The 70,671-nt window shown below is 54.3% G+C and overlaps 1 protein-coding gene across 1 annotated transcript; it reads right to left on the reverse strand.

The window, feature by feature from the left end:
• Positions 1–29,620: 29,620 nt before the first annotated feature.
• Positions 29,621–47,319, reverse strand: Actl8 (actin like 8). Its single transcript, XM_070037034.1, has 3 exons — positions 47,240–47,319; positions 31,946–32,320; positions 29,621–30,409 (listed from the first exon to the last, which is right to left on the reverse strand). The coding sequence occupies exons 2-3, from the start codon at positions 32,282–32,284 to the stop codon at positions 29,621–29,623; spliced, it is 1,128 nt and encodes a 375-aa protein (XP_069893135.1). The 5' UTR covers positions 32,285–32,320; positions 47,240–47,319.
• Between the last annotated feature and the right edge of the window lie 23,352 nt (positions 47,320–70,671).

Consider the following 70,671-nt stretch of genomic DNA (forward strand, 5'->3'; position numbering starts at 1 on the left):
ATTTTATTAAACCATTATTTGTTTAAAAACCAAGTTATGGACACTTATCATTAAACAAATGACATTGAAAAACCAAGTCAATAAATACAGGCTCCATCAGCTCCTGGTCTTTCTCCTCTTGTCTCCGCCTGTGCTGTGAAGCTTGCTTATCCATGGGTCTGCTCCCCAGAGGCCTTGGATACGTGTCCCTGAGTCACGGCTTCCCAGACCTATTTAAGGACGCCACGTGGGACGTCTGAAATGAATACTAGCAGTGTTCATTGTCCCTCCACCCCAACCCCTGAACAGCAAATGCCGCACACCTGGCTGTGATGGGTAAGGATCGAAGGTCAGGGCCCCAGTTACTACAACTGCACATCCATCTTCTGTCCACTTGGAGGGCCAGGTCACACACCAAACATCTCCCCTGGAGAGGGCAGAAGCTCTCCAGCCCAAAGATCTCACACTTCGCAAGACGGCCACCAGCTTTGGGCCCTGAGACTCTGCATCCCACCCCATGGGGGTGGGGGTCTTTGGCAGACAGATCCTTTGGGATCTGAGGACCCTGTCCCTCTCAGCCTGGAGTGTGGGGTGGAGGGGTGGGGCGGGCAGGGAGGCTCAGGGCTCAGCTACAGTGCCCTCCACGGGTACCAGTTTCCTTTGCCAACGTCAGCCCCCGCCCTCAGCCCCAGCCACGCGTGGCAAAGCGGGCCTCAGGTCTCTAATGAGCTTCTGGCATGACGCCCTCGGTCTCATTCTAGGCCCCCCCTGCGGGGATGAAGTTGATTTACCCATGTCCTGCTGTCTCCACCCTCTATGCTTTGTGTCTGCTTTGAACACCTCTGGAGGACCTGTCCTCGGGTGGAGCGGAGACCCCCACAAGGCAGGGAACAAAGGCAGCCCGTCCCCAGCCAGCCAGCGTGGCACCATGTACCACAAGAGCCCAGGAGCACCGTTCATCCGTTTCGTTTCCTCTTCAATGGAGTTGAACATTTGTCAAGCCTCCCCCAGGTAACATGCATGCCACTGGGCGCAACGGAGATCATCTGACTTAACCCCCTCGCTGCTGCTTTTCAAAGTACAAATCATGAACTGCTTTATCCAGGACAATGAAGCCAAGCCAGGATTGCCACACTCCTCTCTCAGAGGACAGGCTCCCAGTGAGGCTATTAGTAAGCTTGGGTCACAGAAGAGAGAAGGGAGTGTGTGAGGGTGGAAGGACATGGGGACAACAGAGAGTGGGGGCAAGAAGAGAGCGGAGAGGGGGTCACTGTGAGCAGGAGAGAGGATCAGGGATGGGGAGGATAAACAGGAAGTATGGACAGCAGGAGTGAGAGAGGGAAGGTGGGAATGAAAAGGGATGGGTGGAAAGATGCAAGGGAGGGTGAAAGGGTGGAGGAGTGGAAGAGAGGATAGGTAAAAGGTCAATGAGTGGGTGGGGTGGGTGATGGACAGATGGATGGATGGATGAATGGATGATGGATGGATGGATGATGGGTAGATGGATGGATGGATGGATGGATGACTGGTGGATGGATGAATGGATCGATGATGGGTAGAGAGGTGGATGATAGATGATGGATAGATGGATGGATGGATGGATGGATGATGGGTAGAGAGGTAGATGATAGATGATGGGTAGATGGATGGATGGATGGATGGATGGATGGATGGATGATGGGTGGATGGATGAATGGATGGATGATGGGTAGAGAGGTGGATGATAGGTGATGGGTAGATGGATGGATGGATGGATGGATGATGGGTAGAGAGGTGGATGATATAGACGATGGGTAGATGTGTGACTAGGATATATGAACAGGTGGAAGACAGGTAGATGAGTGGATGGGGGAAGAGAAGATGGGTAGAATGGTAGTGAGTGGATGGATGGATGGATGATAGGCAGGTGGTTAGATGGGTAGGTGTATGGTGGGTGATGGATGGATGGTGGGTGGTTGGATAAAGGGTGGTAGATGGCAGGGTGATGAATAGATGGACGATGGGTAAACAGTGGGTGGGTGGTGATGGTGGACTGTGGGTTTAGTGGATGATGGGCGAATGGGTGATGGAGGGCTGGATAGAAGGAAAGGGGTGAAGAGGAGACAGAAAGATGGGTAGTGAAGGGCGGGTGGTGGGTGGCTGGGCAGGTGAAGGGGTGATAGGTGGACAGAGAATCAAGGGCTCTCTTCGGTGTGTGGAAGGCTGGGCGAGTGTGTAGACAAGGTAGGGCGGCAGGTGACAGACAGGGCAACAGGCAAGGTAGGGGGATGGGTGGGTGCGGACTGGGAGGCAGGAGCTGAGAGAGTGGAAGGGCATCGGAAGATGGACAGCGAGGTGACCGATGGACGGGGACCCGAGGGGCGTGTGGTGGCACAGTGACAGGAACAAGGAGGAACGCGAGGGGCAGAGGAGGGAAGGAGTTCAGGAAAGACAGCAGGGAAAGCCAGGCCCTGCCCATGTCTCCTGCAAGGTCCCGGGGATCGAGAGAGAACCCTTGTCACCGTGTCCCAGGAGCTACGCACCAGCCTTCTTGGGGGAGACTACACATCTTTTCTAGAAGCTCCGGCCCTGGACGAGGCCCTGGGAGACCCTGGCCCCGGCCTGCGGCTTCCTCCCTGTCCCTCCTCTCCTGCTCTGTGCACCCCGCACCCGGTGCTGCTGTCTCTTGGCAGTGGAGCTGGAGTGGAGCAGTGGGACCTGCAGGTTTGACCTTCTCTGTTCTTGGACATAATTACTGTTATCCCAGATAATCGCTTTGAAATAACTCCGTGTCATTACGCACCTTGGTGCTGTGTCTCCCATTTGTCTGTGAGCAGCCGGACCTGGGGAGCCCCTCCCGCTCTGCTCCCACACACTTCCCTTAATTAACCCTTCTGGCCACTGCGCTTGTCAACATTGGGCTCAAACCCTAGGACCACATCCCTGCGGCCAGGCTCTGTGGCTGCGCGGAGAGCCAGTGCAGGCTGGCTTTGTCACTGGAGGGGGGGGCGGCACTTGGAGCGGGGAGGAGCAGGAACTCATTCAGGGCACAGGCTGGGGTAGGGAGAGGAAAAAAAGTGCTGCACAGACCAGAGAGAAAAGTCCAGCTCCAGCCAGCCCGAGAGAGGGGAAGGGGGCAAATCCCAGTGTGAGGAGGAGCTTCATGGGGACAGACTTCCAATGGGGGCTGCCATCATGGAGTTGTCTGTGTCCAGAACCTTACAGGGCACAGGGCTGAGACCAAGAGTTGAAGGAACAGTTTGGACGTAGGAGGCTCCTGGGGCATCGGGGTGGGGGTGGGGAGGGACTCTGTCAGAGAAGCCCTCCTCTGGTGGACAGAAGGGGCAAGGGTGCACACAAGCCATCCAAGGGGAGCCCCCCCCCTCCATGCCCAGACCTTAGCTGGGAGCGCTGGCATTTCCCGGGTTATGTCACCCCACAGCTGTGACCCAGAGCAGCGTCTTCACCTCTCTGAACCTTGGAGCCACAGCCCAGTGGTGGGAGCCTTTCGTGTGATGATGGACAGATAGTGCAGAGAGAAGACAAAGCAACGGCTCCATAAACCCTGAGGAGAGAAATCATGTACCCCGAGTCTGCCAGCGGGTACACCAGATACAGTGGGTCCCCCTGGCCAGTCCTGTCACCCCGGGGTGGGGGTGGGACTCCTCTGCCACACCAGCCCTCCGCTCCCTGCCGGCGTCTGTCTGGCTCCGCTGTCCCAGGGTCAGCAAGGTCATTAGCAAGGTCATCAGCTTCCTCAGGACCCCATCAGAGATGTTCAATCACCTAGACTCCAAGCCACAGACGCCACTGAGGGAGGTGGCCAACCAGTGTCCAGTGGTACATCTGTTGCCAAAATGAAGGGGCCACTGCAGCTCGGCTCCTCTCCCCGGCTGCACCCCGAGACCTCCAGGCATCTTACCCTCTCCTCACCTCCCCGGCTCCCAGGAGACCCCTCACCTGGTAGCGCTGTTCGCCAGATCCTAGCTCTGACTCCAACGCCCAGCTGGCCTGTGCCAACCATCCCAGGGCAGGTGACCAGAGCAGCCCACGTCACAGCCAGGGCAGCATCTGGCACGGGGCACGCAGGGCAACACAGTGCTAGCGGTGTCCGGCTTGTGAGTATCCCCGCCACACCGCTCACCCGCACTCCGCAATCACCCCAGTTCCACATCACCTCTAGCCACAGCTCCACTGCCCCCTGAAGACACAGGGAGGTGACAAAGCCCTCCCCCGGCCCCCAGGCTGGGATGCCCCCAGGAGGACCAAGAAGAGAGGCCAAGACTTCAGAGTCCAGCCTTGAGCTCTGCTGCAAGAAGGCCTTCCTCAGGCACTCAAGCTCACCCAAAGATCAGTTCCAGAACCTGCCGAGTCCCCAGGCTGGGGACTGCAGTGGCTCAGTGAGCAGCAGAGAGGCTCAGAAGCAGAATGACAGCCAGCCGCACACAAGACCCCAAACACACTCTCTCTCTCTCTCTCTCTCTCTCTCTCTCTCTCTCTCTCTCTCTCTCTCTCTCTCTCTCTCTCTCTCTCTCTCTCTCTCTCTCTCTCTCTCTCTCTCTCTCTCTCTCTCTCTGTCAGTCATGGGGCTTGAACTCTGGGCCTGGGCGCTGTCCTTCAGCTCTTCAAGGCTAGTGCTCTACCACCTGAGCCACAGCGCCACTTTCAGCCTTTTCTGCTTATGTGGTGCTGAGGAATCGAACCCAGGGCCTCAGGCATGCAAGGCCAGCGCTCTACCACTGAGCCACCTTCCCAGCCCCACCCCAACCTCTTATTCTGAATTCTTCCTACCCAGCCACAAGCTTCCAGCACTCCCTTCATCTAGTGGCCACTGCTGGTTTATTTTTTGTTTTATTTTATTTATTATTTTATTTTTATTTTTGTCAATCGTAGGGATTGAAATCAGGGCCTGGGTGGTGTCCCTGAGCTCTTTTTGCTCAAGGCTAGTGTTCTACCACTCTGAGCCTCAGCACCACTAATGGTTTTCTGGTGGTTCATTGGAAATATGAGTCTCATGGACTTTCCTGCCCCCAGGCTAGCTTCAAACCGCAAATCCTCAGATCTCAGCCTCCTGAGTAGCTAGGATTATAGGCAGCATGAGCCACTGGCACCTGGCTACTCCTGGTGTTTTAAGCAAGATTGCAAACTATGTCCAGGCCTTTTCATCCTTTCTGTAAGGCCAGGAATGCTGCTCACCTCACCAGACTATCGCTCCTTGGAGTGGAAACTGGAGCCGTGCCTTCTCCATCAGACTCCCTTTCCACCCTACCCTCACCCCATTGCTGGCTGTCCTGCCTCTGCCCTCAGCTAGTCATAAGCAGCCAGCTCCGGATGCGTGGTGCAAGTGGTAGAGCACTTGCCTAGCAGGTGAAAGGCCCTGGGTTTGAAGGAGAAGGAGGAGAAGAAAAGGAGAAGAAGGAGATGGAGGAAGAGGAGAAAGCTGAGGAAGAGAGGAGGAGGAAAGGGAGGAAAAGAAGGAAAAAGGAAGGAGGAGGAGAAAGAAGAAAAAAGAAGGAAGGAGGAGGAGGAGGAAAAGGAGAAGAGGAGGAGGAAGAGCAGGAGGAGGATGGGGAAAGGGAAGGAAGGAGGAAGGAAAGAAGGAAAGGAGGGAGGGAAGGAGGGAGGGAGGGAGGGAAGGAGGGAGGGAGGGAGGGAGGGAGGGAGGGAAGCCCCTTCTCTTCCCATCAGCTAGCCCTGGCACTGGCCCTCCCAGTCCCCTCCATGGCTCTTTCTTCCTGAAGCAGAAAGTACATCCATCATCGCACTAACAGGTGCCACACACCGCCACCCATCTCCCCGCCAGCTGGAGCAGCAGGGTCTGTACATGCTCTGACACAGGGAGGGTAGCATGGCCCCACGTCTGGACCAGGTGGAGGGGGTGAGTCAGGAGCTTTGCTGCTAAAGCTCAGCATCCCTCTCCCCGACCAGCCCCCTCCCCCAGCACTGGGTTCTCTGGACCAGTGGGGCACAGGCCGTGACGCCAGGACAGTGTGCGGGATTCCTGTCACCACCTCCTACTACGGGGTGTGGGGTCTTGTGTACAGTAGACCCTCGGTACCTGTGAGCCCCTGTAGCCCCCCCCCCCCAGAGGACAGGCCACACAGGCACAGGCTGCCGCATTCAGTCCTGCTCTGTGGACGCACAGCTAGAATGTCACCTAGCCACATCCACTAGAGACGCACTGCCGTTCCACCGACCTTGGATTCCCACCACCTCCCTTTGCTGAAAGGCACCCACATTTACCTTGATTTGGGGGCACCAAGCTCTTTGAGGGAGTCTGGTTTTCACAAAAGGAGGAAGGGGTGGGGAAACTCTCGGTAGATCGCACAGAGATCTCAACCCATGGACAAGCAGCACTGAGCTGGCCTGGGCATCCACCCAGCTGTGAAAGATACAAAGGGGGGGGGTCAGAATTTTTGTTTTTGAATTTTGCTTGTTTTTTTTATTACTATTATTGTTTGGACCACGCTTGGTCAAAGCCACATGCAGTAAATCCGGATCTAGGCTGGGCTGGCCGCGCTTGGTTTGTATGAATACATAGTCTCCGTCCATTACCCCTGACCCACAGGCCCGCTTCCACCACGGATCGATCGGCAGACATAAAAGCGCCATTATCCCCCACGCTCACGCCACCGCCACCGTCACAGCCATTGTAAGAGCAGAAAGCTGGGAGCAGCCGGAGCGTACTTCAAAGGCGGGACTGGCTGGACAAGCCTGGCTGGCCCCGCCATGGACCACTAAGGAGCTATTAAGAAGAACTTACACCTGTCTTATTGACCTGAGGTGTCCACAACAGACAGTGGAGAAACAAATGCATTGGGGAGGAAAAAGAACATGTTAAGGTGTGGAGGGGGAGCCGTCCCCCACACACCCTGCAGGGGCCCCCCAGTAAGCGCATACAGGTTTGTATATACAGTAAATGTGCCGTGATGTTTGTTGTTCCTGAGAGGAGGTGATGTGGAGGACAGAAATCTTTTTTTTTTTAAGGTGAGAATGACTTAGTACTTTGTAGGTTTCAGTACCATTTCAATTGCTTTAATGAAGCCAGGCGCAGGTGGCTCATGCCTAGAATCCTAGCTACTCAGGAGGCTGAGATCTGAGGATCATAGTTCAAAGCCAGCCTGGGCAGGAAACTCCGTGAGACTCTTATCTCCAATAAACCCCAGAAAACCGGAAGTGACACTGTGGCTCAAGCGGTAGAGCATTCACTTTGAGCTGAAGAGCACAGGGAAAGCATCCAGGCCCAGAGTTCAAGCCCCACAACTGACAAAAAAAAAAAAAAAAAGCTTTAATGAGCACATAGTTAAAACAAATAAATAGAAAAAAAATTTAATGGTACTGGAATTTGAACACAAGGATTTGTGCTTGCTTAGCTGGTGGTCTATCACTTGAGCCATGTCTCCAGCCCTGTTTTTTGCTGGGTATTTTATAGACCAAGGCTAGTGAACTTATTATTTTTTTTTTTTGCCCAGGCTAGTCTCAAACCTTAATCCTCTAGATTATCAGCCTCCTGCATAGCTATGATTAGTTTTGACCTTTATATTTAATTTTGACAGTGCTAAGGTTTGAAGGCAGGCTCTTGCATTTACTAGACTGGTGTTCTACCATTTTAGCCTTGCTTCCAACCCTAAGAAAACATAGTTTTTCCATTCCTGGCTGGCATGTTGTTCCTTGAGCCACACTTCTGGTCTAAAATAGTACTTTTTAAAGCTCACGTCTTGGCTGGAAAGGTGGCTCACACCAGTAATCCCAGTGACTCAAGAGGCAGAGATTGAGAGGGTAACAGTTGTAGGCCAACCTAGGGGAAAAGTTATGGAAGCCCCAGCTCAATAAACAAGCTGATGCTGCTCAGCCCCGGAGTACAAATGGGAAGGACTCAGTCTAAGCTGGCCTTGTAGAAACAAAACTTAAGGCTCTATTTAAAAAATAACTAAAGTGGGGCTGGGAATGTGGCTTAGTGCTTGCCTAGCGTGCATGAAGCCCTGGGTTCGATTCCTCAGTACCACATAAACAGAAAAAGCTGAAAGTGGCACTGTGGCTCAAGTGGTAGAGTATTAGTCTTGAGCGAAAATAAGCTCAGGGACAGTGCCCAGGCCCTGAGTTCAAGACCCAGAACTGGCAAAAAAAAATAATAATAATTACTAAAATAACAAAAGGGGGTGTGGCTCTTGTAGTAGAGCATCTGCCTTGCAAGCACAAAGCTCTGAGTTCAAATCCCAGGACTGTCAAAACATTAATAAACAATACTCCCACGTCTGACCTTATTTACACAAAATGAGCTTCTCCATCTGTTAAATGCAGGCAGCAGCATGCATCCTGTAGACGGACAGGACAAGAGCCAGTGTGTCACATGGTAAATAGAGAGGAGAGGGGGCAAGTGGAGGCCTGCCTCTCACCCACTGATGCTTTGTCCCTCTCTGCAAAGCCCACCCTGTCCCCGCTCCCCGGCTGCTGTCCCATACCTGGGAGGAACAGCTGGCCACTGCCTGCCCTTCACAGCTCTCTCTGAGTCCTATTGTCCTTCCTTGTCCTCAGTGAGGGGGGGCTGGGCTTCCTGGGGAGCTCATGGTCAGGGGGACAGAGCTCCTGGGTAAACAAGGTCTCCAGGCACAGGCTCAGAGCTCTACCCAGCAGCGCTCACCAAAGACTTTGGAAAACCACTGAAGAACTCTGCAAATACTGCCCGAGCACGTGGCTGCCCCTGGGAATCAAGGTTAAATTCTCCACTTCTGAAGAATTTGCTGGATGGCAGCAGGGAGGGGAAGGAGGGGGAGGAAGAAGAGGAGCAGGAAGGGAAGGAGGGAGAGGAGAAAGATGGAAGGGGAGGGAGAGAAGTAGAGAAGGAGGCAGAGAAAAAAAGAACAGATGGAGGGAAACATAGCTGAGAAAGAGGAAGGGAAGGAGAAGGAGAGGTAGAAGAGGAAGAAGAGGAAGAAGGCGAGGAGGAGGAGGAAGAGGAAGTGGGGGGAGAGATGCAGAAGGGAGAACGAGGTGAGAAAGGAAGCAGAGGCAGTAGGATCCTCATTCCTGGAGCCATGGTAGCCTTCGGGGTGGAGCTGAGCTACTCATGGGCCCAGCTGGACCCCAGCCACTCGCAGATGCTCACTGGACAGAGGCTGGTGACAGCTGATACAGCCTGAGCAGGTCACACATCCCCGGAACCCAGGCAGCCCCGGGGGGCAGGAAGGGAGAGGAAGTCCCCTAATCCACTCAGTTTGCCTCGCCGCCACAGCAGAGTTTACCTGGAATTGTCTGAGATTGCATTTTCTGCCCTTGGGCGGCAAAGCAGCCAGGGACAGAAATTCCGTTCAGTGATAGAAAAATCAAGCTACAGCGCTTGGCACACCAAACCACCTGGCTCGGAAATTCACCCTGGCTGCATGCACAGCTCCCAGAAGTGGAACGAATAGAAAGAGTGGCTGGGGACGGAGCATTCCTGATGTGTCACACACACACACACACACACACACACACACACACACACACACAGCCTCCCGCCTGTCCCCACGAGGCTCCACAAACCCATAACTTCTACCCCAGATGGGGCAAAAGAGAGAGGGTGATCGCCTTCACTCCACGCTGCTCCCGACTGTCCCCTCAGATGGGCAATGGTGCACGCCCCAGGTCCTGACTCAAGCAAGGCTAGGCAAGCCACAGCCATGCAGAATCTTATGGGGTGTCCTGGCCTTGGGGGCAACCAAAGCTCTAGGCCCCAACTGCTGGGTTCCTCGGCCTCAGACCAAGGGCACTTGAGGCTGGTTTAAGTCTTCGCGATGGGGGCACTGTAGGTGCCCTGCAGCTGCCATGGCCCCTACCACAAGATGCCAGTGGTACCCTCCTCCTCCTCCTCTTCTTCCTCATCCTCTCAATTAGGGCAAGCAGAATACCCCCGCACGCTGCCATATGTCCTCCTGGGAGGAAAAAATCCCACCTTCGGATAAGCCGCGGCTCTGAGGGGGCCTGGGCCACATCTCCCGCTCTCTGCAGGCTGAACCCATCCATCTGCAGGCTCCCCCCATCCAAGGACCTGAGCCACCCACACCTCCTGCTCACCCACGGGGCCCAGCTGCCCACTGGCTTTGGCCATCCGTCCTGAGGATTCTTACATGGGTCAGAACACCACCAAACCCGAGAACTGAGCCATCCAGAGACCGGACACAGATACTCTGATGCTGGCAGGGAGATGAGAGCCCCACCCCTGGGCCAAGCCCAGCCCACCCCCACTTGGGGGAGGGGGGCTGTCTCTTCCTGAGTCCGGAATGACCTGGTTCTGGGGCAGGCTCGCCGCTCTAGGAGGGAGGCCAGCGTTACTGGGCTTCGTTTGAGAAGCCTGGTATTCCAGCCCCACCATGGCGCTCCAGCGGGCTCCAATCCCACTGCAGACCCTATGACGCCCACCTGGAAACAGCCTGAAGCGGAAGCCCGGGACGTGTAGCTCAGTCTTTCCCTCCTCAAACATGTCTTAGGCAGAGAAGGCCAGGAGGCCAAGAGGCTGGGGGCGGGGGAGGGGGGGTGTTGAGGTAGGGGGAGGCTGCTGAGAGCGGGGCAGGCTGGGGGCCCACAGGAGTCCGCAGGGCTGCCCCGCATGTCTCCCTCTGCTACTGCATACCCTGCAAGACCTCACATCCCACTCACCCCACGGAGACCCCCCCCTCCTGGCCCTCCCTAAGCCGGCTGCTCCTGGGGATTCCCAGGGTGGCTTCAGAGCCCTCCCTTGCTGGACCCCACAGGAGGACAAGAGCCAGACTCACTCAGGTGTCACCCCACCCCCAGCCTGGCCTCTTCTGGCCCCGGTTCTGTGTTTGAATCCTGTTCCTCTCCTGAGATGGTCTTGTCCTAGAAATTGGTATAATAACATCCCCTCCCTGCAGGAGCTACGGAGGGGTTGATGACTAAGCTCTGATGACAGCCTGGGACCTGTGCCTGAGGTGTAATACATGTGCGGGGACCACGGCTCGATCGCTCCCAATGTCCACCCTTTAGCTCCTACTTCAATTCTCCCTGAGCCAATGACACACACCTGTCATCCTAGCTACTCAGGAGGCTGAGGTCTGAGGATCACAGTTCAAAGCCAGCCTGGGCAGGAAAGTGGTCAACACTCTTAGCTCCAATAAACCAGCAGAAAACCAGAAGTGGCGCTGTGGCTCAAGTGGTAGAGCGCCTGTGCTTGCCTTGAGCATTCAACAGCTCAGGGATAGCTCTCAGGCGCTAAGTTCAAGCCCCACAACCAGCTCAAAAACATACAAAACCTTTTCACCCATTCCCATTCACAACTTTCAGAAGGGAGAATTACTTAGATAAAAAGAAACATTCCTCCAGGCACACAGATGGAAGGAAGGCAGGACAGAGGCCCGCCCAGCCACCTGGCTCTCAAGTATTTCAACAGCGCTTGTCTCCCTCCTTGACCGCGAACTCCAGGAGGGGAAGAATTTTGACTGAGAACATCAAGAGGAGAGACAGAAGCCTGGCTGAGAGGGGGGAAGGGAGGGAGGAGAGGAGGGATGGGGCGGCCAGGGCTCTGGCAGGGATCCCCAGCCTGCTCGGTCCGCCCCTTCCATTCTTCCTCATGGCTGGAGAGCTGCCAGTGCCAGGCCCCCAGCCTGGCCCGTTCACCGAGCGCCTCCCCCTGGCCCAGAGCGGGAAGAGCAGCCTGACTCACCTGCAGGGCCCCGTGCCTGTCTGCAGACTTGTGGTCCCAGCTCTTAATTTTTATGTCTGTTTAGCCACTTGTCCTAGCATAGGAATAATTTCATTAACTCTGAGAACCGTAATTAATTTTAATTGTTCCTGGTAATTCATTGTTTAATACTCTATTAATAATTATAAAAAATTCTAATGCCCAGTTACTGTCCTATAATAGGGTAATGAAACTCCACACAGAGACACTTCATCTGTCACGTGGGTCCCGGGAGCTGAGCTCCTGCGCTCGGCCCGGGCCACACTCACGTGAAGCTCCCACAGACAGCCCATCACTCACATCTGCCTGTCTCCTTTCCTTTGGAGAAGGGCGGGGGTGGGGAGGAGGCTCAGAAGTTGGGGAAGGTCTCCATGCCAGGCAGAGGAGATGGGGAGCTACTGTGGTGCCCCAGGTACTCACCTATGCTGGGGCAGGCCCCTCGTCCTGCGGCTGGGGTCTCCCCAGTGACCCTGGGCATGTGGGCTAATCCGGCAGTCAGTTAATACACGGGACTGTGCACCTCAGGATCCTCTGCCTACAGATACAGGAGATACCAGCTGTGCCCTTGTGGACTGCAGATTCTAATAGGGAAAGGTAGGTCATGGTTGGATACATGAATGGATGGACAAGTGGGTGGATGGACAAATGAGTGGGTGGGTGGATAGACAATCAAGTGGATGGACAGAAAATGTGTGTGTGTGTTTGTATGTGTGTGTATGCATGCATGGACTAGTGGATGGATGGAAGAACAGGTGATTGATGGATGAATAGTGGCTAAATGGATGGATGGGTGGAGAGAGAGACAGACTGGCAGGCAAGAAGGCAGACAGACAGATGGATGGATATTCAATTGGCCAGATGGATGGATAGAAGTAGATGGATGAATGGGTGAGTGAATAGATAAATATATAGATAGATAAATGGATAGTTGCATAGATAGATGGACGGATGGATGGGTGGATTCGTGAGTGGATGGATTGGTGATGAATAAATAGACTAGTGGATGGATGAATAGATGGATAAATGAATGGGTGGGAGGGTGGATGGATAGATAATGGGTGCATGTGTGGGCAAATAGTTGTACAAATAATAGATGAATAGATGGATGGTTCTATAGGTAGATAATAAACAGACAAATAAGCAAGTGGGTAAGCACCTTGGCAGAGTGAGACTGCCCTGAGGAACTGGTTGGGTAGCTTTCCCAAGAAGAACCTGTGCCCTCAGCTGCGGCACGGAGGGAGCGGCTTAGGAAGCACAGAGACTGCATTCTGGGAGAGGAGAGAGTGAGGATAAACTCCCTGAGACAAGTCCCACGTGAGCCAGAGACATGGAGAGGCTGGAGCACCCAGGCCCAGCAGCCTGAGGACAGAGGCGGCCGGGTGAAGAGGTGGGAAGACGCAGGGTGGAGCCCATGGACAGACAGAGCCTTGTCCATGACACAGGCCCCATCAGGTCCACGGCCTGTTCTTGTAAATAAAGTTTTATTGGAACACAGCCAGAGCATGTCTGGATAGAGCCTGGGGAGATCAGGTGTCACACCGTTCTCACCCAGAGACTCTGGGTGACAGAGCCCTCACTTACTTAGCAATTTGCCAGATTCTCACCCAGTCTCTTTTACCTCCGTCAGAGCTGGGCAGGACTGGCTGGGCCTAGTGCTTCCTGGAGAAGCTGGGCTGCATCTAGGCCTGAAGAGCAGAAACAGAAAGAGGAAGAATATCCCGGGAAAAGCTGTTCACACCTTCTAGAAACATCTCTTGAGAAACTGGCATGCACTCAGCCATGACGGGGAGGGACACACATCCCTGCTCTGTGGAGCACTGCATGCCAGAACTTACCAAGCCCCTATTGTGCACCAGGAGTTTGTGCAATGGCTGAAGGTCAGGCATCCCCGCTCCCCAGGACCTTGGGCTCACACCTGTGAGGCAGAACACAATCACCCCCAGGGCCCATGCCACCCCATCAGCCACCCTGGCTGTGACAGCTAATTCTAGATCCCACAGTGGCCTGGCTGTGGTACCCAGCTGCTGGGTCAAACGGTTGTTATTGGCAAGATGTTATATCAGCCAGCTCCCAGATACTGTAACAAAACACCTGAGACAATCCATTTGAAAAGAGGAAAGGTTTATCCACAGCTCCTGCCTGGGGCTGCTTTGGGGCCTGTGGTAAGTGGGTACCTGGTTGCGGGAGGGTGTGGCAAGGGAAAGCCTGCTCTGTCCACGGCTGGGATGTGAAAGGGAAGAGTGCCATTCCACCATCTCCCCAAGGGTCCTCCCTCAATGACCCAATTCATCTACTCGGGCACCTATTAAAGGTCCTGCCTCCTCTTCCATGGCACCCAGCTGAGGCCAAGCCTTGAACACAAGGGAGGGCCCTCTGGGGGCCTTTCGGATCCAAACTCCAGCAGGCATTTTACTAGACGCACTGGCCTCCGCTGCAGGCTGCAAGGAAACATGGGCCTTGCCCAATCCGCTGAAGGCCTTGGAGCAGAGGTGGACGAGTTTCCCGTGAGTTCCCAGCATGCACTGCGGACACGAGCCTGAAGCACAGACTGCGGGAATCGAAGGCTGGTGACTGTCCCCTGCACATTTCACCTGTGACCACCCCAAACCGCGCCAGCTAGCTTCATCGAGACCTCTCTTCCTCCTCTCCTCCCTCTTCCTCCCCTCTCTTCCCCTCCTCTACACTTCCTCTACTACTTCCCCTGCTCCTCCTCCTTCCTCCCCTCTCTCCCCCGTTTTCTCCCTCCTTCTCTCTTCTCTCTCTCTCCCTCTTTCACTCCCTCTCTCTGCCTCTCTTTCCCTTCCCTCCCTCCTTACACACACACACACACACACACACACACACACACACACACACACACACACACACACACACACACACACACAGAGCACAGAGCACAGGAATATCACCAGGGTGCCAGTCACAGAGCCGGAACCCGAATGCAAGGTCTCCCCTTGGCACAAGCACACCATACTTCCTTCAGTGTCGAGCACCCAGCAGTCCATCTGAGGATCCAGAATATTCTGTGAGCATCAGTGCAGCTCTCCACACCAGGCCACCACCCGCCCAGGCAGCCACCCCAGCCCTGGAGGGGCAAGCAGCTTATCATTTACTCATGGGGATTTATGACATGGCCTGGCTGGGTGCAAATGGCACGGTGTTTCCTGGGGACAGAGAGCAGAGAGGAAGCCTCCTGGCGTCCACAGCTCTAACCCAGGCTGCCGGGTGGCTGTGCGCAGGTGGGGTCAGGGAAGGGGACAGGAGAGGCCGGGGTGCGCTTGATCTGGGGGAGATGAGCCACAGAGCGCCGGAGATACTGGTCCTGAGTCACCCAGAGAGGCATCCAGAGAGGCATGGGGCCCACAGGGACCCAGGGAAGGGCACGACAGGACAATGCACATGTGGGCAAGTGTGCATGCGTGTGTGCACGCGTGCACACATACACACACACACACACACACACACACACACACACCATCTGACTTCCTGGCATCGCCCCTCCCTCTCCAGGTTCTGTGTCCCAATACAGGGATGGGGACTCTGCAGAGCTTGTCACCTCTGCCCATCCCAGAACTCCTGCCAGGACTGGCTGTGCCGTGGGCTCCTGCCTCTGACTGCACGTGGGGTGGAGTGGGACCCAGGATGGAATTGGGGGACCAGGAGACAGAAAAAAGGACAGGAAAGGGGACCGGCTTGTGACAGAAGAACTGAAGACCCTGCGAGGTTATGCTGGGTCTAACCGGCCCCATCTTGGCCACATGGTGGCTAACAGGGCATTGGGTTTCACAGGTGCCATCTTGTCTTCATGGTGGAGGCAGGGAAGTCCCACCTCCCAGGTGATGGGCGGGCCTGAATTCCTAGAGGCAGAGGCAGGGACTTGGACAATAGGTTACTGGAGCTGTCAATCTTGGATCAGGAACTCTCTGACTCCACCCTAGTTAGGCCCAGACCAGCTCAGGTGCCTTTATGCCATGCCTTGTGTCCTGTGTCTCTGTCTCCTGGTGACACCAGGTCACCCTGTGTCCCACTGCAGCTCTCCCCTGGTGATGACCTGGTTTGTTGGTATTGTTTCTCTGCTCTTTCCTGGCTTTACTGCTGCCATGGCTCAGTTTTCTAACCGTGTGAAGTGTATTCAAAGGGCTGCGGGTCTTTGTGACAAGAATCTACCTGTAGATGCCGGCTCTCCAGTCAAGACTCCCAATTCTACCTCTCCAAATGTGGCTTCTCTGTATCTCGCAGACTGGATTCACCTCACAACCAAAGGGACCCCGCCATCTCCCGGCACCCACTGTGCCCCCACAGGTGGCCTGGCTGGGCCTCAGGCCTCCAGCCTGGGTAGGTGCTGCTCTCTCCGTAAGAAATGAGAGGTCAGCCAGAGTGACCGATACAAGCTCAGGCTTTACTGGGGGACAGACCTGCCAGGCTGCTCAAAGCAGGAATGGAGGCAGCAGCCATGGACAGGTATGGGCAGAATTGAAACAAAAATTTAGGGGGCAGTCACATGGGTCACATTAGGTAGACTATGGGAATTTGGGGGTGCGGTCAGTTCTGAGAAGAGGTGTTACATGGATTGAGGGAGAGTCACATTCTGAAAAGAAGTTTAACAAGACTGTTGCAATTGAAGGGGGAATTTGTATGTCACCTGGGGAAAACATACAGCATGGAGGGCGAAGAAACTTAACAGATTTTTGTAAACAGGTAGGCACACGGGGCAGGGACTTAATCGGCAAGCTAACTCTGAGACCTTAGACCCTCCACTCCACACACACCCGCATGGACGGAAGCTCTGGTCCCCCAGAGGTGGTAGAACTGGGCTGGGCCTGAGCCAGCCGTGCCTTCCCTCCCCCCCACCACGCCCATCACCTGATGCCATCCTCAGGAACTAGATCCACCAGAGGCTTCGGAGTCCAGCACACCATCCCTGGGGAGGTCGTGGGGAGTACCCAGCCCCCACCCAGCCCTCCCCAGCCTCCCCCACCCGTGGGGAGGCAGCTGTGCTGGGCCCCTCCCCACCCTGCCCTCCCAGCAGGCTCCAAGGTTCCAGACTCAGATTCACCGCGGAGGAGAGGGCGCTGAGCCCGCCCTGGGCACACAGGGGCTCAATTTACTCCAAGGAATTAGACACTGCAGCTGCTGTTGGAAACAGAGCAAGAGCCCCCAGGGGATGCAGACTCCCCAGGGGAGCGCTTCCTTCCTCAGCACGGAGGACCCGCCCCTTTCTCTGGCTGCCACATCTGGATGGAGAAGAGCCGGCTCTGGGCCCTGGAAGTCTCTGCCCCTCCAATTTTGTTTCTCCTCCCACCCTCCCCCATTCCCCTGCCTGCTTTCAGGGTACTACTGGGCCCTCCTCTCCTTCCCACAGACCCCAGGCCACTGTCCTCGACCAAGGCTGACCTGCTAGCTCAGTCTCCAGAGTGCCAACCCCTGAGCCCCAGCCTGCCCCGGTGCGGGGCGAGGTGTGGTGGGGGGGGGAACCCCAGCCTGGTCTCCAGACAGCTTTGTCTCTTCTAAACTCATCCCCCTGTAAAATCTTCTGGAAGATAAAATGAGGGTGAGCCTCAGAGATCATCCTTGGTGATCCAAAACCAGCACTGCAGAAGGCTCAGTTCCTCTTTTTCCCCTTCCTCCCCCTCCTCCCCCTCCTCCCCCTCCTCCTCCTCCTCCTCCCCCCTCCTCCTCCCCCTCCTCCTCTTCCTTCTCCTCCTCTTTCTCTTCTTCTTCCTCCTCCTTGTGTGCTCTATCTGCACCCCTTATACCCAGCAGACAGGGGCTCTGAGCCAGGGTCCTCCCTTTCTGGCTGGGTGACATTGGGGGGCAGGGGACACAACCCCTCTCTGAACTTCTGTCTGCAGGAGAGAAGGCCAATGCAAGTATCCATCCAGGCCATCCCAGGGGACTATGTGGAGACAGGCACGCACAGGAGAAAGATTATTATAAGGTTTATTAGAGGGGCTATATCTCCCCCGGGAGAGGGAGTGATATGATATCTGCCCCTTATCTAGGTGGTATCTCTGGGGCTAGTGGTGAGGTACTCGGAGTGAACAGATGGGTCTGGGTGGAGAGTGGGAATGGGAACTCTAAGGCAGGGAGGAGCTCAGGTCTGGGTGGAGCTGAGGATTAGAGGTGGGGAAAATGTCAACAGCCAATACACCATCATATTCTGCCCCTCCCGCCCTTTCTTATTGGGAGTCCCTCAGAGTCGTGGATGCCGGGCACCGGTGGCTCACACTTGTAATCCTGAGACTTGAGGATTGTAGTTCAAAGCCAACTTGGTCAGGAAAATCTGTGAGACTTTTTTTTTGGGTCCAGTCCTGGGGCCTGAACTCTGGGCCTGGGCGCTGTCCCTCAGCTCTTCAGCTCAAGGCTAGCGCTCTACCACTTGAGCCACAGCGCCACTTCCAGCTTTTTTTCTCTTTTGCTTATGTGATGCTGAGGAATCGAACCCAGGGCCTCATGCATGCAAGGCAAGCACTCTACCACTGAGCCACCTTCCCAGCCCATCTGTGAGACTTTGATCTACAATTAACCATAAAAGCCAGAAGTGTAGCCAGGCGCTGGTGGTACTAGCCTATAATCCTAGCTTTTCAAGAGGCTGAGGTTTGAGCCTCAAAGGTTCAAAGCCAGCCTGGGCAGGAATGTCTGTGAGACTCTTATCTCCAATGAACCACCAGAAAACTGTAAGTAAAGAGCTGTGGCTCAAAGTAGCAAAGCGCTAGCTTTGAGCAAAAAGAGCTCAGGGACAGTGTCTAGGCCCTGAGTTCAAGTCCCACGACTGACAAAGAAAGACAAAAAAGAAAGAAACAAGACTCCTTCCTTTCTGACAATATCCATGGACCCCCCAGGACTGAGCCCCTCTGGCCAGCACCGCTTGCGGGTGATTTTGAAGCCTTCCTGCTCCAACCTCCTAACCCTGCAGGAAAGGAGAGGTCCAAGGTCACGGGGTCAGAGGCAGCATGGCAGGTGCCTGAGCTCCTGCCCCCGGCCCAGTGGCTTGCTGTGCGCTCTTCCCACCCCCTCCACGCCCCCTTGACAAGTGCAGTTCAATTATTTACAACGGCGCTTTATAGCCACGGGTGAGCCCACTGGAACATATTTTGTAAAAGTAATGAAGGCTCAGTAATGCGAGACCTCGCTGGGGCTCCCGTCACTAAATCTTGGCCCAGGAGCCGCCATGCATAGCCGCTTCTTCCTTCCTTCCCTCCTGCGGGGGGAGCAGCAGGGGTAGGGGTGGGTGCGGCACGAGGCGTGTCCGCGACATTTCTCTTCATTTGGGGTGACAAGGAAGGCTTCGTGGAAGTGGAGACGGAGTCTCCCAGGTGGGCACACGCATGAGCACATGTGTACACGCGCGTGCACACGCAGCACACATGCATAGGCCCACACGCCTCCATCCAAGGAACATGATCGCACTCGCTTGCTGTCCCCGAGAGAGGACAGAGTTGGAGGTCACAAGAGAGTCCCAGCCTGAGAGTCAGCATCCCATGGCCCTATGGAGCCTTCCGGGCCTCCGTTTCCCCATCCACAAGGGAAGAAAATGGAACGTGTCACACCTCTTCTGTGCTCGCCTGTGGCATTCCAGTGCGCTCCCCCAGCAGCCACAATGTGACACATCCTGGCACCCCAACTCACTGCTGGACAAGGGCTGTGTCCCCCCCATACATACACACACAGAAGGCCCCAGAGACGGGGAGGGAGGGAGGGAGGTGGGGCTGAGGTGGAGGAAAGGGAGGGACAGAGCCTCTCCTGACAGACTTGGGGTGGGCGGGTCAGGGGAGTGACAGGGAGGGGGCGGGACCATGATGTTGGGTCACTGGGGATGGAGGGGAGCCCAGGCCAGCGGCAGGGAGGGGGGCTGCTCAAGTTAAAACAAAAACATAGACAGGACTTGGGCCTTGGCACTGCTGTGTGAGGGGAGGCCCGGGGAGACTCCTCATACCGGGCTTCTTCCTCACCCACTACCAGACCCAGCGCCACACGCCCGAGCCGCCCACTGGGCCGCCAGCTAGAACACATCCCCGCTAACTGCCTCTCAGACCGGGAAGGGCATCTGTTCATCCCCAGACTCACAAGACCATGCTAACCTTTGGCTCCATGCCAGAATATTCCATGGGACAGTGTACCCATGCAGTTCACCAAGATGGTAGAGTGCCGCTGGGTCTTCCAAGAGAAGGACTTACTCTCACTCAAGGAAGAGTTGGTCGTTCAGTCATTCAACAAACGCAAACTGAGCAGGTATTATGTGCAGGCTGGTGGGCCCTGTTCTGGGCCCTGAGAACCCAGTGATGATCACAAAGCTCTGCCTTCTGGGGGGGTGGGTGGGGAGAGGGCTTGAGCTTCCATGCAGAGATAAAGCTCTGTGGAAGAGTTAAGATAAAGTTGGGGGGACTGGGAAGGTGGCTCAGTGGTAGAGTGGTGCTTGCCTTGCATGCATGAGGCCCTGGGTTCGATTCCTCAGCACCACATAACAGAAAAAACCAGAAGTGGCATTGAGGCTCAAGTGGTAGAGCACTAGCCTTGAGCTGAAGAGTTGAGGGACAGCGCCCAGGCCCAGAGTTCAGGCCATGACCGACCAAAACAAAAAAGATAAAGTTGGGGTGTGGCTCAAGTGGTAGAGCACCAGGCTGGAGTGGGCAAAATCCAAGTGAGAATGAGAGGTCCTGAGTTCAAGCCTCCGTACTGGTGCACACAACACATAAGGGGAGGAGAGAGATTGGGGACTTCGGCTTTATAATGTGGGGTGTCCTCTCTGGTAAGGCAGGACTTACCAGAAGGAAGGAGGGGACGGAAGGAATGAGGCGGGTTCCAGGCCTCAGGAAGGCTGGGGTGCTGGAGGGAGGGACAGGGAGCGGGCAGAGGCCGAGGGACAGGGCCTTGCCAGGACAGGGTCTTTGTGGGTGTTATACAAAGGGAATGTGGAGCTGGTGAGAGCGGGTGGCTGGGCAGCTGGCGGGAGGGCCTGGTGACAGAGCCGGCGTGGCAGGTGCCTTGGAGCAGGCAAAGACGCTGCCGGTGCCTGGCACGGCCAGCAGGGATTTATGGCTGCTTGTCCACGGCCTCTGACTGTGATGGTGTGGGCACTGACAAGTCAGCAGTTCTGCTTAACCAAGACTCCCGCTGACATCCATCTCCCCAGGAGCCTTCCGACACCAACCCCAGCCGCCCTCCGTGCCAGTCTCCACGCCCAGCATCTCATCCTGCTCTTCAGTAGGCCTGTAACCCCTCACCTGCCTTCCCATCATCCTCTATGGGGGGACAGGGGAGAGAGAAAGACAGAGAGAAGGAAAGAGAGAGATCAGAGATGCTAAGGAATTGGCCCAAGGCCACACAGCTGAGCATCACACAGAGTGGAACTCCAGCCTCCACCGCTGCTCTGTCCCTTCCGAGCATCTCTGAAGTCTCCCTCCACCATGACTGCAGGCCTCCACCCTGCCCTCCTCTCCTGGGGCCTCCAGCCCTGCACCCCGTACCCCACACACAGGCTGCCCTGTGTCCCATATGCACTGTGACTGACTGACCACATCTGGACTTCAGGAGAGGCCAGGCCAGCTGGGAATGAGGCACAATGTTTCAAAAGATGAAAACCAAGTTGGTTACTTATTGCAATAATAATAATAATAAAACCCCAACAGATAAATACCTTAGCTGAGCCCTCCAGGGACATGGCTGAAGAATGCCAGGGACTAAGACATTAGATAAAATAATACCACCATAGGGAATTCCCCCCAAACTTGGATCAACCGCCCCCCCCCAGGCTCAGCCCCATGCAAAGCACACTCTCACACAGCCATACAGACCCAGCTGGGAGTTCATCAGAACCGTCTTGCAGATAGGGAAACTGAGGCCCGGAAAAGTAGAATAACCTACCCAGAGTTGCACAGCTCACTGGGAGGAAGGAAGTGGAGATTTGCAGCCCCCTCCCCTAGGTCAGACATGACACCTGCAGTTTTGCTCTGTCTGCTTGTAGCACTTCCTTCTTTTCATTGGGGGTAGAAGGGGAGCCAGGGAGAGCAGGGCTTGGACTCAGAGCCTGGGAACTGTCCCTGAGCTTTTCTGCTCAAGGCTCGTGCTCTACCTTTTAATCCACAGCTCCACTTCTGGCTTTTTGGTGGTTAATTGGAGATCAGAGTCTCACTGACTTTCCTACCCATGATCCTCAGATCTCAGCCTCCTGAGTAACTAGGATGACAGGCGTGAGCCCCTGATGCCCCGTAAGGCACCCCATTCCTTTCTTCATAAATCCCACAGCCTTCCACCCATGTTAGAATCATCAAAAGCCCAATTAAGCCCGGACGCCACAGCCCCTTCTCTGTAAACTGCCTTCCTGCTCAAGTGTACAGCTTTTCAGGCCCAGAACATTACATGGCAGCCCAGCAGCCAGCATTTACTGCCTGCCCACCCTGGAGGCGGGGGCGGACAGGCGTAAGGAAACCACCCACCGCAGCTAAATCCCCACTGCCAAGCCTTTACGAGTGGTGATAAAAGGCGTGGGCACGGCGGTGCGGGGCTGGCTGCTCCCCGGTGGGGGCTGTGGTCCCGGGAATCAGCGCTGTTTTGACTGGTAGAGTCATGGAATTTATCATGGAGGCCCTGGAGAAATTAACGGTGGATTACAGCCAGCCCACTTCCCCGTTCCCCTGCGTCCCCCAGGAGTCTCAGGGAGCCACATTAGTAGGATGATGATCGTGACTCCCCCCCCTCCTTGCCCCGCCTCCTTGCCCAGGGTGACAGGGGGAGGAGGGGGCTGCATCCTGCTCCTTCCCCCTCCCTGGGGTGTCACCCCTGGGGGTGGGGGTGGGGCCAGGCCCTGCCTTTTCCCTAGAAGGAGAACCAGGAACCAGGGCCGGCTCAGGAGCAGGCTGAGTTGGGACCAGGGCAGTTAGCTGCATCTTAATTAACGAGGAGAGTGGAACCTGCGCCCCCGCTGAGATTTTAGGGCTGCTATAAACTCCAGCGCTCACCTCTCACCATCCCAACTCCTCTGGAAAAGGTCACCGAAAGGACAGGGAGAAGTTGAGCGCAACTGTGTGACGCTTGAGCCTCGCGGTGGCTTTCAAGCACCTACTATGTGTCAGGCCCTGTGCGTAGGAACTTTCTAAATGTTCTTCAATGTGGCAGTAGTTAGAAAAGGGCCCCCGGGACACTGTGCATGCACAGCAAATATTTCACTGACTAAACAAATGGCTTTAATTCCCGTTATCGGCCTTATGCAGGTATTTATTTATCATCTCTGCATTGCAGCTGAGGGAACAGACCAGAGAGAGAAGTCCTTCTCCTGAGACACACAGCACACAAATGGAAGACCTCAAGCCTTCCTGAGTGTGCCTGGCACCAGTAGCAGAGCCCTATTGTGTCCATTCAGAGTGGCTTCCTGGAAACAGGGGATCCTGAAAGGGTGAGGGAGCGGGAGCTGTCCAGCCCTATGGTCCCGAAAAGAAGAGGGAAGGCAGCCAGGTGCCGGTGGCTCACATCTGTCATCCTAGCTACTCAGGAGGCTGAGATCTGAGGATCACAGTTCAAAACCAGCCCAGGCAGGAAAGTCCATGAGTCTCTTATCTCCAGTGAATAACCAGAAAACTGGAAGTGAATCTATGGCTCAAAGTGGTAGAGCTCTAGCCTTGAGCAAAAGAGCTCAGGGACAGCGCCCAGGCCCTGAGTTCAAGTCCCAGGACTGACCAAAAAAAGAAAGAAAGGGAAAGAAGAGGAGAGGAGAGGAGAGGAGAGGAGAGGAGAGGAGAAGAGAAAGGGTCAGGATTCAGCTCCTTCTGCCAGCCTGGCTCCCTTGGCCCCCCTGAATCTGTGTTTGCTGCCTCTGCTGCTGTCCCTGGCCCTGATGAACTCCACAACCACTGCTGGCAAAGAGAAGGGAGATCTGCAGTCCCTCCAGCCCCCCATAATACCCTCCCAGAATCCCTTGGGATCTAGTATGGGTTTCCATGATGACTCTGGCTCCTCCTCTCTCCTTAACCTGTCTCCAAGCCTTGCCCAGAGCTCTGATTCTTCCACTGGCATCAGGACCAACTTCCCACTCTTTGGTGCCATGCTCCCTTTGCTTTAAGAGCTGGCCTTGCCAGCCTCCTCCTCCTCCTCCTCCTCCTCCTCCTCCTCCTCCTCCTCCTCCTCCTCTTCCTCTTCTCCTCCTCCTCCTCCCCTGCCCACTCCTCCCTCCAGTCCTGGATCTCAGCCATTCCACACATCTGGTCCATTTAACCTTCATCGGGATCATCAAAAGCAACTGCAGGTGTGGCGTGGGGACAAGCATTTTAAATGAAAGGAATGGGTATGCAAAGTCCCATTCCTCAGCAGAGCCATCTTCTTCAGAAGCTTCCCCTCGGGCTGCCACCCACCCCCACCCACCCCTGCAGAGCCTCTGTGTGCAGAGCACGAGGCTACCTCGCCACTGAGACAGAGGAGCACCCCACAGTGCCTGCTCTTGGAAAGGAAGCTGGTGCCTGTGGGTTTACCCACTTCATATCTGGCCTAGACCTGCCTGGGAGCAATATGGACTGAAGAGTGAATGAAGTCCTTACAAAAGAGAGTCATCCATAAGCAGTAGTGCATATGGAGCCCCTACTCCTATCCCACTTCCCCACCCTCCACCTGCCTTTTACAGGTGAACTCATCGAAGCCCACGAGGCAAGGCGTGGTGGCTCATGCCTATAATCCCAGCTGCTCTAGAGTTGGAGGTCAGGAGGATGGTGATTCAATGCCAGCCAAGGCAAAAAGCAAGTTAGTGAGATCACATTTTAATCAATAAGCCGGGCAGGGTGGTGTGAGCCTGGGACCCCAGCCGTAGGGGGGGTCTAGGTTAAAAGAATCACAACCTGAGCCAGCCCAGACAAAAACAAACTCCCATCTGAAAAATTAACTGAAGCTAGAAGAGCTGAGAGTGTCACTCAAGTGGTAGAAATCCTGCTTAGCAAGGTTGAGGCCTTCAGTTCAAATCCCACAACCACCAAGACATATAAAACCTATGGTCATCATGAAAACCAAGCCGTTCTAGGCCTCTTCCGTACATCCTCATTACAGGCTGGGAAACTGAGGCACAGGGTGTTTATCAGTGCCGGAAAGCAGCAGCAGAGAGCAGGGATCACAGCCCAGGCAAGCTGGCTCGGAAGCCCAGACGCCTATCCAAATCACCATCTGCTGACGGAAAGAGGGATCCAGAGCCTGCCGTGCGGGAGGCAGTGCCCGTGTTCCTGGACACCAACCCGGACTTGGTTTCCAACACCGTCGGAGCCCACAGCTTTCTGTTGGGGTCATCTCGGAGAAGTGGGGCCTCCGGACTCCAGGCGAGGCCAAGCGCCGTGGTGGCAGACCAGCTTCGGCAGTGAGAACTGGCAGCAGTGCAGCTCCCCACCAGGGTCAGCCCGCCCGCCTGGGGCTTCTCCCTTTGTCCCCCATGCCAGCCCCACTCAGCCCCCACCCAGCTGCCAGGACCCTGACTCCCGCCCGCCGGCCGCACCTGGCCTTCCTGGCAGGCCGCCCCAGGCCCCTCACGGTGCAGGGCCTCCCCCAGCTCAGAGAAGCTGCCAGCCCGTGCCACAGCCGGCAGGCAGGTTCTGGCACCACGCGCCACCCCACCAGGCCTGGTGATCCGGCAGCGCTGCTTTGGGCTCGAGGCCCTGCACAGCCCATAGAGTTGCTATTTTTAATTTAATTGGAGAGCGGAGAGGAGCGATGGTACCCAGCGAGGGAATTTTAAAAGCTTTCAGGGTGGGAGAGAGGGGAGAGAAAGGGAAGAAAAGTTTGTAATTATACACCAGGCAGCCAGATTTGATGCTTGAACAGAAAGGTTAAATGTTACATTTGGAATAAAATGAAAAAAAAAAGACTTGCAATAACAAAAAGACTTGCAATAACAGTTGCCCAGAGCTAAATAAGGAGCACACCCCTTGCCTATTTCCCCTCCAGGTCCTGAGCTCCTCGGACTCATTTCTGAGGTTTCTGCCTTCATAGCTCAGGTGTTCACAACGTACCAGGCCTTATGTGCAAAGATGGCTGCCCAGGGTGCCGGTGCTGGGCCTTAGCTCTCTCCACACTCCAGCTTTCACCCGGGCCGGGGAAAATCATGAATTATCACCACTTAGGTCTGAGGAAAAGAGGGAAGAGAAGGCCCAGAAAGCTGACAGTCAACTGGTGCTGTCAGTGAAAATATGGGCTTTAGGATGGATGGATGGATGGGTGGATGGAGGGGTGGATGTATTGGCAGTAGACAAAGGGATGGATGGATGGATGGATGGACTGGCAGTAGGTGAAGGAATGGATGGATGGATGGATGGATGGATGGATGGTGGATGGATGGATGGATTGGCAGTAGACAAAGAAATGGATGGATGGATGGATGGTGGATGGATGGATGGATGAACTGGCAGTAGGTGAAGGAATGGATGTATGTATGGATGGATGGATAGATGGATTGGCAATACATGAAGGAACGGATGGATGGATGATAGGTGGGTGATGAATAGATGGGTGGGTGAGGGGGTGAGTGGATGGGTGAGTAGGTGGTTAGATGGATGGGTAATTGGTGGGTGGATGAGTAAGTAGGTGAATGGATGGATAGATGAGTGGGTAGCTGGGTGGGTGGATTGATCCATGATGGATGGATGGATGGATAAACAGATATCCGATGAATGGAGGGATGAATGCACAGATGGTAAGTGGGTGGGTGGGTATATGGATGGGTGAGAGGGTAGTGGGTGAGTAGATGGTTAGATGGATGGATAATGGGTGAGTAGGTGGGTGAAATGGAGGGATAGATGGGTGAGTGGATGGTAAGACTGGTGGATGATGAATGGATGGATGGATGGATAGTTGAATGAGTACAGGGAAGGATCAATGAACAAGTGGGTGGACCTTGGTTCAAATCAGTCCTCTGCCAAAGAACACACTGTGTGGCAGTTTACCCAATACCTGTGGCCCTCTTTTTCTTTAAGTAATGATTCATATCATTGATGTACCACTTCCCTAATGTGAAATGACTCCCTTCAGCCTTTTCCCACAGGAAGCATGGTTATGATGCGCAAAGCTGTGGCAGCCATTTAGTGACCATGCCCCACCACACCTCCACACTCAAGGTGGGAAGCTGGGAATACAAGGAGTCTCGGGTGATGTACTCTGATGCCCTGAGCTGTGCCAGTGTTGCTGGAGACATGTCTGCTTCAGAATTCCAGGAATTCTGAACCCATGCCTACCTTTAAACGCATGACTAGCTTGAACTTCCATGCGAATGTGAGCACGTGCGGAGCTGGTCTGAGCTTTGCTCTTCTCACGTGTGAGCAGGGACACCTAGAAGTCATTTCAGAGAGTGCGCAGTTGGTGCCATGACTGCAGACTCACCTCAACGAGAGGCAAGATGGTGCTAGTTGTTATTGCTATTAATGCTTCTGTTAAGAAGAGACTGATGTCAGGCCACAAAATGTGCATTTTCACATATCATCTTTTCATGCATTCCACAGTTTTCCAAATGAGACAGGTCCTGCGTCATCTTAGCACCCCAAAGCCCCAGGGCTGTGGAAGGGGAAGCATGGCACGCCACTGCCCACCCCATGAGACTTCCAAGTAGCTCAATTTAGGGAAGGGCTGGCCTGGAGCTCAGGTCTGACTCCAAAGCTGGTGCCTGAGCCAGGCTGGTGCTGAGCTGTGTCAGCACAAGGTCAATACCCCAAACCCTCAACTCCTTCACCTGGGGGGGGGGTGCGGGTGGCTCAAGGGAATGGGTAAGTTTGTGGCTGAGAGACTATGGTTCACAGGTTTCTATACAAAGTGACCTCTGTCCCCTCCAAACTTCACCCTGGAAGCTTGGGGGAATCCTCAAGTTTTAGACCCTCAGCCATCATCCTCCCCAGTCCTTAGCCCCAAGCTGCCAAGAGACCCTTCCAGAAACATTGGGTCACACACAGGTTGACAGCTGAGGCTGGATACAAATCCCAGCACTGCCATTTTGTTAGGAAAACAAAAACCTTTGCTGGGTACTGGTGTCTCACACCTGTCATCCTACCAACTCAGGAGGCTGAGATCGGAAGATCGGCATTCAAAGCCAGGCTGGGCAGGAAAGTCCATGAGACTCTTTTTTTTTTGGGGGGGGGGGTCTGGTCGTGGGGCCTGAACTCTGGGCCTGGGCGCTGTCCTTCAGCTCTTCAGGTCAAGGCTAGCACTCTACCACTTGAGCCACAGCGCCACTTCCGGCTTTTTTCTTTTTGCTTATGTGGGGCTGAGGAATCGAACCCAGGGCCTCGAGCATGCAAGGCAAGCGCTCTACCACTGAGCCACCTTCCCAGCCCCTCCATGAGACTCTTATCTCCAATTAACTACCAGAAAAACCAGAAGTGGTGCTGTGGCTCAAGTGGTAGAGTGCTAGCCTTAAGCAAACAATCTCAGGGACAGTGCCCAAGCATTGAGTTCAAGCTCCACAACTGACAGAAAAGAAAAGAAAAGGAAGAGAAAAGAAAGGAAAGGAAGGAAGGAAGCAAGGAAGCAAGGAAACAAGAAAGCAAGGAAGGAGAGAAAGAAAGAAAGAAAGAAAGAAAGAAAGAAAGAAAGAAAGAAAGAAAGAAAGAAAGAAAGAAGGAAGGAAGGAAGGAAGGAAGGAAGGAAGGAAGGAAGGAAGGAAGGAAGGAAGGAAGGAAGGAAGGAAAGGAAGAAAGAAAGAAAGAAAGAAAGAAAGAAAGAAAGAAAGAAAGAAAGAAAGAAAGAAAGAAAGAAGGAAAACAAAACAAGATTCATTGATTTGGCCACAAGTCCCTTGCGCCTAGCCTCACTGACTCCAGAGGTCGGCTCACAGCAGGCTGAAGAGGGAGAGGACTCTGTTATGGATGGTCTCCAGAGGTCTTCAGGGCAGTGCAGCCCATCACAGGAAGCCAGCCCTCCAGCCCCAGATCACATCACTTCTTTACATTGATTTGTTTCATTTATCACCATCTGAGGCAGGCAGCCGACCCTCCACCTCCACAGATTCAAACAACCACAAACAGAAAAAAAAAATTGTTTTAATGCTTCTGGACCAGGAATGGTGATGCATGCCTGTAATCCCAGTCTGCTATGCAGGAGGTGGAGGTAGGAAGCTTATTGTCCAAGGTCAGCCTGGGCTAGAGCACAAGACTTTATCTAAAGAACAAACTAGAAAGAAAGAGGATGTGGGGGTGCGGCTCAAGTGGTAAAGGCATCTCACAGACTTTCTTACCCAGGCTGTGAGTACCGGTGCCTGGCTCTACCGTTTTATCTAAGGGACACGAGCATGTTTACTTATTATTTCTATGTCCTCATAGAGGGCTGTAGTTTGGGGAATACAAGTCTCATCTCTTTCGTATTGGGGTTCCCCATGGCTCAGCACAGTACCCCACACATCGCAGGTGTTCGAATATATTTATAATTTATAACACACAGGCTTGTTAGAACACCTGGGAAGGAGAGGCAAAACGTGAAGCAGAAGAAATTGTCCCCTTGGCTCAGTGATGATCGCCAGTCACAGACACATCCCCCTCCTCCCCCTCCTAGGACCTGCCCTGGCCTCTGCCTCTTAGATTCCCTTTCCTGGGCCTCCCCAGGCAAGGTACCCTACCCAGCCACCGCAACATCCAACACTGCTTTCAAACAACTGCTTTATTTGCACACCAATCGAGATCACCTACCACAGAAAAGCTTCTGGGGCCCCAAAGAGCCCCAAGGACTAAAAACTCCCGCTCTCCCCCCACCCACCCCAACCCAAACTCCCTAGTTAAAAACCACGGGAAGCCTACAGGAAACCCGGCTTCCCTTCCCCACTCAGCCAAGATCTGAGTAAAACTCAGGGACAGGTGTGGAGGTGGCAGAAGGCCACACCCACCCCAGCACACAACAATCTAGAAAAATCAGAACACCATCACATCACATGGGGCCTCCCTTGGGTTAGATCCCTCTCTTGGCACAAGATCAAACCTTAGAAACTAAATCTGCCCTGAGCTCTGACTTCCCGGGCCAGTTTACTGCCATGACCCCACTTGGTTGTTATTTGGGGAGGGGCATGGAGGAGGCACAGGTGCTGGATCGAGGCTTTTTCCCCTCCAGATACTCCTCTTTGGTTATCCACTGGGACGTAAAGCTGGAAAAATGGGCCACAATGGATGCACCCAGCCAGACGCTGAAATACCTGTTTGGATTCCCCGTGACACTGATCCCACGGAACGTGGGGTAGATCGAGCCCAGGTCATTGAGCAGGCGCCTGACAAAGCAGGGGTACATGGTGTTCCCACCACCGAGGATCACAGAGGACAGGAGCATCTCGCGGCTGGAGGAATCACAGGCATTGACTACCTCCTTGATGGCCTGAGGGAGGCTGGGCCCTGGCAGGCCAAACTTGTGCGGATTGAAGAACATCTCAGGGGACAGGATCTGCTCAGGGGTCAGCTGCACATCCTGGCCATCCGGGAGCTTGTAGAAATCCTTGTCAGAACATGCAGGCAGGTCCTGGTGGAAGTGCAAGGCCTCTTGCAGATGATGGGGCACGTAGCACTTGCTGTTCTGCGTGGTTATGACCGTTCTCAGCTGGAACACGTTTTGGCGATCGCATTTGTCTTTGAAGAGACTCTTGAAGAGATAGTCACAGAGGTCCTCCCCACCCAGCTCCACCGTGAGGCAGCTGGTGGCCAGGGGGTAGCCTAACTGGAAGGACTGCACCCGAGTGAGGCCAAAGCCACAGTCGGCCACCACGCCGTTCAACAGGCCCGATGAGTACAAGGACATCTGCAGCTGGTCGGCCAGCAGCAGGCGGGGCACCTGTAGTGACTCGAACATGATCTAAAATGGGGAGAAGGAACACGGGACTGTTTCCCAACAGGGAACCCAGGCCCTCCTGTCCCTCCCCCCCCCCCCCACCACACACACACTGGGCTGTGTGCTCAGCTCTTGGAAATGAAGTGACAAGCTGATGCCTTTGAGGACCATCCTCAGGGCACAGTGCCTGAAGATGCCAGGCAGTGAACTCCTTATATCCACACTGTGGGAGTAAGGAGGGGGTAGGGGTTCTAGAAGATTCCAGGCAAAAGCCAAAGCTGTCCTCAGGGGGCTTGTGTGAATCAGAATGATGACAGGATGAGAAGAGCTGGCTGGCTGGTTACGGGGCTACGTGAGGACAGGGGAGACAGGGAAACTTCTGCTAAGAAGCTGAGGTGGCAAAGCCATCACTGGCCCATAACGTGGAGGGGGGGAAAAGGAAGAGAAGACACTCAACTGTCTGGTGGATGAGCCAAGTTTCTATTTTTTTTTCCCACAAAAACTTTCCAAATGTCAAGATAAAACTGAAATTCTGACATTCAGGGTTTGGAAACGTGCCCAGGCTGATTTTCTCCCCCTGGATCCCTACAGCGTCCCTTCCCTGAGCCTCCAGCTCTGCTGCAGCCCGCATCCCTGATATACAGGTGAGAGAGGCCGTACCTGTGCCTGGCACAGTGGGGCCTCTCCCCCGTCACCCTCCGATAAGCACCCCGAACAGCTGGCGTACCTTCTAAACTAAAACTCAGGGGCAAGGCCAGCACAGTGGCCCACAGCCGTCATCCTAGCCACTCAAGAGCCTGAGATCTAAGGACCGGGGTTCAAGTGAGCCGGGGCAGAAACGTTTGTGGGACTCTACTCTCCAATGGACCACCAAATAAACCAGAAGTGGAGAGCCCCAGCCATGCATGGGAAAAGCTCAGGGACAAAGCTCAGGCCCGCAGTTCAAGCCCCAGCACTGGCAATAAAAAAAAAGACATCAAAAGATGATCGGTCAACATTCGTGGAATTCCAGAACAACCAACGCCTCACTTTCCACCAAGCCTTTCTTTCATTACCATTATCCAACAACCTGTACTCCCCTTCACGCCCACCCCACTCCCATTTCTTTCCTTGGGCCCTGGGTCGGTGCAGTCAGGCAGAAACAATAGACATTATGGGAGGTACAGCGCCAGCCCCGCCCTACCGCTGGCCCCGCCCTGCCCCTGGCCACGCCTATGTCCCACCCATCGCCCAGGCCCCGCCCCCGCCCCACCCACCCAGCCCCGCCCAGGCCCCGCCCACTCCCAGCCCTGCCCCACCAGGCCTCTCCTGGCCCCGCCCCTGCCCCACCCACCCACCTCCCTGGCCCCGCCCAGGCCCCGCCCACTCCCAGCCCTGCCCCACCAGGCCTCTCCGGGCCCCGCCCCTGCCCCACCCACCTCCCTGGCCCCGCCCCTGCCCCACCCACCCCAGCCCCCCAGGCCCCGCCCACTCCCAGCCCTGCCCCACCAGGCCTCTCCAGCCCCTGGGCTGGCCCCGCCCCTGACCCCGGCCCCGCCCCCCGGGCCCTCCAGGCCTCACCTCCGCAGTCTTCTGCGAGTCCTTGGACTCCTTCACCGGGGACTCTGTGACCAGCACGGGGAAGTCGTCCATCAGGGAGTTCAGGAGATAGGACCAGATGTGCTCCACGCCTTCCCAGTTGCAGATGCGGCCGCGCTGCACCGGGTAGCTCCAGGACCTGGGGTACCGGCTGCTGAAGCCCAGGCCCACGCGCCTGCGCTCGGAGCTGGGGCCCGGGTTCTCGCGGCACGGGGTATAGTGCACGATGTCGGGGATGACGCTGGGGGGCTCGTTCAGGCCCGACAGCCCCGCCTTCACCACGCCAGAGCCGTGGTCAATGATGAAGACTCTCTTGGCCATCGCGGAGCGGGAGGGGGGCGCGGGGCAGCGGGGCACCTGCGCAGGGAGAGGGTGACCCGGATGTCTCCCACCCCACGGGTCCCCACCCCACACTCCTGAACCCCACAGCATGGCCTTGGCCATCCGGGACCACCCCCCCCCCCCCGGGCCCACACTTCCAGACAGGAGGCAAAGCCTGTCAGATCACTTTTTTCTTTTCTTTTTGCCAGTCCTAGCTAGGACTTGAACTCGGGGCCCACATGCTGTCCCTGAGCTTTTGTGATGAAGGCTAGCACACTACCACTTTGAGCCCCAGCACCTCTTCTGGTTTTCTGGTGGCTACTTAGAGATAAGAGTCTCAGGGACTTTCCTGCCCTGGCTGGCTTCAAACCCAGATCCTCAGATCTCAGCCTCCTGAGAAGTTAGGATTACAGGCATGAGCCACCGGTGGCCAGCATCAGATCACTATGGACAGACCCAGCAGGAAGCTCTCACTCAGGAAATGCATGGCAGACGTGGGCTCACATATTTGAGCTCACGGGAGACAAAACACACCCCCAGGAGCCTGCCCTGGCCAGCCACTGCACCAGCTTCTCTGACAAGAAGGCCAAAGCCACAGGTGCCACTGCAGGGTGTGTCACCGCCCTCCAGCAGGGACATTCTCCTAGTGAGGAGGCTGATGGAGGAAAGCCAGGCCCTGCCTGAGATGTGGCCCCTCCCCCAGCCAGGGTGTGTTCCTCACCCAGGGAGGGGCCAGAAGCCGCCCACAAGTCAGGCAGGTGCCCTCCCACCTCCCAATGGGCAGTAATGCCAGCGCCAGCAGTGTGGCACCAGGAAGCAGAGGGCCATGGAGAAAGGTGGCTGATCTTGGACAAGAACAAAGATATCCATCCATATGCCAAACTCCAAAACCCTAGCTGCATTCATCATCCCTAACAGGAAAAATAACGATAAACTCAAGCCTGCTGCTGTGACTCACACCTGTGAATCTTAACTATTCAGGAGGCTGAGATCCAGAGAATCACTGTTCAAAGCCAGCCTGGACAGAAAAGTCTTCAGGATTTCATCTCCAATTAGCCTGTAAAAAGCCAGGCTGGAGACATGGCTCAAGGGATAGAGCACCAGCCATGAGTAAGAAAGCTGAGTGAACATGAGGCCCTGAGTTCAAGTTCTAATAACAAACCAAAAAGAACCCAAAATAAATTAGACCCAAAAGAGGTAACTGGCAAATTGCACCTTGTCAAAAACCAGCTTTTTTTTTTTTTTTTTTTTTTGGTAAGACACTGTGAAGACAGATCTGTTCATTGGCAGAGATGAAACATTTACAAATCCTATATCAGATAAAGAACATAATCCAGCAGAGCCGGGAAGAGTCATAACTCAATGGGTTGAGCACTGACTAGCCACCCCAAGGCCTTGAATTCAAACTCTAGTACCATCAATGGACTTGATCCAAAAATCACAAAACTTTCCAAAACCCAAAAATAAGAGCAGCGGACTGATTTTTTTAAATGAGGGTGAAGATTGGAAATACTTAGTTCAGCAAAGAAGACAGATGAATGGACAGCAGTCCCACAGAAAACTACCCAATATTGACCCAGAGAAATGCAAACTAGGTTCACACAAGAGCCTACATGCACCAGGTGTGTGGTCATTTATTCATAATTGCCCCAAGTGAGAAACAAACCCAAACAACCTTCATCTAGTAAGAAACAAACTAGCTTTCACTGGATGGAATATTACTATGCAGTTAAAAGGCACAAACTCGCCAGTCACCGATGACTCACGCCTGTAATCCTAGCTACTCAGGAGGCTGAGATTTGAGGATTGTGGTTTGAAGGCAGCCCAAGCAGGACAGGCCTTGGGCCTCTATCTCCAATAAACTACTCAGAAAAAAGCCAGAAGTGGTGCTGTGGCTCACATGGTAAAGCGCCCAGGCCCTGAGTTCAAGCCCTAGGACCAGCAAAACATTTTAAAATAAAAAAGGCACCAACTTCTGACCGACACTGGAGTGTGAACTAATGAATCTCAAATGTATTGAGCTGACCGAGACACTCAGCTGCATGATTCCCCCTTGCTGACTCTTCTGGAAGAGATAAAACCAGGAGGACAGAGAGTGGGTCAGTAGCCACCAGCAGCCAGAGATGGCGAGGGCCTGATGGAAGGGCCACGCCGGCCTGGAGGGCGGGAGGGGCTGTGCCGCCCTGCTGTGCAGAGGGACACATGGCAGGCACTCGTCCAAACGCCCACAGGATGAGCTCTTTCAGGAGAACTTTGCTCTAAGCAGAAATCACTTACGGGGTACTGCTGGAACGCACTGGGTGCCCTCAGATGATGGAGCGGTGGGGGGTAGGGGGGTTCAGGGACAGGGGGAAGATGGCCACAGCCTGGGCATGGCCGCCAAGGCCGCACTCTGGGCTGCATCCACCGGCGCTCTGCTGGGCTCCCGTCCCCGGCAGCCGCTGCCTGTCACTGTGGAGGATGACAGCCGCTGTCAGGCCCTGGCTGGTGCCTCTCCGCTGTCACCACCCTGAGAGCAGAGATGGCGCTTCCGGGCCTCTAATGAGCTCTGACATCCGACGCCGCAGAGCCAGGAGGAGAGGACAGGCGGGTCAGCCTCGCCTGCCCACGCGGCGGTGGGGTCCTCAGGCTGAATCATTGAGGATGACAGAGCGCCCAGGATGACAGGCATTCCGGGAACCGCTGGGCCCCTCCCTGCCCACCCCATGACTGGCAACTGGGGGGCGGGGCCATCTCCCTCCACAGGTGTCAATCAAGACGACCCCAGGCTGATGGCCTCCCCCACCCTGCTTGGAGCTCGGAGCAGGGAGGCAGGGTGTAGCTCTCCCTGAGCTCAGATGGGCACAGGAGGCAGGAGGGTTCCAGAAGCAGGGTCCCTACAGAGCACCTACTGTGTGCCCAGGCCTGACACTGTCAACGTCTCTCCCCTGAGGGAGTCTGCATTGTCCTAAGACAGAATCTGCGGGTACCAACTCAAACACCATGTGCAGTGGAGACCAGGAAAGCCCAGAACGAGGAATTCAAGAGCCCACAGTGTAGTGTGCGGAAATAGAATCATCACCAAAGGGGGCTGGGAAGGTGGCTCAGTGGTAGAGCGCTTGCCTTGCATGCCTGAGACCCTGGGTTCGATTCCTCAGCGCCACATACGCAAAAAGAAAAAAGCCGGAAGTGGCGCTGTGGCTCAAGTGGTAGAGCACTAGCCTTGAGCTGAAGAGCTGAGGGACAGTGCCCAGGCCCAGAGTTCAGGCCCCACGACCGGACCCAAAAAAAAAAAAAAAAAAAGAATCATCACCAAAGGCCTCTCAGGAGATATGTGTGTGGAGGAGGTGAGAGAATATGATCTGTGTCCACCAAGAACAACCAAAGGACAGCAGGTGCAAAGGCCCCGGGGAAGAAAGGGCCAGATGAGTTCTAAGAGCAGCCCAAAGGCCAATGTAGTGAGGGAGGGGCAGGGGCTGGTGGTCTGAGTATTGTCCCCACAGGTGGGCACCAATGGGGGGGGCTGAGCGGGGGCCTGGCAGGTCTGTCTGTAGTGGGGGCCGCTTGAGCTGAGGGGAAGAGGAAGATGAGGAGGACAGGAGGAGATGAAGGAAAGGGGGTGATGACAGCTGCAAGGAGCAGAGTGCAGATACACAAATGAACCCCCATATCTGTGGGTCCCAGACCTCCCACTCTAACTGCACCCTCCAAAACACGCGCTGCAAACCCTGTGTCCGTGGTGGGCACAGAGTGTGTGTGTCACTCATGGCTCCCTGAGGGACCCGTGGCACTTGTGTCGTAGTGAGTACTGCCCATTAGACGTGCCACGGTGTGCAAGGGGCCGAACCAGGGCCACCTCATTCTTCCTGTACTTCCTAAGAGACTAGCACACCCCTGGCATTGTGATGAGACTTTGATCATGTTCTAGGAGGTTCTGTTGCCCCGGGCAGAGCCCCGGGGGTGGCCGGGCAAATGTTTTATGTATAGGAATGAAAATGGAACAACAGAGCTGTGGAGTGGTGTGGGCCAGCTGGGGTGGGGGAGGGCAAGGGTGGGAGCGAGGCTGATCAGGTGCTTAGTGCACATATAATTAACATACAACTAATTGACACTAATGAATAAAAAAATAAAAGGCTGAGCCTTTTATTATGTGACATCAGAAGAATAATGGAAGTATTTTCCCTCCCAACAAGTTTTAGCCACCCTCCCTCTCTCCCCAACCCCCTCCCCCGCAAAGCTGGAAGACTGGGGCACCCCCATAGGGACCCTAGGAGGATGGGGAGGGACAGTTCAGGGCGGGCAGGATGGGGGAGTGCATCCAGACAGGGTATGTTTGGGAGGGCTGCTAGCTAGGCGGTGTGAGGAAAGGCAGATACTTGAACCAGCTGAAGAACCTGGAGTCACAGGGCAATGGAGCTACAGGTCTGGAGGGAAGAGGAGCGTGCAGGGATCGCAGGTGGATTGAACACATGTGCTGCGTGCTTCCTGAGGTGGGCCAGCCCTCCCTTCAGACCAGTGCAGAACACATGTGTTGCGTGCTTCCTGAGGTGGCCAGCCCTCCCTTCAGACCAGTGCAGGGGGCTGGGTGGGCCAGGGAGACAGGAGGGGACCTTGGGGTATGGGGTGGGCATCCCTCAGGATGGAGGACTTACACAGGGCAAGAGAGAAATATGCATCAGATTGAGCCACATGGAAGTCGCTGGCCATCTTACCCAAGGGGGCAAAAGCCAGGAGAGTCTGACTCAAGCAAAGCAGCAGGTTGAGAGACCCCCTCCCCTGCCCCCCAGACCAGAAAGCAGAACTGCAATGGGGGGGGCTTAAAATGAGAGGACATGGCCCCACACAGTGTGCATTCCTTTCCTTCTACCTTTTCTCCTTCCCTTCCTTCTTCATTCCCTCCCCTCCCTCTTTTCCCTCCCTCCTTCTCTCCTTTCCTTCTTTGAGAAATCATGTCAAGTTATTTTTCACCTCTAAAATATGCATGGCCAATGAGAGTTAAAAATTTCAGGAATTGCTGATGTATTTCTCTGGAAAGCTATGCAAAGGGAGCTGTGTGGGTCCAAAGCATCTAAGTGCCGCTGAGGGCGGACATCTTAACTCCAGATCGTTCACTAGAGACAGGTGTGCACAGCACACACAGAAGAGCAACCAGCAGAGATACAACATGCCAACAGGAAGTAACACCTCACACAACCAAACAGAGAGTGACCCGATGGTGCCAGAATACCCGTCTAGGGCATGTGTGTAAAAGATGATCAATCAGGAAAGAGTAAAGGCACCTGCATAACCACATTCATGCCTGCACTATTCACCATGGCCAAGGTATGGAAACAGCCCAGATGGAGCCCTCAAAGACAAATCTATCAAGAAAAAATTAATATATATTTATAAATTATATATTATACATTATGTACATATATATGTACACACACATATATGTAATGGGATTTTACTCGCCCATTAGAAAGAATATTACATCATTTGCAAAGAAAATTATGAGAAGTGATGTAAGTCAGGCACCGAGAGACAAAGGATTCATGCTTTCTCCTATATGAAGGCTAGAATTGATTTATAAATGTACAGGTGAAGTGATATGGGGGTTGTAGGCAAGTGTTTACAAACCTATTAACTGAAGCATGTATTTGCAGGGAAGAATTCAAACAGCATCATTCTTTAGGAAAATGAACTCACAGTCCAACAGAATGAATACTAGGAAATTGGCATTTGGAAAGTACTGAGTGGGGGTCAAGGAAAGGGGGAGAGATGAATGAAGAGAGGAAGTAGGAGAGGAGATCGTCATAAAACCCGATGCATATCCTATGAAACTAAGAAAACTGAGGAGAGAGGATGGTTTGGGGGGGATGAGGGAGAAAGACGGGAAAGCTGATGTTGATCAGAATGCGTTGTACTTATAAACTGATGTGTTGAATGGTAACTGTGTTGTGTCCCTACTTAAAGATAATAAACACATTTTTAAAGACAAATTTAAAGGAAATATCAACCATTCTTGAAATACTCTGAACTACGGTATGAAAGATAGAACGTGGAAACAAAAAATTGTTATGGAAGCAAGAAGACAAAAATGAGAGCCTATAGAATCAGCCACAGCAATGCTAATAACTCAGTGTCCCAAGTGCTCCAGTGGAATGACAAGGAATGACAGATTTATAATGGCAACGTAAGAGACCCAACTACCAGCTGTCTAGAAGAAACCCACATTATAGAAAATCATAGACGTTAGTTAAGGGGATAGGGTACAGCCAGGCACTGCTGGCTCACGCCTGTAATCCCAGCAAATCAAGAAGCTGAGATCTGAGGATTGCAGTTCGAAGCCAACCCAGCAATAAAGTCCCTGTGAGATTCTTATTTCTAATAAACTACTCAAAAAAAAAAAAAAAAGCTGGAAGTGATGCTGTGGCTCAAATGGTAGAGTGCTATCCTTGAGCACAAAGAGGCTCAGGAACAGCACCTGGGGCCCTGAGTTCAAGCCCCAGGACTGACCAAAGGGGAAAAAAAGAATCACCACAGTAATAAAGCATACTACATAATAATTAAAGGGCCACTTCATCAAGAACATGATCCTAAACATAAATGCCTCAGCTTACAGATATTCAAAACACAGAAAACAAACATTTAAAGGGCACCAAGAAGCAGAAAAATCCAGACTTAAATTCGGAGATTCCAGCTCTGTTCTCAGCAGCCAACAGAACACCAAGATGCCAAGATGACTGCTCAGAAATTTCCCACCTTTGCTAATCTCCTCGCTGAGCATCATGAAGTGCTCCATCGGACAGCAGCAGAAAACATGTTATTTTCAAGAAAAACAACATGCAAAGATCAACTAATCCTGCTTGGATTTTCAAAGAACCAATTTTTGGTGCCATGAGTTTCTTCCATAGACATTTGGTTTTGTTTCTATGTCACTGACTTCTGTCCATATCTTTATTATTTCTTTCAATCAGCCAGTTCTGGGTTGGGCTACTTCTTGCTTTTCTAAGAGCTTGAGGTACATCGTTAGTATATTTAAGTCTCTCCTCTCTCTCTCTCTCTCTCTCTCTCTCTCTCCCCCCTCTCTCTCAGTCTCTCTCAGTCTCTCTCAGTCTCTCTCAGTCTCTCTCAGTCTCTCTCAGTCTCTCTCAGTCTCTCTCTCTCTCTCTCTCTCTCTCTCTCTCTCTCTTTCATCTCTTCCTGTCTCTCTCTTTTAATGCAGACACTCATCACTATAAACTTTTGTCTTTGCTGTATCTGGTTTGTAGGAGCTTCTGAAGTTCTGCTCTTCTTTCTTCAATGACCCACTCATTATTTGACAATGCGTTGTTCCATATCTGCGTGCTCGACCATGCTCTTCCGTTTCCTTTTCAGCTGAGCTCTAGTTTTATTCTGTTGTGCTTTGATAGAATATGGGGTTGGGGTGGTGGGGCGGGAGGGGGACTATTTCAATTTTCTTATGTTTCCTGGGACTTGCTTGATGACCTAGAATACGATCTATTTTAAGAGCACTCCCCGGGCTACTGAGAAGAACGCATGCTTTGCAGCTTCTGGATGGAGCATTCTGCAGATGCTTGTCAGGTCCATGTGGCCACTGGGAGCTGAGGTCCCAGTGTCTTCTCTGGGACCCCACTGAAGAGTGGGGTATTGAAGTCTACTCTTACCCCTGTGCTGGGGGTATGCTTGGTTTTTAAGCTCAGTAGTGTTTGCTTCACAGAATCAGGTGCGCTGGCACTTGATGCCTAGATGTTGACACTTGCTCTGTCCAGGTGAGGCACTGTTCATTTATTAATATGCAGGGCACCCCTGTCCCTTCCAGCCCCGGCACTGGCTAGAACACTTGCCTGGCGGAGTCTCATCATGCTGAGTGAAGCATCACCTCTTATCATACCCTTCCTTGACGGTGCCACGCCAGTGCCACGGCTCCACGGCTCTTACAACAGCCCTCTGTATGTTTCCTGGCTGCCCTCCGCCTCCCTCCCCCCCAGGCACTGTCACAAGAGAGGAATTCACTTCCAGATTTCCAGCACCTCCTCAGCATATTTTTTTGGTTACATTAGCTTGTGTTGAATGAATATATTCTTCAATACACATCGATTCGCTGGCAGCCGGAACGCCTCCAGGGCTCACCGCCGGAGACTGAAAACCATCTACTGCTACTCAAGATTGCTGGTCATTCTTCCGCTCAGAAATTCCCACCGCAAGATGGAGTCCGAGATCAGCTTGGGGTGCCAGGTGGCGCCTGGTACCTGCAGCCAGGGCCATGCTGGAGTATCTGCTCCTGTGAGTGTCTCTTTTCCACCTTTCTCTCACTGAGAGCCCTGCCACCACCATGGAGCCCTCCAGATTCACAGTGAGCCTTCCTCCGCAATGCTTCTAACCCCAGACAACCTCCACATGGGCGATCTCTCCTGCATGGACTGCCAGCCACATGGCTGCAGGTAGAATGAGAGTCCTCCGTAGCCCCGCCCTGAGGGGCTGAAGGCTCTGGTGAGGCCCACGTCATCACAGGGTCTTTAACTGTGGAAGAAGAGTCAGGACAGAGACGCAGACAGGGCCACACGGATGGAGCGAGGAAGGGGACAAAGCCAAAGAAATCCTTCCAACAACAACAACAACCTGGACTTGAGCCGCGGGAGACTCCACCACATTTCCTCCTGTGCGGCTGACCCCAGGGTGATGAGAACACGCACCTGCACTGTGTTTGTGGCCCCTGGGCCTGTGGTGACAGAGACGCCTACAGACCAGAAGCATCTCTGGCTGGGAGGCTTGGCTGAGCATGGGGCTGTGTAGCTTTCAAAGGCAGAGCCCACCCCAAATGCACTGTCCTGGCTCACCTGTGCCCAGCCACGGGGCCACCAGACATTTCACCCCCAAGAAAGGACATGACCCATTTCCTTGACGATGAGAAGCCAATATGGGAAGTCAGAATGAGCCCCCCCCACACACACACACAGCACTCCTGGGCTCCACCACACCCCTGCACTGGGGGCCAAACAGACCCCCACTGGGAGTCAGGACGAAGAACTCAGGTTGTCAAGGGCTGGAGTGGACTTAAGTCTATGAAAAGCAACCTCGCTGGGGAAGGAAGCGGGGAGTGAAAAGTGGAAGAAGGCAGAGAGGGAAGACATCAAATTTGCATGAGGGGGAAAAACAGGACTTTAATTACTCCTTTTCTTAACCTCATTGTACCTCAAGGTATTTTAACATTACGCTCCCTGGCAGGCGAGATTGATTGATCATCCTCTGGCATTCAGAAACCCTGATTAATGTAAAACTAACCAGTCGTTCTGAACTCAGGGGAATTAATCACTTAAATGTGGGAATTACTCAATAAACCGTTCAAACATGCAATAAACCAAGCCATTAAAAATTAATCGCTCGACATCCTGGCCATGTAAACAGGGCTAATAAGATCCTAGCTGCCTTGAGTGAAGAGGAGAAGGAGGAGGAGGAAGGCAGGTGGTTATTGCTGCCCCTGACGGCCAGAGTGCATTCAACAATGTCAAAAGCACACTTGGTAAATCGGGACCTTGAACCCTGGTCCCCAGATTAGAGGAAGGGAGGGAAAGCAAGCCCTCCCTGAGCTGTTCACAGGAAGCTGGGAGATGCAAAGTCCCTGAGGTAGGAATAGACCTACGACCTTCTACGTGATGCACACTGATGTACATACACAAATGCATGTGCATGCACACACGATTCATGCACATATACACATATACATGCTTGTGCACCCATACTGGCATGCACATGCACACACACACACATATGTATATACACATTCACACACAGTACACACCCAGTTTCAGGATATGGCATTCGGTACCAGCATGGTGCTCCCTGAGCCAGTGCCTACTCCTGAATTGATCCTGGGCCCTGGGACATAGCTCCCACAACACAGACCGGCACAGAGTCTGGGTGTGAATGCTGGCTACACCACCACCCTGGTGGGTTGGGCACAGCTCAGCACCACAGGGGCGAACAGCTCTTCGGTAAGAGAAGAGACAAAGTTAGCCCTTCCCACACGAGCAGGGGCAGTGGCATTGGGGGAGGGGCAGCCACCAGACCTACATGCCAACGCTGGTCAACGAGTTGGCAGGGGCAAGCCTAAATGTCAGAGGGCAAAGGCTAACCCCACGACCATGTCACACAGGCCTAGAGGATGAGTTTTGTGCTGAGGCTCTCAACAGGAGCACAACATGCTTTCAGTAACGTCGACAGAGTCTTGTGCTTGTCAGGGCTAGCCTCAGGCCACAGACCTCCTACCTCTACCTGTAGAGGAGATGGGACTGCAGGTGTGAATCCTGTATAGACAGGATATTCTTGTACCAGGCGCCAGGGACTCACACCTGTAATCCTAGCTACTCAGGAGGCTGAGATCTGAGGATCGAGGTTCAAAGTCAGCCCGGGCAGGAAAATCCGTTAGACTCTTATCTCCAATAAACTACCAGAAAACCGGAAGTGGTGCTGTAGCTCAAGTAGTAGAGTACTCGCCTTAAGCTGAAGAGCTGAGGGACAATGCTCAAGCCCAGTGTTCAAACCCCATGACTGACAAAAAAAAAAAGATATTCGTGTGTGTGTGTCTGTCTGTGTGTGTCTGTCTGTGTGTGTCTGTGTGTGTGTGTCTGTTTGTGTGTGTGTCTGTGTGTGTGTGTGTCTGTGTGTGTGTCTGTGTGTGTGTGTCTGTGTGTGTGTGTGTCTGTGTGTGTCTGTCTGTCTGTGTGTGTGTCTGTGTGTGTGTCTGTGTGTGTGTGTCTGTGTGTCTGTGTGTGTGTCTGTGTGTGTGTGTCTGTGTGTGTCTGTGTGTGTGTCTGTGTGTGTGTCTGTGTGTGTGTGTCTGTCTGTGTGTGTGTCTGTGTGTGTGTGTCTGTGTGTCTGTGTGTGTGTCTGTGTGTGTGTGTCTGTGTGTGTCTGTGTGTGTGTCTGTGTGTGTGTGTCTGTCTGTGTGTGTGTCTGTGTGTGTGTCTGTGTGTGTGTCTGTGTGTGTGTGTCTGTGTGTCTGTGTGTGTGTCTGTGTGTGTGTCTGTGTGTGTGTCTGTCTGTGTGTGTGTCTGTGTGTGTGTCTGTGTGTGTGTGTCTGTGTGTCTGTGTGTGTGTCTGTGTGTGTGTGTCTGTGTGTGTCTGTGTGTGTGTCTGTGTGTGTGTGTCTGTCTGTGTGTCTGTGTGTGTGTCTGTGTGTGTGTCTGTGTGTGTGTGTCTGTGTGTCTGTGTGTGTGTCTGTGTGTCTGTGTGTCTGTGTGTGTGTCTGTGTGTGTGTGTCTGTGTGTGTCTGTGTGTGTGTGTCTGTGTGTGTGTGTCTGTGTGTGTGTGTCTGTGTGTGTCTGTGTGTGTGTGTCTGTGTGTGTGTGTGTGTGTCTGTGTGTGTGTGTCTGTGTGTGTGTCTGTGTGTGTGTCTGTGTGTGTGTGTGTCTGTGTGTCTGTGTGTGTGTGTGTCTGTGTGTCTGTGTGTGTGTGTCTGTGTGTCTGTGTGTGTGTGTCTGTGTGTCTGTGTGTGTGTGTCTGTGTGTGTGTATGTCTGTGTGTGTGTCTGTGTGTCTGTGTCTGTGTGTCTGTGTGTGTGTGCGTGCGTGCATGCACGCACACGCATGTGTAAGTTTGAGCTTGAACTCAGGGCCTGGGCGCTCTCCCTAAGCTTTCTCACTTAGAGCTAACACTCTACCGCTACAAGCTGCAGCTCCACTTCCGGCTTTTTTCTGGTTCACTGGAGCTGAGAGTCTCCTAGACTTCCCTACCAGGGCTGATTTTGAACTACGACCCTCAGCCTCCCCAGTAGCTGGGATGACAGGCGTGAACCACTGCACCTGGCTTAGAGTTTTCTGTAGGATGGACTCTTGCTTACTTTCCGCTGGCCTGGTCTCAGAAACCTCCGGCTTCTTACCTTATTCTGTCTAGTAACAGGAAGATAGGATGACCAGTGTGAGCCACTACCCTCAGTCCCATAATACATTTGTTTTAAACAGTTGGTTATCTTGTCTTGTAGTTTTAAATATTTAGAATTGCTGCGCACAGCAAATGCTGGCGTTGAGCCTGGTGAGCTCTGTGACTTTAACCTCTGTGCAGCGGCTGCGCGGTTGTTGGGGGAGGGGTGGTGACAGAGGGCGCCACAGCATGCTCTAGCTCTAAGGGGCCTCAGAGCCAAGGTTGGGGGTGGGAGGAGGGGAAGGGGCATGTCGCGCAGAAGTGTAAATGCGCTTTCAGGAGACTGACAACAGCCTTTGATCAAATCGAATGTACTTTTAAAAACTCAGACCCCAAACGGAAGACATGTTCTGGAACTGGATCAATGCTCTAGAGCCAGTCCTACAGCAAACACCATCCTGGGGAAGAGACTCACCCAACTCCTCTCACAGCTGGCACAAGGCAGGGGCCTGTGGCTCACACCTGCACTCGTAGCTTCTCAGGAGCCTAAGACGCAGGACATCACTGTTCTAGGCCAACACAAGCAGAAAAATTCAGAGACTTTATTACCAAAATAGCCAGCAAGAAAAAATAGCTGGGCCGGAGACATGGCTCATGGGATAGAGTACTAGCTGAGCAAGCAAGCCAAGGAAGCTAACTTGAGTTTCAAACCCTGGTATAGACCAAGAAAGATAGAAAGATGGATGGAAGGATGGGAGGAAGGAAGAGAGAGAGGGAGGGAGGGAAGGAAAGAAAGAAGGAAGGGAAGGAGAAGGGAAGGAGGAGGGAAGGAGAGGAAGGCAGGCAAAGAAGAAGGGAAGAAGAGAAAAAGAGAAAAAAAAAACAACCTCATCTGGTCACTTCAGTACCACAATAGACAGCCCTGGCCAACACAACAGCAGAACAAGAGGAAATAACGTGCACAATAATCAGAAGAAAATTACCATCATTCACATTTAAAACAATGTCATCATCCTCAGGAAAATATCCAATAAAATCTGAACATGTTCAGAACACTGAAGCTTAAAAATTAATAGCTTTCCTCCATACCTCAGCAACCAGCCACAAAACACAATTTTAAAAAATGAAACACCATACAGATTATCAATTAAAAACATATCAAGCACTTCTAACTGACCCAAATACCCAAAACTCAGATGGGAAACAAAGCTTCATTATTAAAATGATACATATATTTTTTTAAAGAATAGAAATCTCATGGAAACATTGTTCACAGGTTAAGTCCCCAGAGCCACGGAGAACTTTGGATGTAATTTCAGTCATAATTACAGCGGGGATTTTAGAGAATTAGGTCAACTAATGCTAAAATTGTCTGGCAGTAGGGAAGGTCTTCCAATTGCCTGATCTTACCAAAAAAAAAGAGCAAAATCTGAGGTCTCCGGGGCTACAGCAAGATCCCAGAGGTGTGAGAATGAAGACAGAAAGGGGAACAAAAGGAAAAAGAGCCAGCACCAGTGGTTCACACCTGGCATCCTAGCTACTCAGGGAGTTGAGATCTAGAAGATCAAGGTTCAAGGCCAGCCTGGGTAGAAAATTCCAGAAGACTCCGTTTCCAACTAAACAGCAAAAAGCAGGACTGGAGGCCTGGCTTAAGTGGTAGAGCATCAGCTGTGCAAGAATGAGGCCCCGAGTTCAAACCCTGGTATTCCCTTCCCTCCAAAAAGTGAAACTCTAGCGTTAAGGGCAGAGAGGGGGAGAGTGTGGAAAAGGGCTGCTAAAACCAAGTCCACAAACAACCACAGACCCACTTTCTAAAGGACGAGAAAGAGAGCTATAAGGACATAAAAGTGACAGATCTCTGCCTGAGGGAAGCCAGGGCATATTTACGTGGGAAAAGACACCAACGACTCATAAACGTGCCAAGAAAGCAACTTGAGAATGAACTAGAAGACGGGAAAAGGGCTGACTGTACAACTGGCCTGTCCAGAGTCAAGGAGCCCAGCTCCCGGTGGCCAGCCTGGCCCGGGGCTCCGTGCTCATCTTCCAGCCCAGGTGGAGCAGCACCGGAGGCCTGGAAAGACAAGGACTAGGCAGGAAGGCCCCTCGGGGATGGATGTCTGGAATGACCACAGGGGAGCTCTGCAGCTCCCTCCTCCCATGTTGGTCAGGGGCCCCAGGAGGACTGCAGCGCGCGCGCGCGCGCACACACACACACACACACACTCACACACACACACACACACACACACACACACACACACACACACACACACACACACACACTCGGGTTCCTGTTCTTGCTTCCTCCCTGCTGCCCTTAGCTCCGCTCAGCACCCTCCTCCCTTCCCCTCCGCCCAGCCCCGTCCACCCACCCTCAGCGCTCGGCTGCCCTCCTCTGGCTACCTGGTCCGGCCAGCCCCGCCCCCTGCCTGCTAGCCTTGAGCTCCTGGCCCCATCATCGTCTCTCCCACTGTCTGAGCCAGCCCGCCCTCTCCCTGTGCCTTCCCATTCCTTCTCCATCTTCCCTGCTGAATCTCAGTCCCAAGTAAATGCAGAGAAAGCTAAAAATAGAGCGACATTTACATGTGTTCAACACCTGTTACATTTTACTACTTCCTTACTTAAGCCTCCCCGGAGCCCTGGCTGCTGGAGGGAGTGGGGCAGGGACCAGCACGTGGGACCAGAGTGAGCCAGTGCCCACTGCCCTGCATGCCAGCCCGGGGCGGGACACCTGTGAGACTCTGATCTCCAATTCACAGCGCTGGAGGAGGAACCGCGGCCAACACTGTCCCGACATTGGAGAGGACCAGCCACAGGCCTGCGAACCCGGACTCCGAGCCTCAGTGTCCCCATCTGTCACACAGAGGGAAAAGGCATCCGGCATGGGACTGGGCGGTGGCCTTGGCCTCCAGCCAAGGACTGGACTCACCCCCCCTCCCCCTTTGATCTCCAATGCAGCCACATGGTGGCGGGGGAGGGGAGGTCTGATGCCGAGAATACAGGACAAAGGTGCTGAGGGGAGGCCACTGGGATGCCAGGTTGGGGTTCAGCCCAGATATGGGGGTGCAGATGGCCTAAGGAGCTGCCAAGACACCCCTCCCTCCAGCCGGGGCCCCCCCGAGTCACTACCTCCGCGGATGGCAGAGATGGGCAGAAGGCAAGCCAGGACCGGGTTGCTGGGAACGGGGTGTGGGCAGGCGGGTGCCACGTTTCTGACACTAATCAGGGATCCGTCCCCTGGGATCCAACAATGATGATTAATGGTGTTAAATATAGCCAGAGGCTGCCGGGGCAAAATTAGGCGCCATGCATAAAACATCACCCTCCTAGTCAGGCTGGCAAATCAGCCTGGCGCTGGGCCCGATGCCCGTGCACGGTGCTCGGTGTGGTCCGATCCAGCCCCTCCGCCATGCCTCCTGCCCGCAGGGAGGTGTTTGCCAGGGAGGCCCGCCCTGCCACGGTGCCCGCCAGCATCTCTGAGCCTCAGTTTCCTCTCCTGCAAATTGGGTTTGAGTCACAAGGCCAGTGGGGTGGGTGACCTTGAGCTATGAAGAGCCAGGCCATGAGCTGTTAAGCCCTTCATTCTATGCTCATCTCCAAATCGCTGTGTGGCCCGGAACAAATGACTCAACACCTCTAAACCCTCTTGCCTACAAAATGGAAATCCTGGTGTCTCACAGAAACACACCTGGGCGATGGGGATGAAATGCTGTCCCTGGGCTCTTTGCTGGTGACCCTGAGCCCCAAGTGGCCCTGGATGGCCTTAAGGAAGCCAGGCACTCGGCCCACCCACGGCTGGCTGTGCTCCACCTGTTCCTGCCCTGCGGGAGGCAAGCTTGCCCATGGTCACTCCCTCACCACAGCGCCTCTCAGTATGTACACCTGGTTTCTAGTCCCTGCCTGCTGTGCATCTGGCCTTCTATGGCCCAAGATGAGTCTCCTCAGGCAAGACAAGCCTTCCCGCCACCGTCCTGCAATATCTGCCTCCAGCAATCACCTCTCTGGCCTCCAGCCACCAACCTCCATTTCCAGCCTCCCCTTTGAAGCCTCAGCTTAGGCCGCCCAGCAGCATGGACAAGGGAAGGTGGTCCCTGGGGTGGGGAGGGAGGGGCATGAACAAGGCTGCCTGTGACATTCTGCAGCCTTTGTGAGGACTTCAGCCATCCCGGCTGCTCTGATCATCGCAGGACTGAGCCTTGTGAGCCTGCATTGGAACGGGGAGGTCGGTGCACAGGGGACACACATTGCCATACTGCCGTTACCAGGAGGACACTGTGCCCCTCGGCAGGGACCTGGTTGGGGGGGCTCAGTGACCCCTGACCTTCAGGGTTCGGCCCAGGGCCTGGTCTGAATCACATTCCCAGTAAATGTTTGCTAGAGATGTTTGCTGAACTGAAAAAGCAAAACTAAGGCAGCCCCCCCCCACACACACACACAGGGACCCCACGCTACAAGCAAAGACAGCATATCCCAAGTCAGAAGCCTACACGGCCAAAGCACTGCAAGCGGAGTGAAGAGACAGCTGGGGACCGCTGGCTGAAAGAGTATTATGCACGAGGCAAAAGGAGGATTAACGCAAGTGCTCCTGAGAGAGCTGTGGGCAGATAGAGGGGGACGAATGACCCCACTGGGGAAACGAGTTGAAGGACTGGCAGAGGCAATCCACAAGCCAGCCAGCCACCCGGCCAGATGAGACGCGGCTGGCCGCTCGCACTCATCAGAGAAATGCAAATTAAAAGTAACAGGGAGATTTCGTTGTACATCAGCCCAGTCAAAACTAACAGGACCAACAACATCTCTTGCTAGCGGGAGATGAGGACAAGACAATACTCCAATTATGAGGGGAATGTGAAGTATTCCATCCTCCAGGGAAATCAAGCTGGCAACAGCTATTAAAATTAAAGTACAAAAGAGAAAAAATAAATAAAACCTAAAACACACACACACCTACAGAACCACCAGCCCTGCTGTGGGATAATACAGCTGAGAAATAAGTGAGTGGTACCCAAAAGAGAGAGAGAGAGAGAGAGAGAGAGAGAGAGAGAGAGAGAGAGAGAGAGAGAGAGAGAGAGAGAGAGAGAGAGAGAGAGAGAGAGAGAGAGAGTGCACAAGAGCTCTGTGGTAAAAGAAAGGAAAAACTAAACATCAACCAATGGAGGGCATTGACAGCTACATTATGGGACATTCATGCTCTGGAATACTACATTGTTATTTAAAAAACAAATGCACTGGCCAGCATCTATGGCTCACACCTATAATCCTAGCTACTCAGGAGACTGAGATCCAAGAATTACTGCATGTGCTAGTGGTACAGCTAGAACTCAGGGCTATATGCTCTTTTTTAAAGCCTGGCGCTCTACCATTTGAGCCACAACACCTCTACTTCTGGCTTTTTGCTGGTTAATTGGAGGTAAGAGTCTTTATAGACTTTTCTGCCCAGGGTTAGCTTTGAATTGCCATCCTCCAGATCTCAGCCTCTAAGTAACTAGGTGATAAGTGTAAGCGACCGGTACCCAGCTTACCCAATGTGTTTTAAATGAGGACCCCAAAACGGATGGGGCTAGAACAGATCGTGTGAAGTATGGTAAGCCAAGCTCAGAGAGACAAATGGCACATGATCTCTCTCATGTGCAGAGGCTGAATCTAAAACACACTGGGAAACATGATCAATTATACGGGCTTCAAGGTAGTCACACACAGTGAGACCAAAGGAGGAGACTCTAAGGGGAGGGACAGAAAGACACAATGTTTACATGCATCTGATCACATAATATTTATCTAAATGAATTCCAGGAAATGGAAACAAGAGGTTTTTTTTCTTTCTTTTGGGGGGGGGTCCGGTCGTGGGGCCTGAACTCTGGGTCTGGGCGCTGTCCCTCAGCTCTTCAGCTCAAGGCTAGTGCTCTACCACTTAAGCCACAGTGCCACTTCTGGCTTTTTTCTTTTTGCTTATGTGGTGCTGAGGAATCAAACCCAGGGCCTCATACATGCAAGGCAAGTGCCCTACCACTGAGCCACCTTCCCAGCCCCTTTTCTTTCTTTTTTTGTTGCTGTTGTTTTCTTTTCTTTCTGTCCCATTAGTTCATTCATCTGTCTTTGAGTGGATCAGGGGGTCACAGAAATGGAGGGACAAAGGGTGAACAAATGCACCAATGGTCCTTGTTGGACATTAGGCGAAAAAGGAACTCTACAACTTGTGGATGGGGATGGGAGGGAGAGACTGGGAGCGAGGGAAGGAGTGACATTGTCCAAAACGCCATGTACTTGTTACCTGACTTATGTAACTGTAACCCCGCAAGTGTAACCTGACAGGCAGAACCGGCCAGTGAAACCCTGGTTCCCCATACCCCCACCCCAGAGCAGACTTCACCAACGAGTCCCCCATGGAGTTACAGTCTCCTGCACGTGGGCAGACGCTGCCTCAGGACTTGGGGCTTACAAAGCCCACCAGCCCCCACATCACCCCTGGAGCACATGCAGTTGGGACACCCCTACACCCGCACGGCACAACCGTTTCTAAAGCTGGGAAGGAAACAAAGCAGACCGCCCCACATTAGAAGGCTGGTTATGTCCAGGCAACAGAATTCTATGCAGCCAGCAAAAATGCACTGCACCCATCTTGGGGGGCAGTTCTCCAGATTAAAGGGGGAGGGGTCCCTCATAGGCTTTCTGACAGAGGCTAGCTTTTTCTCCCCAGACTCTGGACAAGAGATGGTTTTGCGACATTTAACAAGGAAAAGACAAAGTAAGGAGGACAATTCGACTCTTGTGATGCTCCATCTCGCTGAGCCCCGCCCCCAGCCCTGCCAAATGTCACTGTGTCATCTCTGCGGCAGGCCCCCCCCCCGAGCGGCTGCTGTCCCTCCACCTCTCACCCCATAGCAGGGGTCAGTCCTGACCAAGGTCTGCTTTGGGGTGGAGGGCAGGCACCCCCACCTCCCACAGCTGCACCCCAGAGCTGTGTGTTCATTCATGGTGGACATTTTTCTGGAGAATGTATCTAAGAGTTTCAGATTTGGGCAGAGGGGCTGGGGGGGGGCCCTCCATTTAGTAGGCAGGTGATCTAACACTGCAACCCTGCCCAGCCCTTCTTCTGTTTTGCTTTAGTTGGGGTTTTCATTGTCGTTGTCTTCTGTTTCTTTTCTTTTCTTTAAGGTAGGCTCTTGCGTTTTTGTTAACCTGGACCAATATCCTCCTACCTACACATCCCACATAGCAGGGACTGCAGCATGTGCCACCATGTCCAGCCCTGAAAAATACAGATTCTTAAAGGTGCTGCTGCAGGGCTGACCTCCCGGGGGCTCTGGAGCCTCTCCCCACCTGTGTCCTCTTTATTCCGGTTCCTTCTGGGGAGGCCAGTCCTCCAGAGCCAGACCTTTCCTGCCTGCAACTCTGCGGCCTGTCCTTCACTTGATGGGACAAGACTGGTGAGATGGAAACACACTGGATCTGACGGTGACTGGGGTCCTTATGAGAACAGAAGAGGACTGGGAGAGCACGGGGGAAGGGCGGCACTGTCCAAAAACAAATGTAGCCTTTACCCGACTTACACAGCTAGAACCTTTCTGTATGTCACCTTCATAATAACAGAAGGAGGAAGGGGGGAGAGGGGGGAGGAAGAGGGGGGAGGAAGGGGGGTGAAGGGGGGAAGGGAAAAAGCGAAAGGGGAAAGGAGAAGGGGAAGGAGGAGAAGAAGGAGGAGAAGGAGGAAGAGGAAGAGGAAGAAAAGGAGGAAGAGGAGAAGCAGAAGCAGGAGGAAGAGGAGGAGGAGGAGAGGAAGAGGAGGAGGAAGAAGACTGCAAAGGCAACGGCAGAAGAGGGTTATTTGCTGGTGGCTCACGCCTGTAATCCTAGCTATTCAGGAAGCTGAGATCTGAGGGTCACGGTTCCAAGCCAGCCTGGGCAGGAGACTCTCATCTCTAATGAACCACTAAAAAAGTCAAAAGTGGTTCAACTTTTGGCTCAAGTGGTAGAGCACTAGCCTTGAGGACAGAGTTTGGGCCCCAACTTCAAGCCTCAGTTCTAGCAACAACAACAAAAAAAAGAAAAGAAAAGAAAAAAAGGAGGAAGCCATGTACGGGTGGAGGCAGAGGCCGGAGGAGGCCCAGGATTTGGGGAAGCAGTAACAAGCCAGGTCAGGCTGGAGGATCAAAACCTGGTGACAGCCACAGCCCATCAAGAGAGAAGGCGCGATTGCTCACAGCATCACAGGTACAGTTAAGCACGTAACCGCCCCCCCCGCCCCCCACCCCTGCCAGGGCAGCCCCAGACCTCCTTGTGGAGCCCCTGACATACTGACCCAGGGAGTCCCCAAACCTCAGCCATCAGCCAGAACTCCCTGGTTTCCCTGCAGGAGCTGCACAGCCTCACAGCTCTGGGGCAGCCCAGGTGGCCCCTTCCGGTCACCGCCTCACCCCTGCCCATCCCCTGATGTCTGACTCGGGGCAGGCAGGCACCCCCTCTCCTCCCCTTGCCCCCACCCCTCCCTCTCCCTCCTTGCCACTTCCTATTAACACAACAAAGCAAACATTCCATAATTTCCAGCCCCTTCCCCCCCATCCTCCCAAGTCTGCTTGCATGGTTTGAAATTCTAATTTGCTTTCCAAAGTCTTAAAATAATTCCACAAGAACCCCCAGAGAAGACAGCCCCCCTCCTGCTCTGCCCACATGCCACCACGGGAAGCCAGGCCGCAGTGGGCAAGACTGGAGGGAAGAGGGGGGATCGGGACGGTGGGGGGGCGGGAGGTGGGGGCGGCAGATAGGAACTGGATCTTGGGCCTCTGTAGATAGGTGGTAACGCCTGACACCAGACTTAGCACGCTGTGGGCCCCAATCCCGTCCCGACAGATGCAAGCCTTTCTAAATGCTGTCCAAGCAACAGCCACCCCTTTACCCCTGGAGTCTCCAAACTAGAGGCTCATGGGAGTCCCTAACACTGTACTCACCTGCCCTTCCCAGCCCCTGAGGGAAACTACTTGTGGTCCCTGTGTGTGTGTGTGTGTGTGTGTGTGTGTGTGTGTGTGTGTGTGTGTGTGCACGTGCACCACAGTGATGGTTCTCTGGCATTTAAAAGATGGAGGAACCAGGCTCCATGGCTCACACGTGTAATCCCAGCTACTCAGGAGGCTGAGATCTGAGGATCGTGGTTCAAAGCCAGCCCAGGCAGGAAAAGTCTGTGAGGCTCTTCTCTCCAATTAACCACCCAAAAGAGCTGGAAGTAGAGCTGTGGCTCAAGCAGTAGAACACCAGCCTTGAGTGAAAAGAGCTCAGGGACAGCGCCCAGGCCCTGACCACACACCTTCCAGTGCCAGGTACTGCGGAATGGCTCAACCTGTGTGGTTATTTATTGCACCCTGTAAAGGTGGCTTGGTCTCTGTGAGCCACAGACCAGCAGTTGGGGAAGCAGGAGCCTGGCAGGACCAGCAGTACGGTCAGGACCTCGCAGTACCCAGTATCTGTCCAGAATGGGTCGGGCGTGAGCTGCACACTGCACACACCAGTCAGTTCATGCAGTTTCATCAACACCCCAGGGCACAGAGAGCTTGAGAAGGCTGCTCTGAGTCACACAGCTGAGCCCTCACAGCCCCACCCCTTCTCTGCAGGGCCAGAATGCCCCCTTCTCCTTCTGAGTAAAGTCACTAGGACAGAGCCTGGCTCTTAAGAAGTTCATTCCAGAAGCAGAATGGCTAGCCCTCAGCCACACCTGGCAAGACGGTGGGGCTGAGCTGCCTGCCGCTGACTTCCTTGGCATATTTTTTGAATGGCCAACATTATTACTGCTTGTTCTGTATGAAGGGATTGCTTCCCATACACGGTCACTTCCTGTCATGTCCCACGAGATGGACCAGAGAGGGGAGAGCAGGCCCCTAAGCTCACACAGCAGGCGTGGGGCTGGGTGGGCGGCTGCAGCCTTGGGGTCTTGCCCAGCTCCCGATCTCAGAGTGCTCCTGATTTGTGAGGCCTTGGGCTGGCAGCCAGGAGTTGCTTGAACAAAGGAAGGCTCTGCTTTTCCTAAACACCTAAAACAAATCTCTAATCCTTGTTATTAATGTAAATAATATTGCAACAGAGAGAGCCAGCGGCCTGCCTTCCCTGGGGCTCCAGGGATTATGTCTCCACGTCCCAGACTCGGCAAGGACAATAACCAATTGTCGCTTATTAAAACTCCAATAATGCCGGTGCGATTGTGGCTTTGATAAGCTCACTGCTCCGAGCAGGGGGTCAAGCACATTAGGAAAATGTAATTAGACTAATAAATTCCGGGCAATCCTTTTTATTTTTTATTTTTTCTTGTTCCTCTTTGCTCTAAGGGAAAGCTACTCTCCAGACCTCATTACCGCAAGGCAGCCTGTCATGAGCTCAGCTACAAAGGCAGCAGCTCGTGTGTGTGTGTGTGTGTGTGTGTGTGTGTGTGTGTGTGTGCGTGCGTGCGTGCTTGCGTGCGTGTGTGTGTGCATGCGTGCGTGTGCGTGTGCGTGTGTGTGCGTGTGTGCGTGTGCGTGTGTGTGCGTGTGTGTGCGTGTGTGTGTGCGTGTGCGTGAGTGTGCGTGTGTGTGTGTGCGTGTGCGTGTGTGTGTCGGTATTGGGGCTTGAACTCAAGGATCTGGGTGCTATTCTTTAGCATTTTTCACCTGAGGCAAGCATTCTGCCATTTGAGCCACAGATCCATTCTGGCTTCTTTTGCTACTTGGAGATAAGAGTCTCACAGACTTCCCTGCCTTGAGCTGGCTTCGAACCACAGTCCTCAGATCTCAGCCTCCTGATTAGCTGGGATAACAGGTGGGAGCCACTGGCGCCCAGCGCATTGGTGTGATTCTTAACTACCAAGCTTGCATACCATTCTGCAGCTGCTTTTTCAGAGCCTGTCTCTGCAAGCACCACAGCTGTGTCCTCCCATGGGGTCCACGTTTCTCCTTGTGGGATCCTGCAGGACGCAGTGGCTTGCGGAAACGCACATATGCGCTCTGGCAGAACAGGCTGACCGTCACAGGAAGCCAGGGCATTGTGACCCAGGGTGCATGCACAGGGGGGAATGATACAAAGTCCAGAGCAAGCCAAGCCTCACCCACTCCCAGATAAACTCGTGCAGGCCCTGGGGTGGATTGCTCTCTCCCTCAACAGCTCCTGTGGAGGGAGGTCTTGATTGGTAAGTTCAGAGCAAGTGTGCCACTTTCCTGCCCCCTCCCCACCCTCCCGACCCCCACACAGTGGGCAGTACCCATGTATGCCATAAGAATGACCACTTCTAGCTCGCTGAGCCCCTCCAGAAACCAGCCTGGCCCCAGAGGCCCCATATCTGTACCTCTGCACAGAAGACGCCCCCATGACTGGGCTCAGCCTTCCCTGCTTGGCGAGGTCCTGCCTCCCGCTACCCACCCTCCCTGGAAGATGCTGGCACCCTAAGGTCCAGGGGAACCTTAAGACAGCGGGGGACGGGCCTCAGCCTCCAGGAGGACTCGCCCTTGCCTTCCCAGGGTGCCTTGGCACCGAGGGGGAGACCAGGCAAAGTGATGGGTACTGCTGGAAAGGCAGGCCAGGCGAGCATTTGTGCTCACCATCCCTTCACCATGAAGGGGGGAACACAGCCTGGAAGACGGAAGGAGGGCACCGCTTCCCCAGAGGGTCACAACGGCCCCAACAAGGATTAGGGCCAGAGCAGAGCAACCATAAGGAGAAAGGTAACACCAGGGCCTTAAAGGTGTACGGCCAGGTAACAGACACTGGGGGCTCAGTCCGCAGGGGCCAAGCTCGGCTCACAGCTCACATTTCTATGGGCCTGAGAGTCCAGAACTGCTGCTATGTTTCTAAGTGGTTGGGGGAAGAAAAGAAAAAGGAAGAAAAAAAAAAGCATCAGAAGACTTGTTTGTGAGACACAAAATCTAAATCACAGCATCTTTCAATAAAGTTTTATTGGCACTAAGCCACGCCTGTTCATTTGCATATCACCTGTGATTGGTTCAACATACAACTGAGTGGAAGGAATGCCCCTGGGAGACACAAAGCCCAAGAGCCTTCACCCAAGAAGGCCTCGCCTTTCCCAGAATGGCTGGTTTTAGTGGATCATCAGGCTCTTTCCTGGCCACTCTCTCTGCTCCGACGATGGTGACAAACTACCCTGGGTGCGGGAGAAATTGTCCCACAGCACCATCCAGATCAGAGGCCCAGATCAGAGCTGTGAATCTGGTGATGTTGGTGGCTGGAATCAGAGGTCCCTACAAGTCAGTGCATCCAGCTGTGGGGCTGTCTTGGGCTTCATGTCCCTCTGTCCTGCCTGGCTCGATATCCCAGACTTGGGAAGTTAAGAGGGTCCCGGGACAACTCTCCCAGTTATGAAGTTCTGCCTGCTTTCTTCTCAACAGAATGAGGAAAGGAAGGGAATGGGTGCCGTTGCTATAGCGACAAGGCTAGGATCCATCTGCAGCAGGAAGGATTAGAGGTAGACCACAATAAACAGCGCAAGTCATCCAGTAGGAGAGCGGGACGGCACGGATTTCTAATCTGTGATTAAGAAGGCTTCCCTCCCGTTATTAACTCTGAGCCTACACGAGTGTAAACCACAGGTCCCCATCAATAAATACAAATCAATAGATCCCGAAGGCAAATATTTGATTTTATTTACATGCATAGCAAGCGCGGCCCTATCTCGTCTACCTGTGGAAACTTCCACAGAAGCCATGGTCCAGGTATCGTCTGTGGTTACCACAGGCCCAGGTCCGACCCATCACAGCTGATTTAATCAGCCAAGATGACTTTCTTAAATTACTAAATAATCTGGTTGCTCACACCTGTAATCCTAGCTACTCAGGGGGCTGAGATCTGAAGAGCACGGTTCAAAACCAGCCTGGGCAGGAAAGTCTGTGAAACTCTTATCTCCTATAAACCACCAGAAAACCGGAAGTGGCGCTGTGGCTCAAGCGGTAGAATGCTCACCTTGAGCTGAAGAGCTGAGGGACAGCGCCCAGGCCCTGAGTTCAAGCCCTACAACTGAAAAAAAAAAATTACTAAATAAGTTGCCGTCCTGTAAAGTTTAAAGATCTTCAGGGCATGATTCGACCGAGGGAGTTTCTTGAAAGCAATCTGTAGCAGCCACTGGTTGGCCCTGAGCAGGGGCTGGACCGTCTACAGCAGAGTCCAGATGCCCACCTGCGTGGCTTCCTGCCCCCAGCCTCCCTCCCTCACCCTCTGCCTCTCCAGGGGTTCCCCACCACCTGTGTGAGCCACCCCCCTGGCAAGGGCTGGTAAACTGAGGCCTGCCTGAGCCATCCAGCCTGGGCTCATGCCAGAGCGGGTTCCCCAGTGCTGGCCTCCTCATGCCCATCTGGGAGAAAGGTCCAGAAGCCACGCCCATCTCTTGTCAGCCGCAAACGTGTCTCAGGTGAAAATTAGATTTTTCTGCTGACTCCGGTTTTGCTACCTTTGTTCCGGCTCTCTGCAGGGAGGGGGGGGGGGGTTGGCTGGAGGAGGACAGCTCTGCAGAGACAAGGAGAAAGAGTCCTCCAGCCTGTCAGTCCTCACCCTGTCACCCCTGCCTGCTCAGGGCCATGTGAGAACCCTCACACTCCCCCCCACCTCCCCTGGGGCCTTACAGGTCAAGGGTCATAACCCAGATGAGGGGGAAATGGAGGCCAAGCCTGGGTTCCAATCCTTCCTCTGCTCCTTGGGAGCTGTGTGACTTCACCAAGTTCCTTAACCTCTCTGAGCTCGGCTCTTCATCTCAATGGGAAGGGTACCCGAAGCGTCTCCCTGATGGGCTGGCTTGGCTGCACGAGGGCCCTGAGCATGGCGTCACTGTGGGTTTTCGTATCATACTTTCAGCAGACATTCACCCTTCCCCCCCCCCGCTCCTCACCACACCCCAAGGGGTAGAGCGCCAGCCTTGGGGATGGGGGAGGGATCCAGGGGGCAGTGCTTAGGCCCCAGGCCTTGTGAAGCCCCCCCCCATTGCCAGCTTGGTTCTGGGGGTCCCAGGGCATCCTGCTTCTCTGCTGAGTTCACCAGAGCAGCCTAACGTCATAAACAATATGATTAACAAATGCCAGGGACAAGGTGACACCACTGTGCAGGTCCCACAGGGAGCGGGGACTCCTGCAGACACCCAAAGCCAGACCCAGCGCCCGGGGAAGGGCGGGTACAGCGGGCCCATCTTATCCACCACCAAGCAGCCACGCAGCCCAGAGAACAGAACAGCACCTGAGCATGCGGGCCCAGGGGAGCCAAACTCCCTCCCCAGGCCTGCAGAAGGCCTGGATGGTGCAGGGGCAGGGTGTGCAGAGTCTGCAGGGGTGTGCAGGGGCAGGGTGTGCAGAGTCTGCATATGGTCTTTTCTCCCTGACTAGAATGGTGCCCACTTGGTCCGGCACTATATCCCCAGCACACAGCAGGGCGCTGTGAACTACGGCGGGATGAGCGAGTGACTAAATGAACACTCAAAGGGAAGGGATGGCACGCGCCAGGAGGGCTGGCGGTCTGCGCCATTCCCACGGACTCATTCACAGCGTGGCCTCTGGGCTGGAGGACGGGACGTGGAGGGCACGGGGTGGGGGTGGGGGCACAGGGTGGGGGTGGGGGCATGGGGTGGGGGTGGGGGCACGGGGTGGGGGTAGGGGTGGGGGTGGGGGTGGGGGCACGGGGTGGGGGTGGGGGCACGGGGTGGGGGTGGGGGCACAGGGTGGGGGTGGGGGCACAGGGTGGGGGTGGGGGCACGGGGTGGGGGTGGGGTGGGGGTGACTGCTGTCACCCACGGCAGACACCGCAGCCCGGCTCAGAGAAGGCACAGGCCGGGAGCCCCGTTTGCCTTGGCAGTGGAGGCCGGGCCTCTCAAACCCCCCGTCACAAGTGTCACTATTTTGGTCACCATATCACCCAAAAGCCGAGGTTACACAGGGGAAATTATAGTCATTATCGTCATTCCTCCCCGGCAGGGCTGGCTGCGTGAACTTTGGCTGCTCCAGACGGGAGAGGGGAGAGGGCTCCCCCTCCCTGGGAGCTGGGGAGGAGCTGGGGGCCCCCTAGGAAACCCTGACGCCCCACCACCACCGCGGGGCCAGGGAAGGGAGGCCAGCATCAGCTTGAACCACAGCCCCACTTCCAGCTTTGTGGTGGTGAACTGGAGACCAGAGTTTCACAGACTTTCCTGCCCAGCCTGGCTTTCAACCCCCCTCCTCAGAGCTCAGCCTCCTGAGTAGCTAGGGTGACAGGTGTGAGCCACTGGCGCCTGGAGAACTTTTTTTTTTAAAAAAAAAAGCAAGAGGAGGACTCCCAGGGAAGAGGAAGAAGAAAGGCGGGAGGGGGCTGCATCTCAGTGGGGTGAATATGATTAAGGTATCTTATATGTATTTATGGAAATGTGATTATTATAACTCCTTACACTTTATAAGAAATATACACTACTAAAAAAAAAAAAAGACATTGTGGTGCACTCCCATAATCCCAGCTACATAGGAGACCAAAGTAGGAGGATCCTGGACCAAAGCGAGCCTGGGCTAAAATCCCGCAGAACCCATTTGAGAAAACAAACTAAATGCCAAAGGGTTGGCAGCGTGGTTCAAGCCCTAGATTAGCCCCCGCCTAATGCGTGTGTGGCCCTGAGTTCCACCAAAAGTAAAATAAAATAGAGCAAAGGAGAGGGGTGGGCGAAGACGGCTCTCGGGGTGCTGGGGGGCAGCAGCCGGGGAGACACTGACAGGCCTGGCGTCCTGCTCCTCCTGCTCCACGTGGTGTGGGAAGCAGGCAGCGCCCCCTGCTGGCTGCATCCTGCCATGCTCTGGGGCCTCCATGCTGCCCAGGGGCTGGGGGGGGGGGGGGGGAGGGCAGGGGGAGGGGAGGACTGCCCAGACCTGCACCCCTGCAGCCCCAGCCCTACCCGGGGAGGTTGTGAGGGCACAGGTCCTCACTCTGCCCCCGTAGGCCGCGAAGAACCTCTATGGCAGAGCCATCTGTCTTCTGTTCCCCACACACAGCCCACCCCACAGATCCAGCCCCAGGGCCCGGTACAGAGCCTGGCACACAACAGGCGCCTGGAACACAGCATTCAGTCCCTGTCCTGTCTCTTGCCAGAGACACCCATGGCCCATCAGGCTGCCACCAAGAACATGATCACGGACAACCTTCCTCACAGCCAGCCACCCGTGGGGGGCCGAGGCCAGGTGTTTCCCAGACAAAGGGGGTGCTGGCTCTGTCCCACCGAGGCTCAGAGCAGCTAGACCCCCACGGGGGGAGACCCTCCAAGTCCTCCTGGCTCCATCCTCGTCCCCAAGAGGGTCGCCTGCCTCCTAACACAGCAACCCCCAGCAACGAAGGGGTGTGATGGGTCAAAGGCCCGCTAGCGTTCCGGTTCCCTGAACCCATCACCCACACTGGGCACGCACCCAACACCACACTCAAGCCCAAAGTCACTGGGACCCCAACCCCAAAATGCCCCCCTCGGGGTCAGTCCTGACAAGAGGAGGAGTCTGCAGGCCAATGTGGGAGAGGCTTTGGCAGTTTAGTTTCTTTTATGAAACAGGGTCTCACCAATGCAGCCCTGGCTGGCCTTGAATTCACAATGCTCCTGCTTCAGCCCCCTGAGTGCCAGGCAAACACCACTGCACCCAGCTTAACATCGTCATTCTCATAGGGAATTTTCATAAAAAGAATTGTAAACTTAGGATAGGTGATCAAATTAGCAGAGCATTACACAATGAGGAATAAAGACAACAATGACTAACCTCAAAAAACAGCCACTTCCCACATGGCTGGTCTGAACTCCTAGGAAGAGAACCCCCTCCACCCACCCCCCAGCCAAGGTTTGGAGGAAGTCCCAGAAGAGGCTCTCGGGGCAGGGGAGGGGGTGGTAACAGCAGCTCACATCCTAGCTACTCATGAAGCTTAGATCTGACGATCACGGTTCAAAGCCAGCCTGAGGCAGGAAAGTCTGTGAGACACTTATCTCCAATTAACCACCAGAAAACTGCAAGTGGTGCTGTGGGCTCAAAGTGGTAGAGCGCTAGTCTTGAGTAGAAAAGCTCAGCACCTAGGCCCTGAGTTCAAACCCCATAACTGACCCCAAAAAATTAAATGGTAGGGTGCCAGCCTTGAGCAGAAAAAACTAAAGAGTGTGTGAAACCCTGAATTCAAGCCCCAGGATGGAAGGAAGGAAGGAAGGAAGGAAGGAAGGAAGGAAGGAAGGAAGGAAGGAAGGAAGGAAGGAAGGAGAAGGAAAGAAGGAAGGGAGGGAGGAAGGGAGGGAGGAAGGGAGGGAGGAAGGGAGGGAATGAGGGAGGGAGAGAAGGAGGGAGGGAGAGAAAGAGGGAGGGAGAGAGGGAGGGAGGGAGGGAGGGAGAGAGGGAGGGAGGGAGGGGAAAGAAAGGGAGAAGAGAGAAAGCAAAGCAAAGGGAGCAACAGGATGAGGCACCTTGCCCCATCAAGTGATAAAGGAGAAATGGAAATGCAGGGCCAGCAGCATTATCTTCTCTCCATCCAGCCTCCGTTTCTCCCAGGGGCTTGGTTCCCGCTGCCCGGTCCTCTGCAGGGTGACCTCCCGCTTCTCTGGGCTGCAGGCAGGTGGATCAGAGGCCGGGCAGCCATCAGGTGAACAGTGTCCTTGTCCCAAACTACCCCAGAGAAAGCACACTGGGAACTGAGAGAAGGCATGTGGTGCCCCAGCTCACCAACAATTCCTGTGAGGGGGGAATTGAGTCTTTGAAATAACATTCATCATGATGATGCAGGCCGCTTCCCGATGTAACCCTCTGTAGCCTGGTGCCACCTGCTTGGTCCTGGGCAGGCACAGGCAGCACGGGAGAGCGCCTGCCCTGCCCTGCCCTCCCCTGCCCCTGCAGGACCCAGGCAGCCCATCATGGCAGGAAGGGGAGGCAGGTGGAGAAAAAAAAATCAGTGGACAATATGGTTGCAGTGAGACATGTCTCACTGGTGGAAAAAAGTTAGAAGTCTCAGAGGAGCCCCTGAAAAAAACACAAAGTTTGTGGGGGGCTTTGAGGGAACCCTGTTTGGCGTCATGATTTGGGGCTCCCAGGCTCCAGGACTGTAGAAGAACAGGATTCTTTGGCTTAAGCCACCCAATCGGTGCTATTTGTTACACATCTCTGGCTGCCTGCTACACATGGACAAATAATAGCCATAGGATCCGGAGTGCGCAGCCCTCGCTGTGTCCCAAGCACAAAGCCAGAGGCTCAACAAAATTGAATCTTCACAATGAACTGGCACAGGTGACTAGCTGTCCTCCTACTCAGGAGGCTGAGAGCTGAGGCTCGAGGTTCAAAGCCAGCCCGGACAGGAACATTCATGAGACTCTTACCTCCAATGTAACTGCTTAAAAGCCAGAAGTGGAGCTGTGGCTCCAGTGGTCGAAATCCACCCTTAAATGAAAAAAACTAAGGAAGTGCCCAGGACCTGAGTTCAAGACACAAAACTCACATATGTGCATGTGCACACATGCACACGCACGCACGCACACACAATGAGAAAACTGAGTCACAGAGTTCAATCACTTGCCCCAACTAGTCACCAGCAGAAGAGGGGGTACCGGGACTTGAACCTGGGCGGTAGGAGGCAGAGGCTCTGCCTTCCCTCCACTCGAGGAGGGGAATTCTGCCTGCATGGCCCAACCTCTCCGTTTAACAAAGGAAGTTGAAAAATTGCCCGGTGTGTAAGTGCTGGCTGCTAATTGAGAAAAAACTAATATTTATGTGGCACAAAAGATGCCGGTGTCTAACGCCCAGCTGCTGGCTGTAACCGCTGCTCCCGGAGAATTGCAGCAAAATCAGAATGGAGCGTCTGTCCAGCCCACCACCGGCTGACAGCCTCCGCCCTCCAGGTCCAGGGTGGACCGTAGAACTTCAGGGGCAGAGCGGGGGGGACTGGTCCTGAAAACCAGAGCACACAGGAGTCTGTGGGAATTTAAACTCTGGCATGCAAGTCCACTATGCTCAGAGAGGTTCAGTAGATCGCCGAGGCCATACAGCAAATACTGCCAGGGCCAGCAAGACCTGCTCACTTGAACACACGCATCCTCTTCCTCACCTGTTTTCCTGAGCCTGCACATTTTTCTGTCTATCTGTCTGTCTTTCCAGCCAGCCAGGTTCAAGATTTGCCCTGATTGTTCGCTCTAAACACTAAAGGGGTCACCTTGCCTGCCTTCCCTCCTCCTTCTGGTCCTCCATTTCCTCTCCCTTCCCTGCTTCTCTCTCCCTCCTCCTCCTCTTCTTTCTCTTCTTCCCCTTTCTCCTTCTTTTGGCAGTACTAGGGCTTGAACTTGGGACCTCATGCTTGCTTGCTAAGCGTGTTTACTCAGCTAGAACTCTAGCGCTTAAACCATGCCTCCAAACTCACATTTTTGCAGAGCAAAAAGTCTCAAGACTTTTGCTGTCCCAGTTGACTTTGATCTTAGAGCCTCTGGATCTCAGCCTCCTGCATAGCCCCGATTACCTTGCCTGTCTTCATATTCCCAATTATACACAGAGTGGGGTCCAGCCCTACCCAGTGTCACCCCTTTCTGGCTGCATTTCCTGTCCCATCTAGAGGGGACTGGGGGGGGGAGCCTGGAGGAGGCTGGGGGGGGAGGGGACTGGGAGAGCGGTTGCCATGGGTCGCAGATGAAGGACAGGGTACAGAATCCCACAGGAGACTCAGCATGACAAGGAAAGAGGGAGGGCTGGAAAGGAAGCGAGCTCTGTGTCCGGGGTGGGGGACCCGCAGGCCTCCGTGTCCCCAGAGGCCAGGGAAAGCAGGAGGGCTGCCTGCTCCCACCGGGCACAGCTTCCAGACCCGCACCAGGCAGCCCGATTCCCCATCCTCAGCCTCCGTGATGAATCGGCTGTGATCACCCAACTCCTGTTCTACTCTCATTATTGTTTTTTAATTACACCACCTTTTTTCTACGCTGGGGAACTAAGTTGGATCCAGCCAACCTGAAATTAATTTGTAGCATAAACATGGCGGGGTAGAAAACAGGATACCAGCACTCCCTCTCTCTCTCCTCTTCCTCCCCCTCCCGGGGCTGGGAAAGTGAAGGGCGCAGAGGGCACTGCACAGAGTTCCCGCCGTCTCCGCCATACAGGGGAGAGGCCACTCTGCAGCGTGGCCCTTCTTCTCCCACCTGCTCACACACCCCTGCAGGCCCCCCGCTGCCCTCCAGGGAAAGGGCTACACAGGGACTCCCGTCCATCTGAGATTTTGTTCAAGATCGCACTGGATGCTTTTTGTTAGGAAGGAACTCCAAAAGGACTGGAAAATGGAGCCCAAGGCTGTCAACAGAGCCGCGTGGGACCTGAATCACCTCATGTAATCCTGGGGCTGCTGATTCTGCACCCCCCCCTTACAGGTGGGACCCCAAGGTGCAGGTGGCACAAGCCCTGCCCCAAAGGGAGAAAGTGGCAGAACCACAGCTGATGGGAAGCGGGGTCCTGGGCCTATTTTCCACTCCATCTTGCTTGTCTCCCTTCATGGGACCCCAGCTGAAGAAATGCCAGTGCCAGCCAGACACTGGTGACTCACACCTAGAATCTGAGCTACTCAGGAGGCTGAGATTTGAAGACCATGGAGCCAGCAGGGGCAGATAAATCTGAGACATTCTTATCTCCAATTAACCAGCAAAAAGCTACAAGTGGAGGTGCTACTCAGGTGGTAGAGCACTAGCCTTAAGCAGAAGAACCAAGAAAGAGGGTAAAGCCCCAAGTTCAAGACTCTAGTACCAACGTACACACACACACACACACACACACACACACACACACACACACAGGCATGTGCATGCATATGCATACCCACATACTTTGAAATTTTGGTTCCTATTTCAGGCCCAGGTGCTGCCACACCTTTGTGCAGGGAGTGGGGACAAACTACACCTCCACTCTGCCCTGGAGGGGCATCCAGAGGAGACCTCCCTCCTCCCCCAGAGTGGATAGAGACTTTCGCTACTCCTCATCTCTCAGCCCCCAGCAGCCACCTCTGGAGCCCCTGAGATGCAGAGTCAATGCAGACCCTTGGCCCATCCAGCCACTGAGGGAGTTCTCCCACTGTTGACTTGCTCAATGGAGGCCTCACCAACCCCACAAGACGTCAGCCATGGGAAGGGTGGAGATGCTACCCGGGAGCAGGCTCAGCCGGCTCGCTGTTCCCCTCCCGGGGGTCCAGGCCCCGGGGACAGAGCTGACGGGCGGGAAGCCACAGCCGCCACCAGTTTATGAAGAAGGATAACACGCGCGGGCTGCCGTAACACCCATCCAAACCCCTCCGCGGGGAGCCGTGGGCTGATTTATCTCCGCCAGAGGACGGATGCCGGGGAAATTCATTTCCCTGTAAAGATCGACTCCAGCTCCTAAATATTCAATAATTTCCTAGCCTGGAAATGGATTTCTTCCCCTGCCCGTGCGGACACTTCATTCCTAAACATGACATCTTCAAGCACGAAGGAGAGCCCTTCACGGCGGGCTCCCGGGAGTGAGGGTGTGGGGGCTCCAAGCCTGCCAGGGCCTCCCATCCGCCCCACAGTCGGGGTACAGGCTAGGGTCACACCAGGGACCCCGCCCGTCCCACCCTGTCCCAGAGCCAAGCCCCTGGAGTGCCAGAGCTGCTCAGAAAGAGGCTAGGCTGCCTGGATGTGGACCATGCTGGGGGCTCTGAGCTGTCTGTCTGTCTTTCCTGAGACAGACTGGGTTCAGTTCATTCCCCAGCACCTGGATCTGTGCCTGTCCTAGAGGAAGTCTCTATAGACACTGAAGACCTGTGAACTGGTGAGTGCATGACTGATTGAAGGGATGCATGAATGGGTGAATGAGGGAGTGGGGGAATGGGGGAATGGGGGAATGGGTGAATGGGTGAATGGGTGAGTGAGTGAGTGGGTGGGTAGGTAAGTGGGTGTGTGGGTGGGTGAATGGATGAATGTGTGAATGGGCTAATGGGCGAGTGGGTGAATGGGCGAATGGGTGAGTGGGTGAATGGGCGAATGGGTGAATGGGTGGGTGGGTGAATGGGTGAGTGAGTGGGTGGGTGGGTAAGTGGGTGAATGAGGGAATGAGGGAATGGGTGAATGAAGGAATGGGTGGGTGGGTGAGTGAGTGAGTGAGTGAGAATGGGCAAATGGGTGAATGGGTGAATGGATGAATGGGTGAGTGGGTGGGTGAATGGGTGAGTGAGTGGGTGGGTGGGTGAGTGGGTGAATGAGGGAATGAGGGAATGGGTGGGTGGGTGAGTGAGTGAGTGAGAATGGGCGAATGGGTGAATGGGTGAATGGATGAATGGGTGAGTGGGTGGGTGGGTGAATGGGTGAATGGGTGAATGGGTGAGTGGGTGAGTGGGTGAGTGGGTGAGTGGGTGAGTGGGTGAGTGGGTGGGTGGGTGGGTGGATGGAATTGAGGGTGGATGGCCTTTGAACATCATTCATTTGCCTCCTTAGGGTCGGTGCTGTGATTTGTCTCACTGCCAGTGTGTGAAGCAGTCAATATCTCTTCACTGAATTTATCAGAGGACAGACCGGAGCCACCACCCCAGCCAGGCTGAGGCCCTGTGCTTCCGCAAAAGTGGGACATGTAGGACATGTCCTTGAGGCCTGGAGGGGGGCGGAAGGGGGGGCAGCGGTGACAGAAGGGAGGAGCACAGCACTGAGTCAGTCCAGGGGAAGGTCACAGTTTCTAAGTGACTGAGGCCCTTGGAAGGGGCCAAGGGACACAGGCAAGAGGCAGGAGGCCTGTGGCCTGAATGTGGCCACAGTCAATGAAGAGCCAAGGGGAGAAGGAAGCGCCAGCCTTAACCCTGCCGTCAGAAGGAAAGCCAGATCATATTAGGGCGATAGGATTCAGAGACTGACATCCTAGCTTAACATGAAGCTCTGTGACCCCAGGGAGGTTTGCTTCCCTTCTCTGATCTTTAGTTTCTTGACAACTCTATGGAGGGCTCTCACATTAAAAAAATAATAATCACATGAAATAGATTCATGTGTCCACGGTGGCTCACGCCTGTGTAATCCTAGCCTTGGGAGGCTGAGATCTGAGGATCCCAGTTTAAAGCCAGCCCAGGCAGGAAAAGTCCATGAGATTCTTATTTCCAATTAACCACTAAAAAGCTGGAAGTGAAGCTGTGGCTGAAATGGTAGCACTTCAGTGAAAAACCTCAGGGTCAGTGCCCAGGCTGAATCTAAGCCCCAGTACCAGCATACACCACACACACACACACACACACACACACACACACACACACACACACACACACACACACACACACACACACACACACACACACACACACACACACACACACACGAAATAATGATCAAGCCCTTACACCACCCAACTGTGTGCTAGCATGAGTTCTAGCAGTTCCACGGGTTGTCCGTCTGCTTTCTTCATATCATTGTGTTGTGTGCACAGATGGGAAACTGAGGCTCCAGAGTCGAACCTCTCACACAAAGATGCTACTTTCAAGTGCAGAGCCAGTGAGCCTGGCTCTGTCTGGGTCTCCACGTCCTTATGCTGCACATCCCAAGGGCATAGGGTAGGAGGTGCTAGGAAATCGCTTGGGAGTCAGGAGCTTGTCTAGGCTTGTCCATCCCCAGCAGGTCCCTCCCGGCACAGCATGGCCACGGTACACAGCGCGAAGTCAGCCAAGAAGACAGAGCTCTATGCCAGGCCGTGGTGGCAGCCCCGGGAGCCCCAGGGTCCCCTGAGCAGGAGGCCCTCCTGCTCTAGTCCCAGCTCTGCCAGGGCACCGTGGGACGTCCACTAAGGGCTCTCAGAGGGATGGATACAGCCTCAGCCCTGTTCAGAAGCATGGACAGAGGCGGTGGGGGAATCACCTGACCCATTCCGGGCCCAAGGACCGCCTCCAGCCATGGAGCTCAGGGAAGCCTGCGGACCCACGGAATCTGTGAGAGTGAAGAAATGACTTCCAGGCCTTTCCCCAAAGGAGCAGCAGGGCCCCAAGGCCCCAGCAGCCACTGGCACAGGGAACTAGGCCAGCACACAGAGCCACGCCCACATACAGAGCCACGCCCACATACAGAGCCATGCCCACATAGAGAGCCACGCCCACATACAGAGCCACGCCCACATACAGAGCCACGCCCACATACAGAGCCACGCCCACATACAGAGCCACGCCCACCCGCTGGGCCATGCCCCACATAGAGCTACACCCCAGGGCCTTGGCAGGATCCCATTCCCAGAGCTCCAGCTTATGTGCTAGGCCTGGAGCTCTAAGAGGCAGAGACAGACAGGCCCTACTCTGGCCTCTTGAAACAGATTCAGAGAAGGAAACCTACCCCAGGATCGAGCGTGCGAAGAACAGACCCGGGGCAGCAAGTGCCCAGAGGGGGCTGCAGGCCAGGCCACAGCCAAGCCTGCCTGGAGGAGACAACCACCATGCCAGGCCCTAAGTCAGAAGCAGGGCTTCAACTTGCAGCGGACAGAGGGAGAGGTGTGAGAGCCAGGCAGAGTAAGTGGGTGCAGGATGAGCCATCATCGCCTGTGAGGTGGAAGAGGGTAGGAATGCTGCTCAGCTATTGGGTCCAGGCCGGCTCTCTGAGGTGGACAGACCAGGCACCAAGCACCCCTGCATTCTCCAGGGGCTTGGCCTGGCCCTCAGGAAGCCTTGTGGTGATGCTGGGGAGCCATAGAGCCAAGCAGCCCCTATCTCAACCCCTCAGTGAGAAGCATGGGTAACGTGGGCCGTGTGCAGCCCAGGCCATGCTCCTTGTGCCCGAGTGCCCAAGAGCTGAGCTGTCCCATCAGAACCTTCCCTGGGCTGCAGGAAGGAAGGGGGAACCCTAACCCTACCAAGGCTGACCCTGGGCCAGGGGCAGCACTGATTCCCAGTTGGCTACTAGAAAATTCCCCTTACCAGCCAGGCTCCATGACTCACACTTGCAATGCTAGCAGCTCAGGAGGTTGAGATCTGGAGAGCTACAGTTCAAAGCCAGCCTGGGCAGAAAACCTCTGGGAGACTCCGATCTTCTGGTTGACCGACAAAAAGTTGGGCTAGAAGCGTGCCTCAGGTGGTAGAGCACTAGCTGTCAGCAGGCTTAAGCCACGCAACGTATGGAAGTTCCTAGAGGTAAGCCCAAGGTACTAGCCTCCAAAAAGACAAGAAAAACTCCCCTTACCAAATTTTCAAGGGCGCTCTTGGGCTTGTTGTAGCTCCTATAAAATTCCACAGTTGGTCCCGCTTGCTGTGAGGGGCTGGATCAAGGCGCACACACCACTTTCTGAGAACGAAGACGTGGTTAGGGCTCAGCCTCCCGTGTCACGGGACCTTGTCAAGGCCCCCAGACCCTCCAGGCCTCACGTCCTCCTGCAGAGTGGAGCTCAGGCCTGTGGCTCTCGCTGGTCTTGGCCTTGGACAGACAGAGACCCCTCAATACCAAATGCTTCTATGTCCCAGGACCGAAGTGACCCCTCTACAGTCCAGATCAGCTCTGGTCAGGCCAGGAAACCAGCTACACAAAGGGCAGGACCTCAGGATGATGTGCGGGGCGCTGGGCGTCAGGTCTGCCTGGGGCAAATCTGCTTTATCCTGCGGTGGAAGTCACCCCACCCCCGCCCCACAGAGGCCTCTGGGTTGCGGGAAGAATGCCCACAGCTGCAGCCCATCCTCAGGTGCCTTTGATGGGAACTTGTCTTTCCCACAGGGATCCCACTCCACACGCTCTCGGTGCTCAGCCAGCGGCTTCCACATTTCATAGCGGATTCTTTGAAGGGCCAGGAGAGGAACACTGCATCCCAATTGGTGGCTTTGAACGCATCCCCGTTAATGGAGGTCACTGTGGCAGGGGACCCCAGTCCTTCCCAGAAATAAATCAGCAGCCGGTGCTGGAGGCGAATGATTCGTTTTGCTTGAGTCTCTTCTTGATCGTCCTCTGGGGCTGGGGTGTGGGCACACGGGCAAGGCAGGCACGTATATGCTGCACCCACACTGCCAAGCCCGGAGGTATCTCGTCTGAAAGGGTGGGACATGGGTCATGAGGGACAGCAGTGTTTCAGTGTGGCAGCTGTGAGCCTGGAGGGGCACCCAGCCCCCCATGGAGAGCTTACTGAGCCCCCTCTCACAGCTTGCAGCGGACACAGAAGCCCAGCGAGGTTAGTGCTTTTTTCCTAAAGTCACATAGCCAATAAAGGATCTAAGTAAGTCTTCTTTTTACCATCCCCGCCCCCAATCTGAAGTTTAACCTTAATTGTCTACAGGTTGCCAGTCCACATAGCTTTGTGATCAAGAACGTTAAAGAAAAGCAGCTGGACGCTGGTGGCTCACACCTGTTATCCTAGCTACTCAGAAGGCTAAGATCTGAGGGTCGCAGTTTAAAGCACACCCAGGCAGGAAAGCCTGTGAGAGTCTTATCTCCAATTAACCAGTAAAAAGCCAGAAGTGAAGCTGTGGCTTAAGTGGTAGAGTGCTAAATTTGAACAAAAAAGTTAAGCCAGAGCCAAAGCCTTCAAGCCACAGTGTGGGAGAGAGAAAGAAGAGAGAGGGAAGGAGAGAGAGAGAGAGGAAGGAAGGAAGGAAGGAAGGAAGGAAGGAAGGAAGGAAGGAAGGGAAGAAGGGGGAGGGAGGAAGGGAGGGAGGGAGGAAGGAAG

The sequence above is a fragment of the Dipodomys merriami genome, unplaced genomic scaffold, assembly GCF_024711535.1.
Source record: "Dipodomys merriami isolate MVZ:Mamm:240054 unplaced genomic scaffold, mDipMer1.0.p SCAF_28, whole genome shotgun sequence".
NCBI classification, from domain to species: Eukaryota; Metazoa; Chordata; class Mammalia; order Rodentia; family Heteromyidae; genus Dipodomys; species Dipodomys merriami.

Excerpts from the sequence above, each read along its gene's own strand:
- Actl8 (XM_070037034.1), bottom strand. The coding sequence starts at position 32,284 with ATGGCCAAGAGAGTCTTCATCATTGACCACGGCTCTGGCGTGGTGAAG. Across the intron at positions 30,410-31,945 it reads ACTCGCAGAAGACTGCGGAG|ATCATGTTCGAGTCACTACA; the intron begins GTGAGGCCTGGA and ends TCCCCATTTTAG.